General features: G+C 32.2%; 3 protein-coding genes and 1 pseudogene across 3 annotated transcripts; 3 read left to right on the plus strand and 1 right to left on the minus strand.

The window, feature by feature from the left end:
• The first annotated feature begins 12,551 nt into the window (after window positions 1-12,551).
• LOC124935225 (pentatricopeptide repeat-containing protein At5g61800) lies at window positions 12,552-14,360 on the plus strand. The gene has a single exon (XM_047475672.1). It carries the CDS (start codon window positions 12,627-12,629, stop codon window positions 14,226-14,228), a length of 1,602 nt encoding a protein of 533 aa, XP_047331628.1. The 5' UTR covers window positions 12,552-12,626; the 3' UTR covers window positions 14,229-14,360.
• A 10,450-nt stretch (window positions 14,361-24,810) lies between these two features.
• LOC124933831 (calnexin homolog) lies at window positions 24,811-28,049 on the plus strand. The gene is made up of 6 exons (XM_047474270.1): window positions 24,811-25,004; window positions 25,116-25,185; window positions 26,097-27,229; window positions 27,310-27,381; window positions 27,449-27,568; window positions 27,699-28,049. Exons 1-6 carry the CDS (start codon window positions 24,912-24,914, stop codon window positions 27,834-27,836), a joined length of 1,626 nt encoding a protein of 541 aa, XP_047330226.1. The 5' UTR covers window positions 24,811-24,911; the 3' UTR covers window positions 27,837-28,049.
• A 15,822-nt stretch (window positions 28,050-43,871) lies between these two features.
• On the minus strand, window positions 43,872-45,206 carry LOC124935109. Its single transcript, XM_047475566.1, has 4 exons — window positions 45,095-45,206; window positions 45,004-45,026; window positions 44,598-44,918; window positions 43,872-44,498 (listed from the first exon to the last, which is right to left on the minus strand). Exons 1-4 carry the CDS (start codon window positions 45,204-45,206, stop codon window positions 43,872-43,874), a joined length of 1,083 nt encoding a protein of 360 aa, XP_047331522.1.
• A 24,501-nt stretch (window positions 45,207-69,707) lies between these two features.
• The window catches only part of LOC124935110, a 2,827-nt pseudogene continuing 445 nt past the window's right edge, over window positions 69,708-72,089 (plus strand).

Raw genomic sequence — 72,089 nt, forward strand, 5'->3', positions numbered from 1 at the left:
ATGGAGATCAAAATCGGTCTAATGACCCTCATTAGATTCAAGTCTAATAACATGCTATTTCAATACACCTGTATCAAAACTCATAAATTATTTCATCATCAAAATATCAGGGGATAAATTATTTCAACACTTAGTCAAAATAATTTGACCCAACAGTTTCTTTATTACTAGTTTAGTTGCAAGGATATATTAATATAAATTTATAAAAAATATTAGATTTTTCCATTTCTAGTAATATATTTTGCATTTAATATTTTCTAGAATATATTTTCCGTAAAAATATGTTTTTGTTGAAAATATATTGGAAGATTTGCAATATTTCAAATATTTATTACAAGGTGTATTGCAGTTTTTTAAAACTTGTATTAAAAAACGAAATGTTACAGTCGATTTGATAATTTTTTTATAGTGATATATTTATTCTAATCCATATATCTCTCTTGTTCATCTTAAAGCCTATATGATCTTACCACACATCAACTCTTTTTCCTTTCTCATATATTTATTATACTCCTATAAATTTATTGTTCAGCTTAAAGCCTATATGATCTGTTTTTGGAATCTTACCACAATGTACCAATTTGTTTATGTTAGGTAATGAACATCCATTTTTTATGAAATATTTAAGTTTTTGTACAAAGTGTTTGATGAAATTTGATTGGACTAAACATATGAGGTTGATAAACACCATGAAATTATGTTTATAATTGTATGTTATCCTCTATTATATTTTTGAAATTATTTAATTATAGTTAAGGTTAAGATGATATATATATATATACTAAATTTATTGACGATCAAGTTGTATTAGACAATTATGTTAATTTCATCATGTTGTATATTGTTTTGTTAAAGAAAAAGTAATTGAGTAAATGACTTTTGTTTTTTCTTTGTTAAATTCAAACTATAACAAACTCTATAGAGCTTTATTTACTTATTTTCTAAGATATTATAATTGATAAATACCCATTAATTCTTTGTGATTAAATTATAGGTCATATACATCATCTATTTCCTCATATACTATGTGAGAATTTAGATACTAGCAAGTATAAATTTATATTAAAGCACCCTTTATTTATTTTATGATATTTTATAATTAGTATAGAAGTTCATTCATTTTGACTTTTATTTTTAGAACTAAACTTGCTGGAACTCAATTGTTTAGATATTTTTTATTAGTATACAAGTTTTGAAACATTTTTCAACTATGTATGACTTACCTTTGATTGTATTTTCAGGTATTAGATTGACACATTTACGTTGAGAACTTTTTTAAATGAAATTTCTTATATTGATCTTCCAATAATTCCAAATGAGAAATAATTGGATAAGAGAATATTATTATATTCTCAATCCAGACACTTTAAAAATTAAGTATTATTATATTTCATAAATTTTAAAGTTGAGTTTAAAATATAAAGTGTTATTAGCCTAGTTGGATAAAATGTTAAACTTACATGGCGATGTTATAAATTTGAAACTTGTGTATATCACATTTTTTATTTAATTATTCAAGTTTATGGGCGGGCGGGTCAGCCAACGACCCGACATAAATATTCATTTACTTTTATATATATATATATCCAAATTAACTATAACTCTCGACCCAATAATGATAATTCAGATATTTTAAAAATTAAGCAATATTATATATATATATATATATATATATATTTATATTAATTGAAAGGTAAAATGTTGTTCACCATATTTCTTAAAGATTGTACCAATATTAAATTCAATATTTTGTACCCTCATATATTGATATACTTGGTTAAATGTTACACCTTCTTCATCAATCAATTGATTCCAAAATAAATATTATTATATTTTTTTAAGACTTCAAATTTTCTAATTCAATGATTAGCTTATAAATTATACATAGAATATATCAAATTATGTTGTTTATAATACATCTTTTGATTTATTACAAACTTAAATCAAAGTAACAAAGCTACAATACAAAATATGATAACATTCAGCAATGTTGAATGACAAGGAAAGTATGTTGAAACATGTCTCAAACTATACATTATCATCAAGGAAAGTAAGGATCATGTCTAAAATTATACATTATGTCTAAAATTATACATTATGTCTAAAATTATACATTATTGATAATTACATGCGTATTTTCCTCATTTTGAATCATTATTGATAATTACAGGCATATTTCCTAATTTTGAACTAATAATTATGAATTTTTTTATAGCAATATTCTTTTTAACTGGTTGTTTGTGATGCTATAAGCAGGTCAGCAATATTAACCATGGTTCAAAATGTACAATATGTTTATTTGACTATTTTTGAATGATTTAATTTTTATTTTGTTTTTGGATAATGAGATTATAGGAGTTTATCGCATATGTTTGTCTCATAGAGTATAACGAATCTAGTACTAATTCAACACTGAAATGATAAAACAACGAACTCGACCATAGCAGCTGATTTAAAAAGTTGGATAAATTCAAAGAAGAGAACTTGCTTATTAAAATTCATAAATTGAGAGAATTTGTGAGAGAGAGTTCTCAAAATTATGGAAGATCTAGTGTCTAATGAATTAGAGATAAGGAAATTTTATAATGTAAAGAGATAAACTTTTAAATAAAATCATAAATTGATCCACACTTACATTGTTTGTCTCTACATTTCTTTTTATTTAAGAGTAATTACAGTCAAAATTAATTAAGACATTTATTTTTTAATACTCATCTTACATAATTTTTTCAATTGTTGATAATAATACTAAATTATCAATAATAATGGAAAGCAACAAACTCATGAATCTTACAATATTTATTAATAGTTTATTTTTCCTAATTTTATTAAAGATATTAATATTAATTATACAATGAACAAATTAATTATTTATTTGGATCAAATTTTATCCTCTAATTCACGAGTTTAAATTTAGTTTTGAATTTATTTAAATGGAATTTGAGCATTTTCAAACAATGCCTTTAGTTTGTAAAATCTGCTTAGTTTAGTAATATAAACTGAATAAATATACTAATAAATAAGTACGGATCAAACTCATCCTTAGGAAAGAAGGAAAAATTGTTACTATCAGTTTTGGTAGTTGGGGTTAAAACAAATATAACTACCGGAACTCACACTTATGTAACCCAAACCTTAATGTTGAACCCAAATTAAGAATTTTATATGGAGTATAGATTGAGATTCGAGTAAATCCATTATCTGCTCATCCTCAGGCCGGCTCTGGGGTTAGTCTTGCGCAGCCCATTACCTAATGTAGCCCATTTTATTTCAAAAAATATAAGATAATTATTCAAAAATTTGTACGAATGCCACGATTATTCTGGACTTTTCACAGACTTTTTCTTTTGCGAGACGATTCTGCCTTTCGCGTTACGCGCGACGATATAATTTTGTCAAAATATTTTGAAATGGTCATCTTCGCAATTAAAATCGACGCATTTAATAGACTTTTTAGGTATTTTGTCAAATTTCCCTATTAGAATTGGTGAGAGAAATTTGTACTCAATTTAATCCAACTAACCTTATTAGAATCTTTTAATTTTCTCTCATTCGTTGTCTATAATTTCTCTTTTGTTCGTAACTGTTTTCGCAGATTCTAGCCCATTTTGAAGGAGTGAGGATCTGCTGTCCAAATAGACTGTCCCACTTGCTGTCTTAGAGATCAAAACGATGTCGTTTTGATAAATGAGACAAATAAAAAATTATATATATGACATAAATCCTAAATCATAACCCTAAATTCTAAATTATAAACCCTAAACCCTAAATTTATCTCCTTTTCTAGCCTAGCGGTAAAAAGAGCCTAAATTCATCTCCTTTTCTAATCTAGCAGTAAAAAGAGCTGTATATCAATCATAAGTTCTTAGGTTCGAGTCCGTCAGGTTTTACGGGTTACATACTTAATCAGTTTTCTCATTTTTTATTTTATAAAAAAAAACCTAAATTCTAAAAAAATTATATATAAATGACCTAAGTTATTTTCATTTTTTAATCAGTTACATACATAAGTTATTTTTTTCTTTCAACTCTCCTTCTTTGGGAAATTGGACTAAATGACCCGAAAGATAGGGTCATTTGCGTCCGTGGTCACTTATAATAATATTTGATCTGGTGACCACTTTATTTTTTTTGGACAAATTTACCCTTTTCGCGTAACGCGAAAGGAGTTCGCGTTTCGCAAAGTGAAACAGTATTGATATATATACTCAAATTTTTTCATTTCTCTCATTTTGTTTCTCTCTCAAGGTTTTCTTTGCTCTTGAGTTTGTCGGCGGCGGAGTAAACTCTGGCGACGGCGACTACTATGACCTAAATCTACAAAGATAAGAAACCTCATCCCTGAATCTATGTTTATATAACAGATTTATGTTCTTATTTGTATTTCTTCATTCGAAACCCTAACCCTAACCCAAATGGTTTTATTTTCATGTTTCCAGTATCTTTATCTAAAAACCCTAAATGAATTTATGTTCTTATTGTCTATTATCTTCATTTCAAACGATTTATGTTCTTTTTAATGAAACTCTAACCCTAAATCTGTTCATTTTGGTTGATATTGGTTAATATTGGTTCATATTGGATCATATTTGTTCATATTTATTCATATTGGGTCATATTTGTTCATATTTGTTCATATTTGTTCATATTGGTTCATTAGTTTGTTCATCTTATTGATTGTTCTTTTGTCGATGATGATATTTGCAGATGATATCGTTTCTGCTAGTTACTTAGCGTTTCGTTAGGCACTTAGCGTTTCGCTAGGCACTTAGCGTTTCGCTAGGCACTTAGCGTTTCGTTAAGTACTTAGCGTTTCGTTAAGTACTTAGCGTTTCTGCACGTGCGCGTAGGAAGTCGAAGAGGCGCGCGTATGAAGTCGAAGAGGAGCGCGTTTCTGCACGCGTCATACCTTATATTTTAAAAAAAACATTTCTGCATTCATTTCTTCCATTTTCCCTCTTCTATCCTCTCGAGTCCTCTCTCTCTATAACCGTCTCACTAAAGGACATTGCCAAGGCCAATTTGCTCGTCTTCTATCCCCCTCGTGTCCTCTCTCTCTAACCGTCTCTTCATTAATCTCAGGTTTGATTATTTTTTTGGTTGTTGCATGTCTTTTTTTGGTTATGGGTTTTCATATTTTCATGTTAAGTTTTAGGGTTTTGGCTGTTTCAGTTTATTTGGTTAGGTTTAGTGTTTTTGCTTGTTTCTGGTTATTGATTATTACTTTATGTTTTGGGTTTTCGCTTGTTTCTGGTTGTTGGTTATTGTTTCTGGTTTAGGGTTTCGCGAAGTGCTTATCGTTTCGTTAAGTACTTATCGTTTCGTTAAGTATTTAGCGTTTCGTTAAGTACTTAACGTTTGCGGTGGTTTATGTATTTGTTCTTACATTTTTGTTGTTGTTCCTTTTGTAGATGGCAGAAACCACCGTTCTTGATTTTCCTGGACGGATTTCTTGGAAAAGCGCCCTCTTCTTGAAGATGATTGTTATGAAGTTTGAGGAAATAGATCTTGTGGAGAAGGTGTACAATACCCAATTCAGATATATAGTCTCTGCGCCAGTGTTGCAGTTCTCAGGAACTATTGTACATCACATGTTGCTTAGGAGGGTAATCTCAAACTCCAAGGAGATAACTTTCAATATCAATGGGCAACAACTTGTGTTTGGTATGAAAGAGTACGCCTTGGTGACGGGCCTAAACTTTGGAAGGTTTCCTGAGGTGAACGAAGAACAATGCCGAGGTTGTCCACCTCTGTCGATAAAATATTTTAAAGGGAAGACGAGTGTAGTAATGCAAGAGTTTGAGACTGCTTTTTTGAAATGTAGAGATAAGGAAGATGCATGGAAGATGGGGTTGGTATGCCTGATTTTCCAGTACCTATTTTCATTTGACCCAAGGAGGGTGGTATTTGCAAAAATCCTCCACATGGTCGAAGACGAGGAAAGTTTCCTCCGATTTCCTTGGGGGAAGGTGACCTTTAGAGCCACCCTCAAGGGTTTGAACAAGAACATGAGACATCTCAGTCACAAATATTATAAGAAGAAGAAAATGAGTGATGATCCTTATGCTCCTTTTACTTATAACATTTATGGGTTTGCACTGGCATTTCAAGTGTGGACATATGAGGTCATCAAAGGTTTTGTCCCTAAATTTGCCAGAAAGAATGAGCTTAATGATCCTCTACGCCCAAGGTTGTTAGTCTATCATTCCAACAGGAAGAACACCTTGATCGAGATAAAGTCTTCCCTGGAGACAACGGATCTGACTGAGATGTAAGAGTCCTCCATGGAGAAGAGGTTATACAGTGGTGAGGACTTTGAACAAATAGATGAGTCAACTGATGAATTTTTTGAGGGATTTACAGAAGGGAAGTTAGTGAAGGAGGATTATGATGAAGAGGAAAGTGAACATGAGGATGAACATGAAGAACCTACTTCCAAACCAAACACCCGGAAGAGAAAGGTTGTGGTTAATCTCAAAGAAGCAGTAAACCTGAAGAGGAAGCTTGCTTATGAATCGAGTCCTGCCAACATTCCTAGTCCCCCATCCGCTACTAGTCCTGGATTACCTCCAACATCTTCTGTTGGATGTAAATTTGAAGAGCTGAAGGAGGAGGTAAAAGCGTTGAAGGAGGAGCTCATCAAAGAGGTGAAGGAGGAGCTCAAAGAGATGAAAACAGCTTACGAAGAAACTCAAACACATCACAAGGCTTATATTAAAAAGTTGGTTGTTAGTATGTGCGAACAATTATTAGCCAAATCCAACCAAAGGATGGCCATGTTAATAGGCAAATTAGATAATATGGAGGAGGAGAGGAAGAAGAAGAAGAAGAAGAAGAGCAAATTGGACAAGAAGGGCAAGTCTGAGGTAAGATAATGAAACTTATTGTTTTGTTTAGTACTTATCGTTTCGTTCAGTACTTAACGTTTCGTTAAGTACTTATCGTTTCGTTAAGTACTTATCGTTTCGTTAAGTACTTATCGTTTCGTTAAGTACTTATCTTTTGTTGTTCATAACTGACCACACTGTTGTTCTATTTTTGCAGGAAGGGAATGTGGAGGAGATGAAGACGAATGAGATGGAGATGAAGGATGGGAATGTGGAGGAGAGTATGGATGCTGTGAAGGTTGAGGAGAGTGTGAAGGTGGAGGATAAAACTGAGGTAATTTATACTTAGCGAAGTCATTGTTTCGGGAAGTAAACGCTGACCACACTGTTGTTTTATTTTTGTAGGAAGGGAATGAGGAGGAGATGAAGACGAATGAGATGGAGATGAAGGATGGGAAGGTGGAGGATAAAATTGAGGTAATTTTTACTTAGCGAAGTCAATTGTTGTTTCGGGAAGTAAACGCTGACCACACTGTTGTTTTATTTTTGCAGGAAGGGAATGTGGAGGATAGTGTGGTGAAGGTGGAGGATAGTGTGGATGCTTTGAAGGTGGAGGAGAGTGTGGTAAAGGTGGAGGATAGTGTGGATGCTTTGAAGGTGGAGGAGAGTGTGGTAAAGGTGGAGGAGAGTGTGGATGCTGTGAAGGTGGAGGAGACTGAGAAAAATGTGAAGGTGGATGGTGGGGAGATTCAGAATGATGTCAAATTGGATGGTGGTGAGATTGAGACTGATGTGAAGGTGGATGGTGGGGAGATGTTGCTCTCCGATATGATGCAAGAAATAATTGAGAAAAAGAAGGATAAGGTCAAGGTTCAGAAGGTTGAGAAGAATGCCAAGGATGGGAAGGATAAAGTCAAGGTCAAGGTTGAGAAGAATGCCAAGGATTCGAAGGATGGGAAGGATGGGAAGGATTCGAAGGATGAGAACGATGATGATGATTTCCAATTATACAACACTCCACCTAAATGAGTAGTTCCAAAAAAAGAGTGAGGAAGCAGAAGAAAGATGAAGACTACACCAACCCTTCTTTGTCAAAACAGTCAAAGACGAATGATCCATTAACTATAAATCCCCTTCAAAAATTTGATGATGAGCTGTTGGTTCAATTACAGAATTGGTTGAAAGATGTAGCCACCAATGATCAGACAAAGACTGTGTTTACTTGTGAAGCACCAAAGAAGTTGTTTGTTAGAGTTCTAACAAAGTGCACATGGCTTAAAGATCCTGTAAGTCTTGCATTTCATAATAATTCTTTAACTTATGAATAAGGTGTTTGATATATACTGCCTGTTCCCCCATTTTGCAGGAAGTCGACGCATTCTGCCACTTGTTGCGCAAAAGGATTGCGCAATATCCCAAGACATATAAACATTGTAAAGTATCAATAGGCGATTGCTTATTAGGAGATTTGATGAGGCGAGAGTACCCGAACTTTAAAAAAGATCCTGAAAATTATCCAGTAACAAAGGTATTTGATCAGTACTTCCTGGGTGCGGACCATAGAGATATGCCAGAATGGACATCAGTAGACGATATTTACGTGCCTTTGAACATTGGAAACAAGCACTGGGTACTGTGCGTCGTTCGTCTACAAGAGAATCACATTGACGTTTATGACTACGACTCGAGTATTTATAGGAATCTAGATCCATACCTGAGACTTTTGTGTGAGATGATTCCACAAATATATGCAATGGGAGCCACTGATGCTGACCTACAAAGGTATCTTAAGTTCAATTTCCAAAAACTGACATATAAAAGGTTGCCACACCCAGCCAAAAATGCAGTCGCCAAAGTAGGGGAAGTCCCTAGAGCAGCAGAAAGTGGGGATTGTGGTGTATTTATGCTTATGTACATGGAATACTTAACTGTTGATTTAGGTGTAGAGAAGGTGACCTCCAATGAAATGGAGTTTTTTAGACAAAAGATGGCGGTCCGGTTATTTCATCAAATTACAGAACCTTAGTTTGTATTGTAATCTTTTATTGATTTTTGGATAGAACTTGACTGGTGCTTATGTATTCTGATCTTGTATTGCTTTTTGGATATAACTTGAACTTAAGTTACATTTCATGTTATAATATTTGTAGTTTTAATGTAGTCTGGTTGGTTGGTAGTCTGATATTTACATACCAAATAATTGAACATATAATTCAATGTACATAAATCATACCAAGTAACTAACTTTAACTTAAACCAACTTTAACTTAACGAAACGATAAGTACTTAACGAAACGATAAGTACTTAACGAAACGTTAAGCACTTAACGAAACGCTAAGCACTTCACGAAACGCTAAGCACTTCACGAAACGCTAAGCATTTATCAGTACACAGATAAACTAGATACAACAAACAGAGTACAACTTATCCGATTAAAACTTATCCGAGTACAACTTATCCGATTAAAACTTATCTGAGTACAACTTATCCCAAACATAATACCACTTATCCAAAACATAAAATAACTTATCCAAAACATAATACAACTTATCACAATCAATCTAAAGGCTCATATTGTTGAGATGATGGCTCGTGTTGTTGAGAAGATGAGTCATGATGCTTAGATGATGATGCTTTTGCAGTAGATGGTGCAGGCATGACTGCTTTGCATGTGGCCCTATTATGTCCTAGTCCAGCACATGAGCTGCATCGTCTCGGAGCCTTACGTACCTCACCTTGAGATGACATACGCTTTGTTTGTGGGCGCCCTTTCTTAACCTTGACAGGTGGTTTTAGACATACGCGTTCCTTGATCATTTCGGGAATATCCCAATCGTCTTCATCACCAGCAGGGTAACATGTCTCCGCATATGCATTCATCCAAAATTCAGTTGTGTAATACTTGTCAGAATGGAAAATAAAATGATTAAACAATTGGTTAAATAGATTGAACATGTGAGTTGAATAATACCTTGAACAAAATTCATAACAAACCAAAGTGCGGTGACGGGAAGCAGCCATTGCATGAGTACAAGGAAGACCAGAAACTTCAAATACCCTACAAGTGCAGTTCATGTCTTTCAAATTGACTTTAAAATTAGACTCATTGTCATGCACATAAAACTCGAATCGGTTAAGCGATGATACTGTATAGAATCTAGCCTTCTCGAATCCCTCACGTAATAACTTTTCATATGTTGGAGATAACACTTCTCGGTGGTTGGACGCTCTTTCTCTTCTCTCATTAAACCAACCTTCTATTGTCAATCTTAAATACTCGGCCATTGAGGAAATGGGGTACTTTCTGGCTTCCCTGCTCTGACTATTAAAACTCTCAGCATAATTGCTTGTTAGTTGATTGTATCGCTTACCGGGGAAAAATGCTCTACTCCATCTTTGAAATCCAATTTCTTCCAAATAGGCAGCAATCCTATGATCTTTAATCCTTATCTTGTCAAAAAAATGATTAAATTCGTGGATAGTGTACGCACGAGAGGCCATATCAAACTTCATATGACAATTATCAGTTTTGAATTTCGCGTTAATATTCATCTTTATGTGATATGTGCACGCACCGTGGTATGCTTCTGGAAAAACAGCACATAAGGCATTGGCGATGCTTGGGTGTCTATCGGATACGAAGACGAGATCATCAACTAATCCAATTGCTTCTCTCAATTTTTGGATAAAATAAGTCCAAGAGTTATTATTCTCTGAATCAAAAACTCCGAATGCGATAGGATATAATTGTTCATTAGCATCTAATGCAATAGCCACCAATAGTTGACCTCCCACCTTGTGCTTAAGAAAACTGGCATCAACACACAATACGGGACGACAAAAGGCTTTGAAACCCCTAATAGAGAGGCCTAGGGACATGAACATATACTTGAAGTGCCCGAGCTCGTCTGTTTGGATGTCTGTTATGGTACCAGGATTATGCTTCTCCAACATGTAAAGGTATGAGGGTAATTTTTCATATGAATCCTCTATCGTTCCTCGTACCGCCACTAATGTCATTTCCTTAGCCCTCCAAGCCTTATTATAAGTCAAAATTACCCCATAAGTTGTCTGCATGTCTTCAATTATTTTCTTAGGCAAGTGATTATGGTGATGGTCCATGTACTTACTCTTCACGCACTGCCCAATAACCCATGCTGGTGTTTGCATTTTTTTCTCTAGCCTCGACAGAACTGAGCATGAGTGTTGTTGGTCGAATTTCCGGATCTCAAACATCTCAGATAATTTACCTTTCACGGCACGCAATCTCCACTTGCATTTCTCATCCAAACATTTAACATACCAAAGATGTTTTCTTGACTTCTCCACCTTGAATTCAAAATGATTAGTCATCGCATATTTATATATCATCAGTTGTAGTTCTTTTTTATTTTCAAATAAGGCACCGACTTCCAATACGGTTTCAGTAGTTAATGCCAACGCAAATGAGGGGTCTGTCGGTGATATGTCTGTCGTGTCTGTCGGTGATATGTTTGTCGATGGTGTACCAAATAATGATCTTCTTGCACTACATGGTGTACCAAATGATGATCTTTTTGCACTACATGGTGTACCCAATGATGATCTTCTTGCACTAGTAGGTGTACCCGTTGATGCTCTTCTCGCACTATGTGGTGTAGGTATTGATGCATGCAAGTCCTGAGTAAGTGGGATGTGAGGCAAAGAGTTATCTCCGGCTTCATTACTTTCAACAAAGACATCCGAGGGTACAGCTTCTGGTACAATTTTCTGAGTAAATTGTGGTAGAATACTTTCTTGAGTTGGGTAGGTAAGTAGTGGTATCTTTTCTTTAGTAAATGGTGACTTCTCTACTACAGAGACACACAATGGTGACACAGTTCGACCCAAAATCAAGCGTGATAAATATATGTTCAAATCCTCATCTTCCTCAATAAAAACGGGTCTAGGATTTGTGATATTCGGAATATCATACTTCACTTGCAACACTAAATCATACGTAGATTTCTGCACATGAAGTCTTTCATGGAGTTTATCAATTAATTCAGCATAACGAGTACTTTAGGGTAAATCCAATGTTTTGATTGAAGAGGCATCAAAATACAATATTCCATTAGCATCAACTTTCCACTCTCCATTATAGAAAACGAAAACTTCGGCTGCAAGAAAAAATAGAAACGGGATAATTAATACTGTGAAATGGAAACCCTTCGCGAAACGGGAAACCCTTCGCGAAACGTGAAATACTTCGCGAAACGGGAAGTACTACACGAGACGGGAAGTACTTCGCGAAACGGGAAGTATCATCAGATGAAACCCTAAACAACACAGTGATTCGAAAATGCATAAATGAATAACAATAAACTTTAAGTACATAAATTTACCAAGTGTTACAGTGCTTGTGCTCGTCGTGGAGCTCATTGAGTGTATCGCCGCCGTTTACCGCCGCCGCCGGCGAGTTTAGAGAGAAGAAGGAGAAAAGCGGAAGGGAAGAGAGAGAAGGGAAGAAAAGAAATGAAAAAAAGATGGTCGGGTTATATTATATAGTAAGGGTATTCTGAACTTTTCACAGCGTCTCACTTCGCGAAACGCTTCGCGTTACGCGAAAAGGATAATTTCGTCCAAAAAAAATAAAGTAGTCACCAGATCAAATTTTATTATAAATACCACGGACGCAAATGACTCTATCTTTATGGTCATTTAGTCCAATTTCCCCCTCTTTAATAGCAATCCGAAATCATTTTGAAAGGGATTTGTCGTGGATTTGATAAAATGCAAAGACAGTAAATTGAGAAGAAGAAGAAAAAGAAAAGAAGCAAATGCTTACAAGGAAGCTGTCAATGCAACATCCTCTTCACACCCTAAAGAAGTGCAAATCAATCAAGCAACTTTTTCAGGTTCATGCCCAATCAATCACTAGAGGTTTCTTCTATCTCCACCCTTCTTCTTCATCTTCTCTCCTCACTTCCATCCTCCACTCCTTCACCTCCCTTCCTCTCTCCTCTTCACTTCACCCAACCCATTTGCTTCACTACGTTTCCACCGTCTTCCATCTAATCGCTAATCCATCTACTTTCTGCTATAATCATGTCATCCGCTCACACACTCTACTCCGTTTCCCACTTCACGGTCTCCACTTTTACACCCAAATGCGTCGGTCCGGTCTTCTACCAGATTTCCACACATTCCCCTTTGTAATCAAGGCATGTGCGGAGCTTCGGTCAATTCATTTCGGCCCAACACTTCACTGTCAGTGCATCAGGTTTGGGTTCTTGGCAGATGTCTTTGTCGTCAATTGTCTTGTTAACATGTATTCTGCTTTTGGTCGAGTTTACGATGCTTGTCAGGTGTTTGATGGAAGTTTGTATAGGGATGTTTATGGGTATAATTCATTGATAGATGGGTTTGTTAAGGCAGGTGAAACTAAGCGTGCACGACAACTGTTCGATGAAATGCCTCAACGGGATGCAGTGTCCTGGGCTTCTCTTTTGGCAGGATATTCTCACAACAGCCAGCTCAAGGAAGCTATTGAACTATTTGATTTGATGTTTGAATCAAAAGTCTGTCCTGATAATGTTGCCTTGGTCTCTGTTCTTTCGGCTTGTGGACAATTGGGTATGTTGGAAAAGGGAAAGACCATTCATAGTTACATCGAGCAAAACGGTATCAAGATAGATACTTTCTTGTTAACAGCCTTAGTTGACTTATATTCCAAATGTGGCTGCATTGAAACTGCAACGAATATCTTCAACGCTAACAAAGAAAAGAATCTATTTACATGGAATGCAATGTTAGGAGGACTCGCTATGAATGGCTATGGTCATCTCTTACTAAATTACTTCTCAAGAATGATGAACAATGGTGTAAAACCCGATGGGGTAACATTCTTGAGTCTCTTAGTCGGCTGTAGTCATTCGGGTCTTCTCAACGAAGCCAAAAAGCTCTTTGAAGAGATGGAGATTGTTTATGGAGTCCCTAAAGAGCTTAAGCACTACGGTTCCATGGCTGATTTGTTTGGCCGTAGTGGCTGCATTAGAGAAGCAGAGGAAATGATAGATGGGATGCCTATAGATGGTGATTTATTTGTGTGGGGAAGTCTTCTTAGTGGATGTAGAAAACATGGGATTGTGGATGTGGCAGAGAAAGCAGCAGGGCGTGTGATGAAAATTAAGCCTGAAGATGGTGGAGTTTACTCGATAATGGCTGATGTTTATGTGAATGCAGAACGTTGGGATGATTTGGAAAATGTGAGAAGGTTGAGGGATGTGAAGAGGGTGAAGAAGATTGCTGGTTGTAGTGTGATTCAGTTGGAGGATGGGACTAGTTATGAATTTATAGCTGGGGATGATATGCATCCTATGAAGATGGAGATTTACCAAGCGTTAAATGGCATTGCTCAACATGTCGATTGTCCATTCTAAAAGGTTGGTTGATATAGATACATAGATTTTTGTGTATATTATTTGTTGATAAAAACTACATATACTTTTTTTTCTGGATAATTTTAATAATATATTTTTGGGTAATTCAAAGTGGACAGATCTTATGTTTGATTTTTATTAAAGTTATAAGAGCATCTCCAGCAAAGGTCCAGCAAATGTGACCTGTGTCCGATGTCCGCATTGGACAGCGTGAAAAATGGTAGATTATTGCTTTTTTTCATTTTTTGCACCGTAAAAGCAAAAAGGAGGACAAGAGTGCCCTTATGCAGTCATGACATTTTCATTATTATATAATATAATATACTCTATAATATAGGAATATTAGTTATATATTTACTTATACTATTTTTTTCCAATTCTTAAATAACATTCTAATAACATTAAATAAATATATATTCTAAAATTTTAGAATAATATACTAATATTAATTATATATTTAATTATAAAAATATTATAATATATTTTAAATTATAAAAATATTTTAAGTTATAATTATATTAACATGTTTTAAAGGTGAAATTTTCAAATTTTCTTATAATATATATAATATAGAAATATTATTTATATATTTAATTAATAAATATATATTTTAAATAAATTAATATATTTTTTTATTAATTATATTAACACGTTTTAAGTTTTAAGGGTTTAAATTCTCAAATTTTCTTATAATATAAGAATATTAGTTATAATAGTATAAATTAGTTATTTATTTAAAATAGTATAAATAAAATTTACATTTAAATTCTTTAGATAAGAGGGCGGGCGGGCGAGGCATTGAAGTGTTTTGCCAAAGTACAACATGTGTCCGTTTTCTGTTGAGGTCGAATATTGATTTGACAAAATAAGAGGGTAGAGATCTCATGATGCTCTAAAGGCCTTGAATGTGAGTATTAGTGCTAACCTCTTCCTGGAATAAACATGGGTTGAAAAAATGAATTTAGCACCTATTTAGTGATTAGAATTGCTATATACAGATTTCACTGTGTTCTTTGCAACTATCCACGCACAAGTTATATAATATAGTAACCTTATTCTCTACATAGAATAAAAAATGTTATGTATGTTTCTTTAAGTGATTTACCAATGTCATTTAAAAAAATAGTAATTCTCTTTTAATAATGTCATGTTAGTTCTTCTTTTTTAAGTATAAAAAAAATATTTGTTGCTAATACTCTGACATATGTATTGAGTTGAAAACTTTTTGCGACGAATCTTCCACTATATTTTTTTTTCATAAAGCATTTCAAATTATATTTTTTTGACATTTTTTCAGATGATATTGTTGAGTAAGTAAATATTGAGACGAGATTTTCGAAGTTGTTTATGACGAAAATATCAATCAAATTTTCTACATAATGAATAATTTTACATTTATTATCTCAATTTATTTATAGAAATATCTGTCTTATTTTCTGTAATATTTTATAATTTTATTGTTTTACCTAATATTTAAATAAATTACATTAAAACTAAATATAAAACAAAATAGCATAATTTATCTTATATTATCACAAAATAATATCACCAATCATTTATTGTCACAAAATACATCACCAATTATTCATTATCACAAAATACATTCAAATTAAACTTTAAACTAATAATAATACCAACACAATCCATAAACGCATTGATCTTTAAACATCAAGTATATCAACGCGATTCAACATCCTTCAAATAATATCCTTCAAGTAAATATCTAGAAATTCAAAATTAATTATAAAAAATTTTATATAATAAAATTTTAATTAGTAAAATTGAAATTCATACCTTTCAATTATTACGACTTTTAAATGTTTCCATTATTTCATTCATTTGGGTCCGCATAGCTTCTTGTCTTTTTAGAAGATCAACAATTAAAGCATCCGATTGAATCTTTTCTTCCTCTTTTATCCTTCTTTCCTCAATCAATTCTTCATCTTTTTTTTATTTCTTCTTTTCGCTCTTTATCATTTTTCTTCAATTATTGTATTGTATCCTTTAATCCTACAATTCTTTTTAAAATTTGTAAAGACGAAGTTTCTTGATTCTTCATATAGAAGTTTTTCCCCGTGCACATGCCAAATATTCTTCCGTTTTTAGGGTTACCCACAGCTATGACCCATAATTCTTCGCTTGTCATTTTATTAGATTCGTCACAACTATCATTAATTTTATTAAACTCTACAAAAAAGTTTCCTAAAAAGATATACACATACAAATAATATTGTTCAAAACAAATGTAATAATTAAAAAAAACAATTTTAACTGAAATAAATATTAAAGTAATTTATACCGTTGTTTTAGCAGCTTGTGGGCCATTTCAGCTGCCATTTTTTTCCTGATATGTACGCATGAAAGACTCCATTACCGTTGGTGGCCTCCCTAGCTCCACTTCCTACATAAAAGAATATAATGCATAATACAATTTGATAAATATATGAGTTAGTTCAAAAAAAATATTACTTATTAAAAATATTAACAAACTCACAAGCCGTCTTTTATGTGCTTGAATACTTATCGAGCCTCTGCAATATATGGATCTCATAGATTCCTCATAGCTCGCTTTTCGATTTGTTTTTATTTTCTTACTTTTAGACTCATATTCAGGAGTTACGAAAGTAGTTTGTATTTTTTTCCCAACTATGGTCAGAAACAAACCATGGTTTTCTTATTACAATTGAGTTGCATGCATTCCTTCGAGTGAATTACAATATATCCTATATAATATTATATTATGTACGTTTATAAAAATAATAATAATTAGTAACAATATAACGAACTTACTTGTAATACGAATCCAATTTAGGAAAATTTAACAGAACATATATATGTATGCGCGGCTCGAAATTGTTGTCACGTGGCATTAGGTCGCGCAACAATACAATAATGTCATCCATTGCGCTTTCAGATAGATTATAATCGAATTAGACTTATAAGTCTCACAATTGCTGACAATTTTGTTTTGCTTGAGTGACCTGACTAAATAGGTTGATCTACAACATTTAACATTTCCCAAAATTTGTCACTTTCAGTAGGCTTATCTACCGGAATATGGGATGAAGAACTTCCACCTTCATTTTGTATTAGCAAATCATAACTAGTTGCAACATTGAAAACCATTATATAGTACAAATTAATGTCGTCAACACTAGAATTTGGTTCAACATTAATTTCATTTGAAAATTTTACAAACTGAGTTGGTAGTTCCCCGTGACATACCCACGTATGATAGTTCTTAATGAAAACACAACGATAAAGATGACTTATCACTAGTAGAAAAAGGGGCTTCAGTAACGAATTTTAATAACGGCGCTATAGCACCCTTACTGAAAATTTAAATCAGTAACGGTTTAATATATTCGTTACTGATATCAAAATATTAGTAACGGTCATATAAAACCGTTACTAATAAAAATTTTCAAAAAATACTCGTGTTTTTTTATTTTTCGAAATAAGGGTATTTGTAACGGTTATCCTTAAAACCGTTACTGATATGTCATTCGTTGTTTCTTTTTACAAGAGTATCAGTAACAGTTCTCCTTCAAACCGTATTAATACTAGAAATTGAAGATATTAGAAATGATCTCTATCTTGAAATCACTTGCGATGGGAGATGGATATTGAAGACAGCTGGGCACTGTATGCACAACAATTAAGGATCTAGATAATGGGAAGTAGTTCATAGTGAATGGAATAAGAGAGGATGGTATGTGGAATAAGCATAAGGAAGTCGGCACTTAAATATAGTTAATAATTGAGGAATTCGAGAACTATTATAGGCCATTCACATATTGTTCAAGAGCTGATGATGATGGTAGTAGGTCATTGATCACCTATTATTCAAGAACTGATGACGAGGGAAATCGTGGAAGACGGTAATACAGATCTAGTTAATCATATCATGAATGGAAACCTAGAAAGTGGATCAAAGCTAAAGAATAAAGGGAGTTGATGTTTCTATATTGATGTTTTAGTGTTCATTTTGTTCGATTTAGTTGAGTATGGATAAAATGGTTACACTATTTTTTGTGTTTTAAAAAAGTGTGAATCTAACCAAAATCATGTTATTAGTACTAGTATGCGATTAGCAACTGTAGAATGATGATATGATTATTAGTTTCTATATCCTACATATCACTCTTAAGAGCTAAGACCTGATTTCACAAGGCTGCAGTTTCCATTTTACGATCAAGAATTCCGGTTAACACAATAGACCCATTTGAAAATAAAAATAAAAATAGGCTACATATGTCATGTGGATCTGGAGTCATGTGGATGATCCAGATGAGACACAAATTTAGAGATTTATTAACAGTTTCTCATTTGTATTCATATTGAGATCTAGACACAAAACGTGTTACCAAATAAGCTCCATTCATCTTATCTTCCCAAACATATGTTGGAGAAATCGAATAATAGCACATGTTTAGCAATTCAGAAATAAACAAGCTACAACAAGGCCTAACAATTATTTTTCCCTTTTGTGTAATCAAATAGGCAGCCAAAACAATTGAGCATCAAACAATCAAACAATCAAAGAAACAGAGAGCAGGACACCAAGATTTTACGTGGAAAACCCAAATTAGGTAAAAACCACGGGACACTTTGGCCATTTAAATCATCCACTATATCAAATGGGTATATACAATGTAGTTCAATACAAGCCTAGAGGTAATCTAACAGAATTTATCAATTGACCTCATCCTAACTTGTCATTCACATACATTATCATCATCACTAAAGATGGCTAACCAAATGGAGGAATTGCTTCTTCAATGGAAGAAGAACTGCTGGAAGAGAGAGAGAGAAAAAACCACCCAAAAACTGCTGTGTTTTTTTTTCCTTAATTAAATATGCCCTAATGAGCTTTATTAATTTGTTAGGACCAGCTGCCAAATGAGCTGACCCAACAGCATAGTAAAGAACATGAGCTGTAAACAATGGTCATAGCTCAAGGAGAACTCGTAATTTTCCTTTCAATTAACTTCTTGAATAAAATAAATCTTTTTTTATTAAACTGTTAAAGAGATAAGGTGATATTTAATAGCTTAGATTGATAACCTTTTTGTTTGGTTTTCAGCATTTGCTTTCATCATCAATGGAAAAAATTGTGCGACTCTGGGATATGTTCAACAAGTCATGCCTGAAAATATTTGAGCATAATGATTTTGGTATGCGGTTACTATTGCTTCTTTTATTGCTTATTTCATATTTGTTTTATGTATAGTATAGTGGGAAAATAAATCCAGTTTAACCCCATGGATGATAAATTCTTCATCAGCGGATCTTTGGATGCGAAAGTTCACATATGGAGTATACCTGATCATCAAGTTTTGGATTGGAGTAATCTTCATGAAATGGTCACTACTGCTTGCTATGCTCTAGATGGTCAAGTTATTTATGTTTTTCCTTTATGTTGTCAAAACACATAATAACATTGTTATAGCATTTGGAGAAGTGACATTAAACATCGAGTTGTCTAAGGTTGCATTGGTTGGTTCTCATAAAGGAAGCTGCCTCCTTTACGACACATCAGGTACAAGACAATATACACCTTTGAAAATAAATAGTAAACCAAGATATGACATTTTTTTTAATCAATTTTTTTTATTAACAGAAAATAAGTTGCAAGAAAAGGCCAAAGTTAATCTGCAAAACAGGAAAAAGAAGTCTCACTACAAGAAAATAACAGGTTTTCAAGTATTTGGCTTCTCTATAAATAAGGATGTGTTTGTTAACACAATTTATCTTGAATTAAGTTTATTATTTAGATTAATAAACTATTCTCAAGAATATTTATTGATCGCGTCTTTTATAGTTTGCACCAGGAAGTTCATCACAAGTTCTTGTGGCATATGCTTCATTGATGGTGTTGATCTAGTTCACAAGTTCAAAGCTAAATTTTAGTAATTTACAATGCAAGCCTCACTGTAGAAAACTGCAATATTTGAGAAAAAAAAAATTTCAATCAGTTACACATGGTGATTTCAATGCGTGATGCACATATATTTTGCATTTAACCATGTTAGTTGCATAATTGTATAAGGTTATTTGGGTCAAATTCTTATAATTAATAATTTTCACAGACTTCAGAAACACAAATAGCCAAATATTGGCTTGCTTTTCCTCAAAACGGTAGACACATAGTATGCACAAGTGAGGACTCCCACATATACATATGAAAACACGAAAAACAAACTCGAACAAGATATTATCTATGTTTTCCGGTGGTCTTCTTCCCCGTCCTCCCCCTCCTACTTGATTTGTTATTGTATTGAATTGATAATTTGATTTTTAGATTAAGTATTTTTGGATTATGATATTTGAAATATGATATTTCGATTAGTTTTTTGAATTATATAAATATTTTTTGACAATTAAATATTTAATATTGTTTACAAGTATATTAATAAATTAAATAAAAATAAAATATATTTAAATATCTATAACGGCGTTGACAAAGGAAGAGTCGTTACAGATACTTGTATTAGTAACGACAATGCTATTGATAGAATCGTTACTATACAAGTATTTGTAACGGCTCTCCCTTTGCCAATGTCGTTATAGATACTCATATCAGCAATAGTTATCTTAACGATAGTTCCCTTACTGATACTCTTATCTGTAACAGTATTATAGTTGTTACTGATACTAGTATCAGTAACGATATTATAGAGTCGTTACTGATACTAAATAAGTATTAGTAACGTTAGTTTCTGTAACGATTGGTAAAAGCATTATATGTCGTTACTGAAAATTATCAGTAACGGCTTTTAGGGTATTCTGTAACGGCTTTAGCCCTTACTAATACTCATTTTCTACTAGTGTCTACAAGTTTCTAAATTTTGAAATTTACGATTTCTGCATTTTTTACATGAGCACAATATATTTCCTCCTTTCATAACGTTAGCATTGTGCATAAAAAATTGAACAAACTTTTCTACCCCTTTAATAAACTCATTAGTTAATCCTCGACAATTTGACAAATTTTGTTGTACATCCATAATCGTTTTTTCCTCATTTTTTCCTATGAAAATTGTTACTGCCTAAAAGTTTTACTGAAATCACCCTAGATAGACTTTACTGAAAAACTTTTAACAATGAGTACAAATGAAACAATAATAGAAGTATAAAAATGAACTCATAAGTGAGGTAAGCATATAATTATTAGTTTAGTTTCCATATTTCAAATAAAAAAATATTTCCAAATAGGGTTCCTTGGTTTATCAATCCCTCTATCTCTTTCTCTCCCTCATATAAAATTATGCATATCAAATCACATCATAAGTGAAGCAATTAAACTTTATATTAAAAGTAATAACTTGAGTGTGATATAAAAATATTGGGTCAGACAATTAAAAACAGTAAAGTCTATCAAATTTCTCAACTCTCAAAAGAATTCCTTGGTTAAACATGTAACATTTTTCAATCTCATGACCCAAGTAGTTTAATTAACATAATCATAATATGTACATGGACATATTCACATCAATCAAGTACTCATTTAACTTCTCCCACAAAAGAGTAATAAGAATGGGGATATAACATCACTCTCCATGTAATACTATTTCATACCCATACATATAAGTATAGTATCATTCTCTATCTCAATCATCGGCTGGAACATTTTTCATAAATTTATTGGTTGATTTTGTTCTAAATCCAGATGCACAAGCGGAAATTATAAGTGTTTTTAAATAAGGTTGTTATACATATCAATCCAACTCCTCAAATTTTTATCTTACACAATGTTTGTGTTAAACTTAAAATCATTTGTCTACTAACTACTATAAAGAGGACTCATATTACAGAAGAAGATTTTGATCAATTGCATTGTTCCCCTCTTTTGTATGAAGCAGAACTAGACAATCAACAGTTTTAAGCAAGTAAGTGATACAGATTCTCATCACTTGTCCAATCTACAATAACTTGTATGGAGTTTATTATACATGTTGAAGTAGAGATGCATTTGTTGTCTAAAGATTGGACGATTAATTCAATGATATAACTACTCTAAAGAAAGAATTGGAGGATTTGGTAAGATGGGCTAATAGAGAACACGAGAAATGCAGTATGCCAATTAGTAATTACCAGAAATCAAAACAAGCAAATTCAAGGCAGAAACAACTTATATTACCTCTTCTATAATCGAAATCCAATGCTTCATGAAGTTCCTTTAGATTCAACTAATTCTTCTAATGAAATTTTCCAATTATGCAGAATAGTGAAAGTATGGGTATTTGAATGATGAAAGGTCCTTACCTAAGAAAAGCTTGAGTTTGAGGATTAGAGAGGCTTAAGATTATTGATAAACTATTGTCAGACGCAATGTAGAATGTAATCTAGGCTTATAAACATACTCTCGTTTCAGTATTCAATCTACTTAACTATGAATACAGTACTATTAAACCACCACATAAGTAGTTCCAATACTCGATTGATACAATGCACTCGATACTACTGGAAAGAAGTTTGCCAACAAACCAATGCTGATAAGCACCTAATTCCTGGAATGATTGTATCTAACCCTGATCCTCAATAGTTAAGTCAATCTAGCTACATCAGATCAAGGGCTAGGAAAAAGGCACATAATTTGATAATACCCGCGACAAAGATACTAATGATGAGCAAGAAATGATTCATAAAACCATCTTCAACCAAAAAAACCCATTTTTAAACTCATTTTGGTGTAAATGTCACATCAAACAGTAATTCTTTTCCAACCGAAAAATTCATTCTCAAACCCAAAAAAATATTCTTATAATATTTTTTCTTACAACAACTTTTATAACTTTTTAATATCACCCATATACTTTACAAACTTATAAATTACATCACAATATTATAATATCATCCAAATATTTTAAACTTAAATATAAATTAATTATAAAAATATTTTTATAATTATATTTATTATAATATATATATATATATTAAACTAATTTTATTTTTTAATATTATTATAATTTTATTTTAAATATTATTATAAATTTATGTTATATAAAAAATATTATATAATAAATTAAATTAATAATTATATAAATAAGTTTAATATAAAATATAAGATAAAAATAAAAATATAAACAAACAAAACATAAAAATAAATAAAACATATAAACAAATTAAAATATAAATAAATTAAAATATAAATAACTTATATAAATTAATTATATAAATAAGTTTAATATATAAAATTTATGAAATAAAAGTTCAAGGGTTAAAATATATAAAAAAAAATATATGCATCTACAGTAACAACGCAAATATGTGTGCTTTGTATAGAGAATATGGGATATCCCATTTTTGGTTTTTGTTTAATGTACAGTTGGAGTTGGAGCTGTTAATCCCATTTTGGGTTTTATTTTACAGTTCCATTGGAATTGCAATGGAACTGCTCTAAATCAGTATTGAATGATGGTCATAAATAAATTTTCAAATCTACAACCAAACATTTAGAGAAGAATTTTTAAGTGATCCGAGTATTGTTCCTTTGGATATTGACGATGACATCAAAAAAATTGATTTGCATATTCCAATTTTACATTTTGTACAGATTGAACCTCTAGAAAAAAAAAATTGCCTCAAAAGAACATAACATGTTTAAAAAATGGTTCACTTGGAAAATCTGACCAATCTAGAGGAAGAAGAAGAGGTAGAGGTAGAGATAGAGGAAGAGAAAAGAGAAGAATGTCTCTCAATGAAGATAGATGACATGCGAAATCCCAAGGCTGGAATGATTAGGTTTGAACGTAGTCTTTTTTTATTTGTAATCTCTATTTTTTAGAATGTATAAATGCTACTAATCAGTTTTTTTAGAGTTTTTTTGATTATCAACCTTAATTATAACTAGGGTTTGGTTTAGTTTTGATTTCTGACCCTCCCACTTTTGAAAATTTAATAAAATGGTTTTAATCATTTTTTCCCAAAAAAAAAATTATCGTTCCATATGATTCATTTGAAAAATCTGACCAATCTAGTATTTATATATATTAGTTTTTTTTTTTAAAATAAAAGTTCACTTCAACCCTAGCCTACTTACAACCTTATTATTACTAAAATAATGTAAAATCCCAAATATATTGGATATTTATTCTTGCTCATTTAAGTTTTCACATTTTCTCTTTTTTATTAATTAATTTTTTCTTTTATTTTTGTAATGTGTTTATATTTTTATCAATATTTACTTACATGACTATTTTAAATTAAATAAAATTTGCAAAAAAATAAAAATAATTCTTCTTCCAATTCCATTTATATTCATCAAAATAATATATAGCCCTAATAAATGTCAAATATAAATTTAATCTCTAATTTATTTCATAAACTCAAATCAAATTTAAAAAAATATTTAAATGAGCTATGTACAACACAATCAAACCAAAAAATAAAATAAATCCAAACAAACAAAAAAAAAATCACAAAAATCAAAATATAAATAATCACAGCCGTCCATCTACCAGTAGTCCCGAGAGAGAGCAGCTTCATTGACGTGGCTAGCGTTGATTGGTTGATTTAACGTGGCATCATTTGTCATTGGTTCTAGATCTGTATATTTGGCACTCTGAAACTGGAAGGAAACTCTCAACGAGAGTAGGTTTCCATTTCTGATCCTCTTTCTAAAGTCTACTCGACCGGCGACTTGGTTGAATCTTCGAAGTTGCATGGTCGATTGTTTAGATGGAAGACAATAGACAGAGGATCTGTCTTCAGTTTGGTTTGCTTTTGTTACTTGCTTTAGTATCTGCTCAAATCTTCGCATCTTCTGATCCGGTAAGATCTATCTCTCTTTTGTCTGTATTCCATTTCAGCACTTCTTGATTCACTATATATCTGCTTATTTTAGGTTCTAACATAGGATTTGAATTTGACTGTGTACAACAGATCTTCTACGAGTCGTTTGAAGAGTCATTTGAGGGGCGGTGGATCGTGTCTGAGAAGGATGACTACAAAGGTATTATTAATTACATTTTTTTGTTGTTTTTAGGTGTTGATGTTTATCTTAGGAGTGATATGCTTAACAAGGAAAAGAAAAATCTTGAGATATGTTTTGAAATATGGAGCTGAATGTTATTATTGTTTGTAACTTCTGAAAACTATACTGATAACATATGAAGTGTGTAATTTCATGGCTGCAATGTATGCTTATTTGAAGTGAAATATGTGCAAACCTACCAAACTAAACTTTGGATTACACTCTTTTCTTAATTTATGTTTTTGGTTGTTTGACTGTGTATTAGCACAACCTACAGTTTGGGATTAGGAAAATCGACATAAATGTGTTGGATGTGCATTGAGGTGAATTTGGTGAAAAAACCAACAACCCCTTAACACCCCTTGCACCCTTAGTTTCCTATTGTAATGAAAATTGTTTTTTCTTGGTGGTATGGCTGGGTATGAATTAGGTTTTCTAATTGTTTTATGAATTTCTTTGCGGCTTCCAGAGTGTATGGAAGATAATTATTAGGCATAAGATAAACATTCATTTGATGTGCATATGTAGAGAGTTATACAGTTTGCATCATTACACTGCACTTTCATAAGCATTTTAGGAAAACATTATTTTAGCTAGAATTCGAAGTGGGAAGTTAAGGTTTTTTATTCACTTAGACAGCAGTGTATGTTCCATGGGAGGGTAACTTATTTGAAAATAGTCTCAAGTAATTTACTTCAGTTTCTAAATCAAAACTTTCGTTGCTTGTATCATCAATAAAACACATTTCCCATTTGTAGATTTGGTCCTTCAACACAGGGTAAATCTAGTTGCCACAGTTCTTTTACCATCTGTAATTTCCTTTCCAACTTGGTTGTATTTCCTTTTATATGCATTGCTTTGTCATCTAATGATCCAATCTTGGGGTGTAGGTGTATGGAAACATGCAAAGAGTGAAGGCCATGAAGATTCAGGCTTACTCGTTAGTGAGCCAGCCAAGAAATACGCAATTGTGAAGGAACTCACCGACCCTGTTAACCTCAAGGAGGGTTCTACAGTCCTTCAATTCGAAGTTCGTCTCCAAAATGGTCTTGAATGTGGAGGAGCATATATAAAGTATCTCCGCCCTCAAGCTGCTGGATGGACTGCAAAGGAGTTCAACAACGAGTCCCCATACTCAATCATGTTTGGACCTGACAAATGTGGTGCCACAAACAAAGTCCACTTTATTCTCAACCACAAGAACCCTAAAACCGGAGAATACATTGAGCATCATCTCAAGTTTCCACCGTCTGTACCATCCGATAAACTCACTCATGTTTACACTGCAGTTATTGGGGATGATAATGAGTTGCGAATTCTAATAGACGGTGAGGAGAAAAAGAAGGCTGATTTCCTCTCGAGTGAGGATTTCGAACCGGCCATTATTCCTTCGAAGACAATTCCTGATCCAGATGACAGTAAACCCGAGGACTGGGATGAACGGGCAAAGATACCCGACCCGGTCGCTGAAAAGCCCGATGATTGGGATGAAGATGCTCCTATCGAGATTGAAGATGAGGAAGCTGAGAAACCTGAAGGATGGTTAGACGATGAGCCTGAAGATGTTGATGATCCTGAATCGACAAAGCCTGACGATTGGGATGATGAGGAAGATGGTGAATGGGAGGCACCGAAGATCGACAACCCTAAGTGTGAGGCTGCTCCTGGTTGTGGCGAGTGGAAGAGACCTATGAAGAGAAATCCTGCTTATAAAGGAAAATGGCACGCTGCTTTGATTGATAATCCTGATTACAAGGGTATTTGGAAGCCAAGAGAAATTCCTAATCCGAAGTACTTTGAGCTTGAGAAACCTGATTTTGAACCAATTGCTGCTGTTGGTATTGAGATTTGGACGATGCAGGATGGGATTTTGTTTGATAACTTCTTGATTGCTGATAACGATGAAATTGCGGCATCCTATAGGGTTGATTCATGGAAACCTAAGTTCGATTCGGAGAGCGAGAAACTGAAAGCTGAGGAAGCTGCTGTTGGATCTGATACTCTATCTCTGAAGGGAGTCCAGGTAAGAACATATTTTTAATTTTCTATCATCTTAATCGTATGATCTTTAATAAGATTCTTACCGTATTTCCATGTTTACAGAAACAACTGTTTGAGGTTCTGTACAAGGTTGCTGATATTCCTTTCTTGAGTGAACACAGAGATAAAGTTTTGGTAAGTGAGTTTTGTATTTGTTATTGGTATAGTGTTTGGTTGTTTTAACATGGCAGTGTTCTTACAGGAACTTATTGAGAAAGCAGAGAAACAACCCAACCTGACAATTGGAGTCATAGTCTCAATTGTTGTGGTTGTTTTCTCAATTTTATTGAAGCTGCTTTTTGGTGGGAAGAAAAAGAATAAGGTGAGTTTTAGTTATAAACAAATGAACAATCCTTTCCTGTTGAGTTTATTTGAAAACTGGTACTTCTGCTTTTTGGTTGAAAGAAGGTGAGTTTCAATGTATTTGAAAATTGGAACTTTTGAATTTTCAGGTGAATGTGAGTGCTGAAAGCAGCAACACAACTGCTGCTGAAGGAGAGCAGGCGACCACAAAGGAGGGAGATGAGGATGAAGATGAGACTGCAGCTGCAGCTGCACCTCGTAAGAGGAACACCAGAAGGGAGAGTTAGAAGAATGAATCAAGATATTGTTCACTCGCATCAAACACGCGATTTGTACTTCTCGGGTACCTTTAAATATGTAGGATTTTCTTTCATATTTCTGTACCAAGAACTGGCATTGTGGATTAGCTCAAGTTTTCTCTTCAAAAGAATATGTACTCATTTTTGTTACACATGCAACAAATTAACCTATTAATGCTTCAATTTTTATTGTTTGAGCTAGCCTTTCTGTTATTTTGTTGAGTTGATTTTGCACACTTGTTAGAGAAAAGGAATACTTTTTTCATTAACTTCTATTGTTTCATCTTATTGAAATTCTTTCAAAAATGACTTCTATTTTGGGTTCTCCTGTATATTAAGTTCAATCAAGTCTAGTTTAGAAATCTTGCGGCCCTGTTTTGTTTTGCTAGTATCACAAATATTAATATACGATGTTACTTATTATTTAAGACTTAAGTTTGGGACTTTAGGTTCAAATCCGCAAATATTTTTAACCATTTAGGGATACATTTAGTCTATCCCGAATATTTTTTACCTAACCACCAAAAATTTGAAATACAAAAAACTCATGAATATTTTATTTATTGATATATTTAGAAAAAAGAAAATAATGTCAAAGATAAAAAATTAAATATTTTATTGGATAATGTTTTGTGCAACTAAAATGGTGAAAATTTGAATATCATTAAATCTAACATTTAAACATGGAATGATCATTACGCAAGTGACTAAAAAGTTAGTCTATCTCACGAACAATTTTTTTTACCTAGAGTGACTTAAGCTTGACAACTAATATTGAACCAATATTTTAACCCAATTAAAGTATTAACGATTTGTTACTCCATTTCAAAGCATAGGAAATTTCTTATTTGGAAGTAGATTTATACAATAGACTACTAATTAATTAGTCAAACTTGAGACATATGTAATTAAATATATCTTTCAATATAATTTCTTCCTATATTCTATCAGGATATCAGAGCTTTTTTTTTTTATCGTTTTTGAGTCTATCAAGTGATACTTTTCCGCTGACTCCATCAATGGTTATCTTAACCATTGATGGAGATAACCATTGATGGAAGACTATAATATTTTATTCTTATATTTTTAATAATGTCTTTACTTTTTAGATATTTCGGTTGATGTTTTAATATTTTTCGGCAATCATATTCTATGAATTTTGATTTTAGTTGTTGCTTCAGCCAAACATTTTATGCCTATGGATTCGACATCTTCGTTGGTTTTATTTTATACAACACACGGACATCCCCGTCATTTGATGGATTTTGAGACTCACGAGTAACTTTAGAGTTCATTTAGTTATTGTTTCACCCCAGCATTTAATGCCAATGAGATTCGACGTCTTTGCTGATTTATCAGTCAACACATTGACATCTTGTAACTAGATGGAGCTCACGAGTTTCTGAAGATTGAAAAATACATCATAAACATTTCAACATCTCGACCGTCTTCAACTTCAAGTTGTTCAAGCGTTTTTTATCTTAAGTTTGAGGAGGGATGTTAGAATATAAAATAATATATTTATAAGATATTATCACAATATGATAAATTGTGATAATATCAATATTATATTATTATATTAGCTTCCTTATAAGCTCAATGTAATGTCTATATAATAGACATAACTTATGTAATTCGATATAATATTCTAATACAATTTTTCTTTTTATTTTAACAGGTATATTAGGGAGGAGATAGAGTATCCTACCTGCCGGGCAGTGAAATACCCCATACTTGATTTTCCATTTTATTACTCAATATTTATTTATATATATTCCTCGTTCACGATTCGTCGGGTACTCGATCCCCACATGTATCCCATTACCCGATTAAAGTGTAAATTTATATATTTCACTAAAATAAGTTATACAAAAGATTGAAGAATAATTAAATAATAATCAATAAATTAAAGTAATAATATCAAAATTTAAAAAAATATAAAAACATTATTTATTTGTATTGTTATAAATTTAACATAGAGGAAAATATTGCTCAATGGTTTAGAAGATTTTAGACCTTATCCAACTATTAGTCAAAATGAGACTCTCTTCAAATATAAAATAATACGTTTATAAGATATTATCATTGTGATAATATTATTACTATATTATTATATTATATTAGTTTCTTTATAATTTTATTTATTGTCTATATAATAAACATAATCTATGTAACCAAAGACACAATTCAATATACAATTTCTCTTTCTCATATTCTAATATGGTATCAAATCATTCTTTTCGCTCTTGAGCATATAATCATATTCTAATATGGTATCAATTCAATACAATTTTTCTCTTTATTATAACATGAACTTATATTTCTCAATATTTTGTTACTTTATCTTAATCTTATTCTGCTAAACACTCTAATCTCAAATCTTAAAATATCTAATTCTTCAATTTTTCACTTTACTAGCCTTATTTCACTTTAAAAGTTGTGAAAAAAGACTAGAATTGTGGATATCTCTATTTTGCTGAAGCTAAAATCATTTCAAAATCATGAATAACACCAAACCAGTTGTGATTCCAGTGATTTTGAAAGGAACAAAATATCTTTTATGGTGTAGAACCACAAGAACAACCCTTTGTGGCCGAGGTTATAGATTCATGTTGAAGGAACCAAACCTTCGTCAAAACTCATCATCAAGAAATATGGAGACTATAAATCTACTATCAAAGAAAAGGAGAAGAAACCAAGTTTGCAACAAAAGACAAATTGATTCATGCTAAAGGAACCAAGCCTTCGCCAAAACCTATCATCAAGATAAATGGAGACTCTGACTCTACTATCAAAGAAAAGAAAGAAAAAACCAAGATGACATCAGAAGATAAATGGATTAATGTTAAAGGAATCAAGCCTTCGCCAAAACTCATCATCATGAAAGATGGAGACTCTAACTCTACCATAAAAAAAGTTAGAAAAAACCAAGCTGGTAGGAGAAAGACAAATGATTTCAAGTAGATCAAATCATTCATAGTCTCTTTCAAAATTTCTTGATATGTCTATTCTGTTGGCTTAATCCTATTATAAAACAACAAAGGATCTTTGGGAAACTCTCAAAAACTTCTATGAGAACATCTCAAAGCTCACTAAAGTATTTGAGGTCAAGAATATATGAAATTCACCAAGAATTTCGACAAATTTATATCACTTTGGTTTGAGTTAGATATGCTGAGACCTAACACCATGGATCCGAATGTGATCAATGAAAGAAATGAGCAATACAAAGTCTTTGGATTACTTCTCAATTTATATCCCTCATTTAATGATCTCATCAAGCATCTCTTGAGGGAAGACAAGATTCCAAACTTAGATGAAGTGTGCTCACAAATTCAAAAGGAGCAAGGATCATTCGGCTTGTTTAGAAATAAAGGAGATCTTCGAATGACTAAAAAAAGTAGAGAATCTAACAACCAACAAATGTGGATACCAATGCAAGAACTTCATCAAAGACTATAAGCCACCATGGTGCACCCATGGTAAAAAGAAGGGTCACCTAATGGAAAAATGCTACATACTTTATCCACACCTAAGACCAAACTTACTAAGGACAGACATTTCTCAAGAGGTTGGAGGCGGTCATGCTCAACTCGACTCATCTAAACAAATGGAAGAAGTGGCAATGGCAACATCATAAGTGAACGAACTGAAATGAAATATAGAGCTCGTAACACATATTCAACGAGTTATTAATGTAGAACTCACAAAACTAGCATAAAAAATGTCGAACTAATAAAGGAATATCTCAATATACCCTTTCTAACAGGTAGAATTTTCAAGCTACCTCAAATTCAAATATTTTCTTTTGTAGTTTTTAAATCCTCCATATCAAAATCTTTTTCAAGTTACATATTTACCTTCTTTATATATTTTTGGTCATTAACTCCTATTAGAATATCATCAACATAAACATATAAACAAACGAGCTATCGTAACAACTTTAAATTAAACACAACTATCAAAATCACTTCTCTTTTAGTTATGAGTTATCATAAAAAGTCACAACTTCTGTACTAGTGTCTTGACGATTGTTTTAAACTATAATGAAATTTATTCAAATAACAAATATAGTCATATTGTCGTAAGATTGTAAATCTTTTGAGTTGATGCATATAGATGTCTTCAATTAGATCCCCGTATAAAAACGCGATTTTCACATCTAACTATTCAAGTTCCAAAATACACATCGTCACAATACCAAGTAATGCTTAAATCAAAATATCTTTAATAACCAAAGAAAACACGTCAAGAAAATCAATCTTCGAAATTTTTCTGTATCCTTCCTCATCGAGTCTCCAAGGAGGTTTAATATCACATATAGACATATCTATAACAATATAATATTTTGGTGGTGCAAGAGGTAATGTATCTAAAACTCCGGTAGTGCAGTTGACAATATAGTCACAAGTTCAGATTCCTATATGCTCTCAAACTCTTCACACTTTCGAGATTTTTACTGAACTTTATCTCGAGAAGTGCTAGATTTTTGTTCAATATTATCGAAAAAAAACATTTATGAATGTAGCATATAACATACGTGTTTCGTCAAAATTAACATTTTAACTAATTATTAGATTTTTGGTTTCTTAATACCATTGTTTATTACCTTTTACACCGGACTTATAGCCGATGAAAATACACTTCACAAATCGAGTCTTCATTTTCCTTTATCAATATTAACATACACACAATAACAAAAAAAGTTTAAAATCAGAATAACTAGAATGAATACAATATCATACTTCTTATGGAGTCAGTTTATTAATTGTAGTCAATAGAGGAGGATTAATAAGGAAACAAACTTAAGCTTCAACATCCGCCTAAAACAATTTTGATAAATCAACATTAATGAGTATACAACGCACATCCTCTATCAATGTCCCAATCATCCTGCATAGAGTATTAAACTCTTTAGAATATAATTTCAAACCATTATTACTACACAAAAATATTATTGTCTTCCCAATCTAATTCTCAATCATAATTTTCACTCTTTATACTTAAGTGAGAAAATCAGTCTCCTACTTTAAAAAGAATGTCTAAACTTTTATGGACAAATTATCAACTGTCGTCAACAATGTAATAGACACCTTCCATAGAAGGTACTCTAGACGACCCCAAAGATTAGAGTGAATATAATAAAGTGTTCCTTCAATAGTGTGGATGTATTTAGAGAACTTAACCCTTTTTTACTCGTCGAGAACGCAATGCTAACAAAACTTCAGTTTGCTTATATATTATCAGCAAAGAATTCCTCCTTTACTAAACTTGGTCATTTCATCCTCACTCATATGAACAAGTCTCATATGCCCCAACTTAGTGACATCATCATTTAATAACGAAGAGATACCGACAACATTGTTGCTAATAACTATAAAGTATTATAGAACATATAACATGTTAGGTTTTCTTTCATCCTTCATCATGATAATAAAAAATTAACTTAATATTCGTAACTTAATATTCAACAATATACGTGTACTTTTTTGAATTGAGAGAACTAAGAGAGATAAGATTTTTCTTCAAATTAAGAATATGTCTCACATCATCGAGTATTCAAATAGCTTAATCAAACAACTTGATTTTTATTATTCCTATACTCAATGCTTTACATGATGAACTATTTCTCATCAATACAACAAAGATTGTATAATTTATTAAAAATTATTCCCAATTAAGATACATATGATACGTACAACCATAATCGAGAATTACTTCATCTTGTGACCTCGCTTCGCAAACAGAAGCCATGATGAGTTCACTATCTTCGTCTTCAACAATACTAGCTTTGCCGAAATATTTTTGTAAGCACTAAAAATCTATAAAATCAAAATAATTAACCCCAAGGCCAAAGTCTAATTTATATAATTAATTAGACTAATTATTGTGATAAATAAAATATAATTAATTAAAAAAATGGCCAAAACAAAAAAATATAATTATTTGGGATAAATTTTATACTAATTTTATATTAAAATAATTTTAGAAAATATTAAAGGATTAAAATAAATAATTTAGGATTTCATCCCAAAAAGTTATTTATTTAACCCTAAAATATACAAAAAAAAATGAAAAAATATTTGTCATATTTATTTTAACATTTTGTGTATTTAAAAAGATCAAAATTAAATCTAAAATGGTGAAATAAAAATTAATTTCAAACAAACCTTTAAGGTTTTAAATAAAAAATAAACTAGTAATCGGGTGTAACCGAAACTCAAAAACAAAGCTAAAGTCGAAATCATATCCGCTGGATGAGAACTAGAATCTCATCCAACGCCCAGACGCGCCCACATAGCCGGTTGTAACCGAAGGAACGCACGTCCACGCCTCACTAGATCGGCTAACGCCCGTTAGCTGGAATGCTGATAGAGCGCTAAAGAAACGTTCCACATTCGTCATAAATGCCCCCAAACTGTGTCGTTTTATCCGCAACGTCTTCTTCATCGCGATCGTTGAAAAGACAAGGATGAAGTCCCGTCTTTGATTTCTCAAGAATATAATTCAGTCGATAGTCAACCAAATCGGCTGATTCGAAAGGTGAAATGATCACCCTAGTTCGGTGATCATTTCCCCTATACAATTAGGCACAATCATTGCTTATTCCAGTAAGTGGGATGAAGAACAACCAAAACGTCATTAATGACTTTTGGATGATTCGATCCACTTGAAGCCTCCACCGACTTAGGAAGGCTATAAATAATCTCCCTAAACAAATCCGAATTCAAAAGATAAACTCTCTAGCTTCAAATCAAAAGAAATTCGAAATCCGCAATTAAAGTATCAAGCTTTTGAATTTTTCGAAATTTTTGCATTAGGTTCTAAAGCTTTAATCTAGGCCTCCCAAAAGTTTCCCTAAAGTCTATAGAGTGTTCTCCAATCCTTAGTATGCTTTCAATAATCTTTTAATTCATACTTCCAGTTTGAAATTAAAATTTTTATATTTCAATTTTTATAAGTTTGTATACTGTCAGGTTGTTGAATTTTAGGATTGAAAATTGATCCTAAGATCATTTCCAAGCTTTCTATTTAAGTTAGAATCAATCAATGAACCATAAATAGAAAAAACCAAATTTGAATTTTAAAAATCCAAAAATCGGGTTTGCTATTCTTGGGCTAATCCTCAAGAATAATTTCCTAGAAAGCATCCTAACATGTTTCTAATGATGCTGGACAACTATTTGGATCATGTTTGATCCATCTCGATCATGTTGGATCAAAATCAAAATTTTCAAAATAATTGAAAATTTTGAGTTCTTGATTTGGTCCAAACGAACAAGTAGTGTTCTTGTTTTGGTACCAATAAAGTATATGAAGTATAAGGAAGCTATTGGATACAACTTTAAAACTAAAACCCGATTTTTCTTTAAACTAATTTGAACAAATTGATCATCACCCAGGTAGATGTATAACTCGGGGTGATGTTCTAAATGTTCATGTGAGCCTTTTAAAGATACCTAGGCCCTTGGATCGAAGAATCCAAGCCTCCATCAAAATTGCAAAACCTGCAATTGTGTTGTTCTTGAGGACCGGTAGGTCCGACCGAGAAATTTAACCTAGGACTGAAGATTTTCAGCCAGGACCGAGGATCTTATGCCTAGACCTAGAGGCTTCTAACTTAGGACCAATAACTCTTAGCCCTCGACCGATAAAATGAACCCAGGACCCTAGGACACTGGTCCTAAGGCCTGTTTGGTGCCCATTTCTAAACTCCAAATTATTTTTGTAATTTTTGAACGTTAAATTATTCTCTAAAAATCTCAGAAAATTAGAAAATAATTTCAAAATATTTTTGGGATATTTTCACAAAAACATATTTTGACCAAGGCTCGTTTAGGATTAATTTTAAAACCTAATGCCTTTTAAACTAATATTATTCAGGTACTTTTCTCCCTAAGTTATCATCAACAATATTTATCATCATTTCAAAAATTGTTGTTACAATTTTGTAAATAATGCACAAACCTTATGCATGCTTAGGACCAGAAGAATAATTGGTTAAAATAAAACGTTATACAACCGATTTTCAAAACCAAATTTATAAGTAGAGACCATTTCTTAAAATGAGTACGGAGGATGAAGCACAAAATCCATTTCCTGAGTATCACCAAACTACGAACCAAAAAAAATCTAGCTAATACGTTTGTACACGCATGTCATTTTTATTAATTTTCAAAAATAATCAATTGACGACTATATTTCAAAGAAATAATCTTTTAAATTAATAATTTTTAATTAATTTAAATAATGGATTTCTAAAAATTTAAATTGTAATTTGATTACTGCAAATTCCTGGATTATTTAAATTTGAATCAAAATTAATTATTTTAATAATTAGTTTTAAAAGCTGTATGGAATTATTAAAAATCTTTTAAAATAATGTTTTATTTGAGGTTGAAACCGCAAAAGGGATTTTTTTAGGGGTTACAACTTTCTAATGACTCTGCTGGGGATTAAATATTTAACTCGAAAACATAAAATTGGCTTTTGAAACGTTTGTATCACATTTTCAACTTAATAGGCTTGTCTTGAAAGGTACACCATCTAAATGATGCATATTTTTTACCCTATTAAATGCCTATACATGAAAAGGGAACATCACCCTAACCTTACTTGCAAGAAGTACACGACCGAATTCAGTACTTCTACACCTATGTGCAAAGATTGTCAATGAGGAATGCCAACTTGTTAAAAAATGAGTGATGTTACGAGAGGAAAACCTAGAATGCAAGGGATCGACCCAACCCTTTAGCGATGAGCCGTCCGATAGGACATATGCATTGTGGAGGTGGGGAAAAATTCCCAATTGAGTTGATATTCCCTGGTTTATGGCGACGATTTTACCTCCTCCACTATCGATGAATGATACTGTTTTATGATTTGCCTTAGCACAAAAAACCTGGATACTATCACCAAGCCGATTGTTTGTCGTGTCTAGACAACCAAAACCTCATCACTACAACTCTTATGTGACTACTAGATATGTATTTTATGTATGCATCTATATTCTAAGTGAACACCCCGAACATGTTTCCTTCTTTTCAAAACAAACCATTTTTATAAATGTTTTGAATTTCCAATCACAAATGATGTCTATGCTGAAGGATATTGCGTTGGTTCCATGGATTGATAGTTTCCATGAAAACAAGTGGAACTATCGATCCTATGGAATCATCCCATCACGAGGTTCATAAACCTCGAGATAAACCACACCTTCATGATGCAAATGCAAAGAAGGTGGAACCCCGTAGAACGAGCCTACTTCATGAGAGAAAGAGAAATGTGTCCGACTATAGAAGAATTCGAAGCTATTCTAATGATGGACAACAAAAACGTTCTACATTTGAAACCATTTGTAGAATCAATGTCCCTAATTAAGCTCTTGCAAGAGGAGTATGAGTATGTCATAATAATATTCGACATTATCCTTGCAAGGACATACATTGACTTCTAGAAATGGATCAAGATGGAAGTGAGAAATGGAGAAGTCTCTTTGACTTTAGTATCATTCATGGTGATGGTAACAATCCTACTAGCTCACTTATTTCTAACGCCAAAAAACGGTAAACCTCCTCAAGAATCCTAGAGGTAGCATACCACATGCGTAGAGGGAATAAAGACCTCTCAGGTATCATTCTGGATGAAACATTGATGGGTTTGAATAATTCATTCATAGCCTCCACTATGAGCAAAAAAGACTCACCCTTGATTCTTTACATCTGGCTACTAGACAATCTTAAAAGTTTATCGCTAGTATGTCCTAGAGAAATCATTTCCCCTTCTCTTAGCTATCGAAAGATGAAAGAAGCTTCACCTGAACCTCTTGTAGAGAGTAACAACATATGACTCTTTTATTCATCTTCGATAGGTCATTTGCAGCCACTGATGCTTGTTCAATCTCACTGTATACTTTACAAGATCTCAAGAAAGAACTCCACATAACATAGGTTAAATTGTTCTATCCCTATCACGCTAATTTATAAGATTTTTATATTTTATTTTATTTTATTTGATACCATTGTTTCTAGCAATAATTTGTGCATGATGTTCCCTTTGAATTTTCTATCATCAGTTTAACCTTGTTATTAGCAATCCAGTACACAATGAATGAGATCTCTTATGTTATTGTAGTCTTTGAAGATATTTAGTTTTTTCATAGCTTTTCATATGTAATTCTTCCTTAAACAAATCTTTGTTTTACTGCATTTTTTTGTTAGGTATTGATGTCAAGAGAAACATCATCGTCACAGTTTCTTCAGACAAAGGTCTTTGTGGTGGTATTAACTTAACATGAGTCAGGATAAGAAGTGTTGCCGTCAAGCTGAACCGATGTAATCTTCTTAGTAATAACTAGGTGGTCTGCTCCTTTTTTGTTTGCTACACATTTACTTATTTTGGAACCATTTCTTTTGGATTCTTCTCTTTTGTAGGTCCTGAAAAAGAAACTAAATTTGTAATCTTGGGAGAGAAAGGAAAAGCTGAACTTGTTCGGGACTCTAAGAAGAAAATCAGACTATCTACAACTGAGCTTTAAAAATTAAATCTAAATTTCACCCAAGTTAGTCAAATTTTTGTAATATTCACACCAAAGTATGATTTTTTTTGTTCTTAGTATTTACTGTATTATTAGATCTAATAAGGTCATCATTAGGAACTTTTTCCAATCAAACTCTGAATCACCTCATCACTCATATTCTTATAAATAGTGTTATTAATGATGTTTGGGTAATAGACTCATATATCAATGTCTAGATTGTTGATACTTTCTTCTTAGATTGAATTAATCTGATCAACAAATAAAAAATTCTACAACCTCTAATTATCATTAATTAATTAATTCTTTATTAAATAGGGTCTGATGACATACACTCTAATAGAAGAAAGGGAGACTAATGAAGCAAAAAAAATAGCAAAAAGGGAAGATATTGATGCTAGAATATTAGCTGAGTGTGTTGAAATAGAGAAAATGATGCAAGCTAGTAAAAAAGTTTTTAATAGCAACGAAGTTGGCGACAATTTCTTATTGCCCATCGCCATTTATTGAAAGAAAACTGGAATAAAAAAAATACTAACTTAAATCACCGTACTTTTATACTGTGACCATACCTTTTTTTAATATTAATTATATGTACAGACACTTCATATTCATATAGGGCTTCCTCCTAAGCGGAAACTTACAGAGTAAATTTATTTAAAATAATTTGATCTTCTCCCACATCATCGTTTACAAATTGATCGTTTCTCTTGTGATGGAGAACTCCTCGTACTTTTCCACGTCGACTTACACATTGGCATCGTCTTGCACATTGAATGTTCTTCTCGCATGTTTCATTGTCGTAACTCAAAATGGATTCTTCCACAGTCGTTGACCTTGAACGAGTTCCCTAGCCAACATCCGTTGTCATTGGTGACCACATCAACTTCTTGTTATGCAACATTATTGATCACATCAACCATCATTAGTTACGTTCTTCTTCATTGAATCATCTTTCTCATCTATTTATTTATAAGGTCTTTCACATTTAAAGTATTAGATAATTTGTCATTATAAATACACATAGTTTCTTATACACTTTCCTGTTGACATGATTTTTGTTGTCTTAAGTATTGGTATTTCATTTTCTATTCAATCAATTTCAATGTTAAAAGTATATCTTTGAAAATAGAGGTTTTAATGTATTTGATAATGAAAAATCTTCACAATGAATCAAAATTTAACATCTTCTTACATTAAGTGCAGACTCTTTAAAAAACCACCATACTAATAATACAGTACATTTCCAATATTTCTTATTTTGTATACATGTGGTTATTAGAAAACAAAGATGCTAGATTAATAAAAGAGTTTTCTCAACTTGTGGATGCTTGTGATAGTAATCAAAATGCCTGAGTTCATTATGATACTTGTTTTATGTGTACATTAATGCTTCACAAATGAACCAAAAGTGTAATAACATGAAGAAGAACAAGACTCATTGTATTAGTTTTGTATTATTTTTTTATTCTTCTAGTGTGAAGAGGGAATAAGGCGTTTTCTAATGACGATGAACGACAAATACTAGCCATCTTTGTGAGGTGATATAAACTATAATTTTTAATCTAAATTAGAATATATTTATTGGAGTTCATCTGATGTTTTTTTTTCGTGTTTATAGAAATAAAATCTGCTACAATTATAAACAACTCAGTATTTAGAAGTTTTTGACTGAAATTGAAGACGGTGGAGCTAGATGAATATATTGATATGGTGTATCCCATATTCGATTATATAGTTGTGTAGTTTCTGAATTCGTTTGGATTTGAAGAAGGGAAAATTTTCGAGTTAAATTCATTTGATTTAGACTTTGTTCATCCAACTAATTTAACTAATCTCTATGGACAGAAGAATGTATTATATGCATTTGTTCATTTAACTGATTTTATATATTTATTTTCTTAGTATTAAAAGTATGGTATTTGATGCCTTGGACATTTAACTCTCTTACCATTTTTCTGGTTTGTAATTAATAATTTTCTTATTCATTGATTTAGATTCAATCATTTTATTGAACTCTGATCGCTGAACAATTTGTGCCAGTATTTGGAAGAGAAGTGAAACGTACCTGCTCATATAATAATAACTACTGCTTAAACCTGTATATCTATTTATCATTAAGAACACTAGCATAAGTCATATATAACTTGTCCTGTTCAAAAGATATACTTTATATATACATGCTTCTTCATAACAGCTATAAGAAGCTATAACAAAATAACCCTATCTTATTAACATGATTCTGTACAAGTCTTATATACATGCACCCTTAGGCAGTAAGAAAGGACCAAAAATTAAAGTCAAGTGTTTATACAAAAAGACAAGTAAATCTAGCAGCATCGGTCCCTCCTCCCACACTCTCTTCTTCAGCTTGCTCCTCTCCAAGCCTCATTCCTCAAGTGTACAAAAGCTAGGGCTGGGTACCTACACCACACATAAAATAGTGAGTCTAATGACTCAGCAAGCAATTAAGTATTTTAAAACCTTCTGGAATGCTTTGCTTTTAAAAAGAAAGATGTATGCATAAAATGTTCATACTTTAAAAGAGATGATCAGTCCATAAAAAGACATTTGTATGTTTAGAAAATATGAGTTCATGGGCCTGTACAGTAACATCTTGAGCCATGTTTGACCCTACACCATTCAGAGCTGATCTTGAAGGCAAGGAATCCGTTTGAGCCGCATTTGGAAAGGGCACAATTAGGAGTCCATCCCTAAAAGCCCTTAACCTGTTTGGACCGTCTTTTAGTTAGGAAACAGTAAATAGAGCTCATGCTAGATATTCTGGTCCCATAAATAATTCAGCCAGTACATTTGGAATTATATGACTAGAGCTCATGCCAGCCAGCCTCCTCCCGTTTCCGTCAATACTCATTCATCAATATTATGCGCCCATGCATGCATAAATTATAAGGGTTTCTGTTTTTTAAAAGTATATACTTAACAAATCATGGAAACCCTATAATTTCTGGAAAACATGATGACCTTTGTCTTACTTTAAAAAAACAGTTTGTTTATAAGCCAAGTTTGTCAATAAAATCATATTATGCCATAAAAACATGTATTTCAAACATATATAAATTTTAGGCAGAAAATACTTGTGATACATAGCTATGTGTGGCTTAAAGAGTGAGTTTAAGAAAAGGCTTGCCTTAATTTCGAAAATGGATAAAGAAGTTGGTCTTGGCTAGAGTTTGCTCTTTCTTTGAAGAAAAACATCTAAGTCTTGCTTAAAGAGAGAGAGAGAACTGAATTTCTAAATGAATTAAGGAAATGGAGGGTAAGGTGAGTTAAGGGCTGCTATGCTAAGTGTGAAGCATGCAGCTGGGGCAAGTGGGAAACATGCAAGTGGTTAGGGTGGAATGTTATTAAGATGCCAAGTGTTCTAATTAAATGATAAGCAAGTGAGTTTAATTAGCGAGTAAAGAGAAAATTAAATTAGGATTAAAACTTATCCTAATTTTTCTGGCGGGTCCCCTAGTTGGGTCCCTTCAACTTGCATCTTGTTGTTTTATGAAAAATTTCCTAAGTATAAATTGTGAACCTCTTCTACATGGGTCCTTCTACAAAATGTCCCACAATATAATTAACACAGCAATTTTTATATCTTAGCCCCTAATTATAATAATAACATGTCTATTCCTAACATGACTTATAAGTGAATACATAAGGGTGAACATTCCAGCAATGCATCCTTGATCCTACTAGCCTTTCCTAACAGAAAAAGATGAGTTTGGGCATAACAATTCTACCCTACTTATAAAAATTTCGACCTCGAAATTTACTTATAGAATAGTTCAGGATAAGTCTGTTGCATATCCTGTTCTACTTCCCAGGTGACTTCTTCTATTGAACTATTGTGCCAAAGTACCTTGACCATACTTACTTCCTTATTCCTTAGCTTCCTGGTTGGCCTGGCCAGAATCTCGGTTGGTCTTTCTTCATATGATAGATCCTTTGCTAATTGAATTTCTTCATAATGAATTACATGGTTGACATTAGGAATGTACTTTCTCAAATTGGACACATGAAAAACATTATGAACAGCAGCAAGGCTGGGAGGTAATGCTAATCTATACGCAACCTCACCAACTGCCTCAAGAATTTCAAAAGGCCCAATATATCTTGGATTTAACTTCCCCTTATTTCCAAACATAATGATACCTTTGCATGGAGATAACTTGAGAAACACATGGTCGCCTTTGTTGAAGATGATATCCCTGCGCTTCTTATCTACATAGCTCTTCTGCCTACTTTGAGATGTTAGCAACCTTTCTCTGATCTTGCTAACTAAGGAAACTGTGCTGGTGGCGATCTCTAGCCCAATTAACATTCTTTACCCAACTTCATCCCAATGCAGGGGAGTTCTATATTTCTTCCCATAAAGAGCTTTAAAGAGTGCCATGCCGATAGAAGATTGATAATTGTTGTTGTAGGCAAACTCTACTAATGGAAGCCTTGATTCCCAATCACCACCAAAATCTATAAGGCATGCCCTTAGCAGATCTTCTAGGATTTGGATCACTCTTTCAGATTGACCATCTATTTGGGGTGAAATGCAGTACTGAATGCTAACTTCGTCCCCAAACCCTTGTGTGCAAGCTTTTCCAGAAGTGCAAGGTGAAACGAGGATCTCGGTTGGACACGATTCTAGTTGGGATGCCGTGGAGTCTAACGATCTCTTGCAAGTACAGCTCCGCATATTGATTCATTGAAAAGGTTTCTTTACCGGTAGAAAATGTACTGACTTAGTAAGATAATCTACTATTACCCAGATGACATTCATTTTTCTCAAGGTCACAGGTAATCCAACAACAAAGTCCATGACAATATCGTCCCATTTCAAAACAGGTATGGGCAGTAGGCAGAGAAGTCCAGTAGGCTTTTGAAGCTCCACCTTAATTTGCTGGAAAGTTAAGCACTTACTCACATACTTAATGATCAATCTTGGAAAATACCGAAGCACCTTGAAGTTGATCAAACAGGTCATCAATTCTGGGCAATGAATACTTATTTTGAATTGTCACCTTGTTCAACTCCCTATAATAAATACACAACCTTTTGGATCTATCTTTCTTATTCACAAGAAGGACTGGTGCACCCCAAGGAGACACACTTAGGCGGATGAAGCCTTTGTCCAGATAATCTTGCAATTGATTTTTCAACTCTTTCATTTCTATAGGTGCTAAACGATAAGGCGCCTTTGAGATTGGCAGTGTCCCTGACTTTAACGTTATAGAGAACTCCACATCACGCTTTGGCGACAAACTTGAAATATCATCGGGGAATACACTAAGGTAATCCCTTACTACTTCAATATCTTCTAACTTGAGTTTCTGCCCAACTATCATAGCATAACTATTAGACATCACCCTGGGGGATCCTTTCAAATACAATTGTTGCCCTTTAAATGCAAGAATCGCACGAAACAGAAAGGTATTCCCATACTGATCTGTTAGCACCATCGTCTTCTTATTACAATTAATCTACGCCTCATGTCGGAATAGCCAATCCATACATAGGATCACATCAAATCCTACCATATCTACTACCATAAGATCTACTAACATCTTATGGTTCTGATTATAAACTGGGCAGGCCTTAATAATCATATTAGAATTCAGGTGAGAGCCTGAAGGAAGTGATATGCTATATGCCATCAGAGATTCCTCAGGTTTTAAACCAGCTTTTTGAAAAAAACATGCAGTAATAAAGGAATGTGTTGCTCCAGTGTCTATCAAAGTGTTGGCTAAAATATTTTCTATTAGAAGATTACCTGTAATGATCGTGGTCTTAGGGTCTGCCTCCTCCCTTGTCATTGAAAAAATCCTCCCTGGTGCAACCTCATTCTTCTTGGGACAGTCCCTTTGGATGTTCCCTCGCTGTTTGCATAAGAAACAAGCATTGGACCCTTGCATACAGCTCCTTATATGATTTTTCCCACAAATGGTACATAATGGAATTGGAGTATTGGAAGATTTGGCTGAGAATACTGATCCAACTAGTTGAACTCTCTTTGATTGTTGTGACTGTTGAGGCCGTTGAGAAAATCTTTGGTTGTTGTTGTTGTGGTAGAAGTTCCTTGGCTGCTGAGAATGCTGAGAGGTAGCAATCTGATTATAAGATGTCTAGGGCAAAGCATTTTGATTGAAGGACTGATTAAAAGGCCTCTTCATTGCTGGACCATGAAACTCCCTCCCTTGATAACTGGCCCTCTTGGCCTGAGCCTCCTTAATGATATTTTGTCTGTCTTTCTCAGCCATTAGAGCTCGATCAACTGTTTCCCTCATGGAAGAAGGATTACTAAGCCTCACATTCCAACGGATTGTAGCATTGAGTCCCTCAAGAAAGTGATTAAGCTCCATGGAAGCGTCTCTAGTAATCATTGGAGCAAAATACTTACCTCTTTCAAACCTTTTCACATAATCTGCAATTCTAGAATCTCCTTTCTTGATTTCAAGAAATTCTCGGGCTAGCTTGTTTCTGGTGCTCAAAGTATAATATTTCCCACAGAAGACCTCCTTGAACTCCCTCTAGGATATGCTTTTAAACTCAAGTGTTGCCTTAGCCCCTTGCCACCAAATTCTCGGATCACCCTTCAACATAAAAGTGTCACACCTGACCCTTTCCACTTCTGTAATCTGCATAAACTCAAAGATTGTTTCCATGGACTGAACTCACTCTTAAGAAATAATAGGATCTATGCTACCCTTGAACTCAACTGGCTTAAAGGTCATGAACTGTTTGTAAACAGGGGCTTTCCCTCCTTCATGGTTGTTGTGAGTACTATTATTATTATTATTATGAAACATTTCCCTCATTTTTCCCCTTGAAGACGATTCTGATCTTTCAAGGCCTCGATTAACCCTATTAAAAGTATATTCTGATCTGGCTTTGTTGCTGCAGAAGATGATGAAGACTGTGCTTTCGCAGCTTTCCCCATTGTCTTAAATCTAAAATCATATATAGACCCTAAGAATATCTTAACATATTTTCAAACCATGTAAGCTGAATTCTTATTCCCTATCATCAATCCTAATATCACATTTAATCATATAAAACTTACAACATTGAAGGCAAGATCTTGGAAATGCCTTGGACATTTGACTCTCTTACAACTTTTCTGGTTTGTAATTAATAATTTTCTTGTTCATTGTTTTAGATTAAATCATTTGATTGAATTCTGATCGCGGAACAATTTGTGACAGTATTTGTAAGAGAAGTGAAACGTCCCTGCTCATATAATAATAACAACTGCTCAAACCTGTATATCTATTTATCATTAAGAACACTAGCTTAAACCATATATAACTAGTCCTGTTCAAAAGATATACTTCATATACACATGCTTCTTCATAACAGCTACAAGAAGCTACAACAAAATAACCCTATCTTATTTACATGATTCTAAACAAGTCCTATATACATGCACCCTTAGGTAGTAAGAAAGGACCCAAAATAAAAGTCAAGTGTTTATACAAAAGACAAGTAAATCTAGCAGCATCGGTCCCTCCTTCCACACTCTCTCCCTCAGCTTGCTCCTCTCCAAGCCTCATCCCCTCAAGTGTACAAAAGCTAGGGCTAAGTACTACACCACACATAACATAGTGAGTCTAATGACTCAGTAAACAATTAAGTATTTTAAAACCTGCTGGAATGCTTTTCTTTTAAAAAGAAAGATGTATGCATAAAATGTTCATACTTTAAAAGAGATGATCAGTCCATAAAAAGCCATTTGCATGTTTAGAAAATATGAGTTCATGGGCCTGTATAGTAACATCTTGAGCCATGTTTGACCCTACACCATTCAGAGCTGATCCTAAAGGCAAAGAATTCGTTTGAGCCGTATTTGGAATATGCACAATTAGGAGTCCATCCCTAAAGCCCTTAACCTGTTTGGATCGTCTTTTAGTTGGGCAGCAGTAAATAGAGCTCATGCTAGATACTCTGGTCCCATAAATAATTCAGCCAGTACATTTGGAATTAGCTGACTAGAGCTCATGCCAGCCAGCTAGCCTCCTCCCGTTTCCGTCAATACTCATTCATCAATATTATGCGCCCATGTATGCATAAATCATAAGGGTTTCTATTTTATAAAAGTATATACTTAACAAATCATGGAAACCCTATCATTTCTGGAAAACATGATGACCCTTGTCTTACTTTAGAAAAAATAGATTGTTTATAAGCCAAGTTTGTCAATAAAACCATATTATGCCATAAAAACATGTATTTCAAACATATATGAAATTTAGGCAGAAAGTACTTGTGATACATAGCTATGTGTGGCTTAAAGAGTGAGTTTAAGAAAAGCTTGTCTTAATTTCGAAAATGGGTAAAGAAGCTGGTCTTGGCTAGGGTTTGCTCTTGCTTTGAATAAAAACTCCTAAATCTTGCTTAAAGAGAGAGAGAGAACTGAATTTCCAAATGAATTAAGGAAATGGGGGTAAGGTGAGCTAAGGGCTGTTATGCTAAGTGTGAAGCATGCAGATGGGGCAAGTGGGAAGCATGCAAGTGGTTAGGGTGGAATGTTATTAAGCTGCCAAGTGTTCCAATTAAATGATAAGCAAGTAGGTTTAATTAGTGACTAAAGAGAAAATTAAATTAGGATTAAAACCTATCCTAATTTTTCTAGAGGGTCCCCTACATGGGTCCCTTCAACTTGCAACTTGCTGTTTTATGAAAAATTGCCTAAGTATAAATTGTGAGCCTCTTCTACATGGGTCCTTCTACAAAATATCCCACAATATAATTAACACAACAATTTTTATATCTCAGCCCTTAATTATAATATTAACAAGTCTATTCCTAATATGACTTATAAGTGAATACATAAGGGTGAACATTCCAGCAATGTACCCTTGACCCTACTAGCCTTTTCTAACAGAAAAAGATGAGTTTGGGAATAACAAGAAGTATCACCAAATTATACTACTTCCAACTTATCTCTAACTGGTCTTCAGGTTGTGATCTTCTTCTTTAATTATTCACATAAGAAAATTGTTTGATTATCCAATTATATCTTCAGAAAGAATGAAGAAATCATAATTCTTTGATCACTTTCACCTGTGAACATATGGGGTGCTTGGGGTTTATTGGTCATATTCATAAATTACAAATTGCAATTGGCATTTTGGACAGAACTAATCATCTTTGTTGATTTGATCATCTTCTTTATTGATTGGCTTAGTCGAAGGAGTTCCTCTTTCTTGTTATTGGTATGGTTAAAGATCATTTCATCGACTTAGGATTTGAGTTATTGCTAGGTTCAATTTAGGTTAAACCGTAGCACTTCCGGTGGATCATCCTTTTCCTTGGTAATTGTTGTTTGTATGAGCTTATGAGTTCGGAATTTAGAGAATTAAGCTGTGAATTGGATTTTGCTTAATTTTAAGAAGATCAGTGATAGAGCATATGTGGTTAATAATGCAGTCGCCTGTGTTGAAAGGGTAACGAGTGATATGTTGATTGGTCCAGACTTGGCAATCAACATTGGACAATGTGGCATCATAAACATGGATCCTATTCTTGGGTACTCTTCTTTGCCTCTTTCTTTTTTTCACTAATTATGCATCATATATTCTCTTTGTTTCATTTGATTTGTGAAAATGATACGATTTATGTACCTTGTTACTCTGTCTGTTTGTTCTTGCGTGTAACAAGCAAAAGATGCCTTAAAGCTGCTAAAGAAATGGTTGGGCTGTAAGAGTCTTAAAACCCAACTCCTTGATCTTTTTGTGAGCGTCTTTTATACAATATTTTTTCCCTCCTAAATAAAGATACAGAATGCTAGTGTGGTAAAATTTTAAATACTTTGACTAAGTATTGGAGACCTGAGTAAAAATTGTGGGGAGCATGTTTTTCAGCAAATTGTTGAGTGAGATATTTTACATGATATGGTGAAAATAGTAAAGAATAAGGAGCAATTTTTACTTTCTTATTTCTCTCTACTCTTTCACCTCCTGCTCTAGAACTCATCTATAGATGCAAAAATGTTTTTGATACTAACATTCTGGCTATTATCTTCTACTATAAAACTAGATTTAAGTATGAGAGAGAATACATTGATTTTGATTGATACATAGCAAGAAGCTTTAAGAGGGTCAAGAGGGAAATTTACCCAATATTACGGTGCATTCATTGAACTGAGGGTAAATGCATTAATTACACCTTTTTTTGGGTTCATCTGATATGTTTTTCACGAATTTCAAATTTCTTTTGCCATATTGACTTAGTGCACAAAGATTCAGTTTCTCTTTTCATATCAAACTTGAGTAATTGCACTTTGTCGATTTGGATGAGAGTCTTTTATTTGTACATATGTACAAGAATATTTTAACTGTAATGCTTTAGGTCACTATAGGTCAGAATGAAGAAGACCAAGAAGAGATGACCGGAAACCAGCTGATAACAACCAGAGGAGTGATCATCAGCAAACCGGTGAAGGCAAGGAGGTCTAGAAGGCATTAATAGCCGACGATGGTGGGAGCTTGTGGGCTCATATCGACTTGGATAGCGACGACGAAGGAATCACCTGTATCATGGCTAAGGAGGAAGAGGTATTTGATTTTTTTGTGAATAGTTTACTAGAGAAGACTTGGTTACTTCTCTCAATGACATGATCGTTGAGTTTAAGAACTTGTCTGCTCTTGTACCGACACGGTTGAACTTCTAAATCGGTGAGTCAAGCGGAACGACCGTTGGGCCGAGTGGAACTAAGACCGATGAACCGATTGAAATATCCTGTGAGAATGAGAAGTTCAAGGAGACAGTTCAATCGTTAACTAAAGAAAATGAAAGATCAAAATATGTCATGACTTCTTGGAAGAAGTCTAGTGAAGTTGTAAGCCAGATGTCAACCTATTAAAGACATCCCAAATGCAAGTCTGGTCTCGAATATAAAGGAAGTAAATCGGCTAAACGGAAACCTTCCAACGGGTTGAACCTCAGCAAGGACAAACTTCCATTTATAAGCTTTGTCAAGAGCAGTTCAACCGACAATGAAGCAGATCATGATTCAAAATTGGCCAAAGAAATTAAATATGTAGGTTCAACTGACACGACAAAAAAGCTTCATCCTGAGAGAAGGAAAGCCATTCGTCCGGTAAGAAGAGAAACCGATAGACATTCAACTAAAACCTATCAACATTCACAACTATTACATAATAAGGTACTTAGAGGCGGACAAAAAGATGTCAAGCCTGGAACCGGTAAATATATAAATACTATTACTGGGAAAGTCATTCGAATAATCAAAGTGTGGATTCCTAAGGGACTAATCAACCGCGGACCCAAGTGAATGTGGGTACCAAATAAGTGTAAATATTTGTATTTTACAGGTTAAGAAGAACAAGAGGCTGAGAAATTTTGAATGGTATCTGGACAGCGGTTGCTCCAGACACATGACCGGAAACAACAACTTGTTGACCGATATTGTTCAGGAGCCGGTGCAATGATAATTTTCGGCGATAACTCCAAAGGTAGAGCCGTGGGCAAGGGTAAGATTGTCCATGACAATCTAACTATAAACAATGTGTTTTTTTGTTGAAAACTTGCATTTTAATTTACTAAGCATTAGTCAAATGTGCGATGTAGGATATACTGTAGAATTTCACAAACATACATGTTTAGTTAAGAATCCTCAGGGTAACCCTTTACTAACCGGAAATAGGTTAGGAAACATTTACAAAGTAAACTGAAAAACTAAATTTGAAAACCCAGTTTACATGATAGTTAAGAATTATCCAAACTGGCTTTGGCATAAACGGTTAAATCACTTGAATTTTAAAACCATTAACTATATTTGTACCAAAGAATTAGTTGAAGGGATTCCTAACATGAAGTTTTCTAAAGATAAAATATGTTCAGCATGTCAAATGGGGAAACAAATAAAATCAACTTTCAAAAGTAAAGGGAAAACTCAATCTAGCCGATGTTTAAAATTGTTTTACATGGACTTATTAGGACTGATTAGGTCACAATCCTAGGCGGTATGCATTATACTATGGTAGTTATTGATGATTATTCTAGATTCACTTGAGTGATATTTTTGGTTTCTAAAAATCAGGCTACACCGAATCTGATTAAATTGTTTAAAAGATTACAAAATGAGAAATCGATACGCATAAATAAGATTAGAAGTGATAGAGGAACTAAATTTACATACAATACTTTGATTGCATTTCTTGAGGAATCCGATATTAGACACGAGTTGTGTAGTGCAAGAACTCCTCAAAAAAATGCACTGTCCGAGAGAAGAAACCGAACTCTCAAGGAAGCCGCAAGGTCCATTATAGCTGATTCGGGTATTTTTCAAAAGTTTTGGACTGAGGCTATCAATACTGCATGTTATACACAAAACTGATCTATGATTAACAAACGGCTCAATAAAACATCGTTTGAAGTATACCATGACAGAGTTCCTAACATACGGTATCTTAGGATCTTTGGCTGTAAGTGTTATATTCACATAAACGACAAAAATTATTTGACCGCTTTTGATGTAAAATTCGATGTCGGTATAATGTTGGGTTATTCGGTAGTTAGTAAAGCATATAGAGTGTATAACAATAAAACTTTAACTGTTGAAGAATCTTCGCATGTTTTTTTTGATGAATCGATTGAAAGTAATACCGCATCATACAAAACTTAAAAATATCAAAAATAGAGAAATTGTTAAACATACAAAATATTTTCTCAAAACTCTATCTTCAAATTAAACCGGCCAAATAAAAATAAGTTCTTTAAAACCGACCAACGATTACATGGTTTTGAATATTTAACTTAAATAATCAAAAAGGGAGAAATTGTTAGATAAATTAGATAGTTAATTAATAAGTAATTAACTATGTAAAGAACTTAATTAAATTCAACTTTATGTGTAAGTACAAGGAGCGGTCACATTTTTTGGCCGGTCAAACCTATATCTCTGAAGCAGCACAAACTGTAATCAACTTAATGAACTTATCTTATCAAAAGACCGGTTCGGTTCAAAATTCAAAATCGGTTAATCCTCTATTAGAAGTTGGTTTTCCTCTCCTTAGCAGTAGGACCAGTCAACCGACTTTCTAGCAATAAACCGATATGTGTCCGGTCGGTTCAAAATCCTAAGTCAACATACATCTCCAACAGGCAGATTTAAATCAAGACAAAATCAAAGATATGGAAATGTTGACAGTTGACATTTAGGTGCAAATAGACATTCTTTGGGAATGTGTAGAGGAAGATCTTCAAAGGTTCAAACTGTGTCATTTCCCTTTTGATACAAGTCTGCTGTTAGATTGCAGACAATAGGTAATTTTTAGGTGTACAGTTACTTGGGTTGGTATAAAGCTCAGAAGTAGATTTCAAGGAGTAAGTAACCTTCAAGTGTACAGTTATCAAGTGTACAATTACCTAGTATATCTGGCGTTGCATTATACCTTGGGAAGCCTCAACCGCATTAAATGTTATGCGGCTCCTTTTGACCAACCGCATTAAATGCTATTAGAAAGAGAAATATGACCATTATCATATTTCCACAATAAAAGGAGGAAGCTGAAGAGCTGAAGCATCAATTTGATCGATTTTATATAGAACCTTCTACTTCATAAATTTAACAACATTTTTCACAAACCAACTTACAGAGCCATCAAGTGAGAGATTCATTTACAAAAGTTTTGTGTATTGTAAAAGTGTATTACAATTCTGTGTGAGAGTTATAAAGTGAATATCGAGCAGTAAATAAGACTCGATCGTGTGTTGTATTGTGTTTGAATATTCCTAGTGAATATCCTTCTCGTTGTTTGAGAAGAAGGGTTACGTCGGAGTATTATCTCCGAACATTCATAAAATCTTTGTCTTGTGTTCTTTATTATTTCCGGTCATTTCATTATTCGAACCGATTTTTCATTACTTCAACCGATTCTTCCTTCTCAATCATTATTTCTATCCGATTTGTGTGTTGCTTTAGGTTGAAACAAACATTTCCTCCCTTGAACCCGGTTCAAGAGTTTGTGACAGTCTGTGTGGTGTTAAGAACAGTGTTAATTCTTAACCAAATTAGCATCAACCGTTGTGAGTGTGTAAGAGTTCTCCTTTAGCGGACCTCAATCCCCTATTGGCGATCCTGATCCTAACAAAATTTATTGATCAATAACGTCCGAAACAAATTCTACATTTATTGAAAAATAACGTCCGAATAAAATGAAGACATTATTAGTGATTTTTTTAATACCGACCGAAGTTCTATTGTCCGTGACCGACTGTAATTTCAATTAACAATATTGATTAGTGCTGACCGAAAAAATATAAATACCAGTCGAATTTCTGGACATTAAAAGATCATTTTGTACTAGTGGGAATCCAACACCTACCCTCTTATCCCACAAAAGACGATTCGAATGCAACTAACTAACTCAAAGGATAGAGGGGAGAACATAGACAACTCCCTTGATAATCATGGAAAGCTAACTCAAAAAGGTATAGGTGGAGATCATACCATTTTGAATAAAAGCATTAGTTAAGAAAATGATGAAAACTTATCGGTGGTGTATTCTTACACTCTTAATAAATCTACTACAATGAATAAAAACGGTCAAATGAATGATAGTGGAATACATGATGATAACTTAAAAAATGCTGATAGATTAGGAAATGCACATAGCCTAAGAAATGGTTATAACCTAGGGAATCAAACTTTAAATTATGATGGCACTATTAAGGAAAACAATAAACATGTTTCCTTTGATGGAAAAAACTCTGATTCCAATTGGAATCAAATTCAACCAAAAACTCTCTAAATTTATGATTTATTTGTTATAAGGCAAAGTCGAATGCTTAAGTATGGTGGGAATTAAAAATGGTTAGGGTTAATAGCATAATCCAAAAGATCATTTAGATGATATATATGGATACAAGAGATTTAAATAATGCATTTTTTATTATTATATATATATATATATAACCGAATGTTTAAGAATGAACATTGATGAGCGTAAATTTCTTCAATAGAGGGTGAGCAAATGTCAAAAGACATAGTCGAATGTTTAAGTATGGTAGGAATGGAGAATGATTAGGGTTAATAATTTATATGATATATATGGGTGTAAGAAATTTTAATAATGCATTTTCTTAGTATTAAAATTATTAATGATATATATATATATATATATATATAATAAATATTTATTATATCAATTTTATTTATTTATTATTATTATGAATAAACAAAATAAGATAGTATTTACTTGAAATAATATTTTAGAATTAACTAAAATTTAAAATGAAAATAATTTATGTATATTTAATATATTATTAATTAAAAATATTAAAAAAATAATATTTGTTTATATTGTTTTGAATAATAATAATATTATGTTAATATCTTTATCGGTGAAAATGCACGGAATCAATGATAGTTGAGTTAAATACATAAAATAAAAAATAAAAATAAAAGATAAGGAAGAATATTAATTAATTTAATTAGTATAAGTTAACAATAAGAACGTAGTTCAAACATTATATATATATATTAATGTAATTACCTAAAATTGATGGACATATTCTCTGATAGATAATGTGATGTTTTAAATTGGGATAGCTAATTATAAGAGTGAGACTCATACCTTAATTGACATCTTTTAAATTTAAGTTTTGGTGTATGCTATGTTTCTCACTAGTAACAATACGTAGATAAAGGTAATTATGGAATTGAGTTCAAGTTGATTTCATTTGATATTCTAGTAAAGGTTTCTGTCAAAAACTGACTGAATAATGTGAATTACTTTAAATCTTGTTAGAGAAAACTTTCTAAAAATAATAATGTGAGTAAGGTAGTTAAAATAGAAATTTTATTTAAAACCTTGAGTTATTATAGTTTTGTAGAATTGAGAATTTAGTTTAAGAATTTACCTTTAGTTTTTTCATGCATTAACAGTTTTCAAAAAGTAAATTAAAATACGTAAGTATGAAATTAACAAAAGAAAAAAAATTAATAATAAATAAATAATACTATAAAAAAAGTTATATTTAAAAAATTAATGACATTAATTTATTTTTTTAAATAAATAGTAACATTTTTTATATAAAATATTCACAGTTTTGAATAAATTCGTAAAATCATAATTATTATAAATTTGTAGAATCTTATTATAGTAAAATTACAATTATAAGTGTACTAACTTAAAATTTATATAAATTAGACTCTTAATTTTATCTATAAAAATTTTTAAAAGATATATCAACTTTTTAATAAGAATCTAGAATATTATATTTTACTCATATATATATATATATATATATATATATATATATATATATATATATATATATATATATATATATATATATATATATATATATATATATATATATATATATATATATATATATATATATATATATATATATATATATATATATATATATATATTATTTTTAGGATCGGATATAAAAATTAGAACTTACAAAGAAAGTCTGACGAGGGACAACTGGTGTGTATTATTTTTAGGATCGGATATAAAAATTAGAACTTACAAAGAAAGTCTGACGAGGGACAACTGGTGTGTTTAGGATAAAAAGAAATGCCTATCAACCAATTATAATACTTAACTTTAATTTAAAGTTCCATAATGTCCAACATGCCTAAACCGTGGCTAAATAGGACTAAACAGGAACACAAAATTAAAGTACCATTTTATAAAAGGGATCGACACTTCAAATCCATGCCAAATGTCCATTCAAACTTCTAAGATAAGCTTTAATTTTTTATTAATTACTCTTTTTTTTTTCTTTTTTTTTTATTTTAGGTAGGATAGTTAGTGGTCATGATCAACACCTAATTTGATTAGCCTATTAGGCTTGACATTTAAAACAAATAATTAAATACGTAGTAAGATTGGAAACGTACCCGAACTTGAAGGATAAACACACTGTCCTCCAAACTTTTGTTGATGATACTTCAAATATATTACAACTGGGTGATGGTGATGGAGAGTACAATAGAGAGAGAGAGAGTACAATACAGACTTCAGGGGTCGTTTTCGCCTCCCCTTTCCAACCCAACATAAACAACTATTTATAGTAAAACATTTAAATAAAAGTTAAAAACTTGAACAGTGACTCCCGGGATTCCCGGGATAAGCTTTTTCCGCAAATTACGGATCTTGTCTTCTTCTTCTGTAAACAGTACCTCCCGGGATTCCCGGGATAAGTGTTTTCCGCATCTTTCGGATCTTGTTTCCCTTTAAATTTTGAACTGGCTGGATGATGATGATCCAACGTCTTTTCTTGAAATTTTTTCAACCAAGGTGTCTTTGATTGCTTCGAAAATGTCTTCAATGGCGACATCACTTTGAGCGTCTTGAAGATAATCGGATGCCATAGTTGAATCTGATTTGTTTGATTTATTATCATCTTCAAATTTAGACATAAAGTCTTTCTTTATTTCTTCAATATATGCAGATATCATCTGACTCTTTGATAAGTTCTCTGACCTCATTCGAAATTTTTTGGAGATATAATCAAACGGGGACGGTGCTTCCGCTACTTGTCGTTTTTCTTCATACATACTTATTTGCTGGTGTAGGAGGTCCATTGTCTCCTTCCCGAATCGCTCCTTTGTTTCCTGATCTATTCTCATCATTTTATCCCAAAATTTATAAAATGATGACCTAAACAGACAGGGAATGCCTGTTTTGGTATAACCAAATTCAGGAATCCATCTCCAGATCCATGGAATGGAAAATTCAGTAAAAAAGAAACATGAAGCTATTCCTTCAATATATAAATTAGCTTCTTGTTTTTTCAGAAGCTGGGGAGATACATCGCTCCATTTATCAAATAGGACCTTGATTTCTTCTGGTAAAATCTTTGGGCAAGGACCAAAACAGTAAACCAGTCTATGAACCAGTGGGGAATATCTCCTCTATAGACATTTGCACATACCTTGATGAACCAGGAATGTTTATATTTATTATTCTCATAATATAGTGCCTTAGTAAAGGCATCACAATAATCCCAATAATTAAATTTGATTGTTGTCGTTTTATTAAACGATAATTTTCTTTCTTTCATTGAGGATATTCCCAAATCTTCCAACGAAATTGTCTTTTTTATTATTATTTTGTTGAAATTATAAATTTCTTTGTTTGCCCCAGAGAAATGTGATATTTCACATGACCCACTTTGAATAAGTATTTGTTCGTAAAACATTCGGGTCTTGTAAGTCCTTGATGGTGTGTATGTATTATCCAAATACCTTTGCATTATTGTCCATGGCTCACTCCTCCATTTGAGGTCTTTTTCTTCTAGGAGAAATATAATTTCTTTATATTCGTTTCTTATAAACAATATTATTAGATTCTGATTCTTCATCTCCCAGTATTCTGGCGTACGTTGGATTGTCTTTTTGACTGTCCGTACTTTGGGATAGATCCATTGCTATCATTTTTTATTTACCATACTGAGATATGATCTCTGGTGCTCTGCCCCGACCTCTTCCTCTGATAGAGGAGGATCCTCTTCCTCTATTAGAGAAAGATTCATAACCCCTTCCGTTCATTCCTGTAAATTTAAAAATTCACGGGTCAAGAAATCATGAAGATTATTATCTATCCCTTTTTTGTATGTTATTTTAAAATCAAATGGGGCTAAATGAGCTTGCCATCTGGCGAACATTTGTTTTGACACATCATGTTTAAAATCTTTCTGGAACATGAATTTAGTTGCATTGCAATCTGTTCGTATAATAAATTTTTGATTATATAAATCATCTTGGAATTTTAAAACACATTTGACTATCGCCAGAATTTCTTTGGCGACTGTCGCATAATTCTTTTGAGAGTTGTTCCATCTCCCTGAATGGAACCTGACAAGATAAACCTGTTTTGTTTCTGAATCTAATTGAGTTAGTATTCCTCCAAATCATATGTCAGATGCATCAGTCTCAATTACCTTTTCCCAATTCGGGTTACTTATCATTAAACAAGGAAGTACCTTTACTTTATTTTTAATTCTTTTAATAGTCTCTGTATGATGGTTTGACCATGGTTTTGGATTCTTCTTCAGTCTTTCATATAAGATTGATGTATCTTCTGTTAGATTTTTATAGTATGGAGCTACATAATTTAGGCTGCCTAAAAATCTTTGTAACTGTGTTTTATCAGTGATCATATTAGGGAATTTTTCCGCAAATTCTATGTTTCTATTAATAGGAGTAATATTTCCCTTTTCAATGATATGACCTAAAAACCTTATTCTTGTTTTGAAAAGATCCATTTTTGGTTTAGAAATTACTAGTCCATTTTGAGTTATTATTGTTTTGAACATATTTAAATGTTTAAAATGAGTTTCAATTGTTTTTGAATAAACTAATATGTCATAATGTAAACAATTATAAATGTGCTATAAGGATTAAAGATATTATTAATAATTTTTTGAAATTCGGATGGAGCATTTTTTAATCCAAAAGGCATTACATTCCATTCATAATGTCCTATAGGGACATTGAATGCTGTTTTATACCTGTCAGATTTTTCAATCTGAATTTGCCAATATCCTGATTTTAAGTCAAACTTTGAAAATATTAAACTATCATATAGTCTATCTAACAGATCCTTTTTATTAGGAATTGGGTGCCTAATCCATTTTAATACTTTATTTAGGGGTCTATAGTTTATTACTAACCTTGGCACGCCTCTTTCGACTTCTGAATGTTTATTTACATAGAAAGCGGTACATGACCAGGGTGATTGTGATGGACTTATTAACCCCTTCTGCAATAGTGCATCTATCTTCTTTTTGCATAATTCCAGATATTCTGAATTCATTTGACAAGGTCTTGCCTTTGTAGGAATATTCTTTTCATTAAAAGATTCCTCATATGGTAGTGAAACTATATGTTTCTTTCTATCCCAGAATGCATTAGGATGTTTATTACAAATATCTATTGAAAGTTGGTCTTTTAGCAAAGCTATTTTTTCTTGTAATTTAGGATTTTCTAGTTGTTCATCTATTGTTATGAGACTTATTTCTTGCTTTAGAAAGTATATTTGATCTTGTTTTGCTTTGATATTATCATATATACTATGTAACATTTTAGTAAACGGTTCCACAATAAATTCTAGAAAAATATCATGTTTCTGGAAAGTTCATGTAATACCTTTATTATTAATCATCTTAATATGGTAGATTGTGTTTAAAAATGGGGTTCCAAGTATGACCTGATTTGATATATCTTTAGCAAGTATAAAACTTTGAGGAATGCATTTATTATCAGTACATATATAGGCTTTTGGAAGCTTATATTGGATTTGGAGTTTATCCCCTGCATGCCATAGGGTATGACTTGTTTTATAAAAATACCTAGTTGGGATTAGTCCTTCCTGAATAACATTTAAGTCTGCTCCGCTATCAACAAGAGCAATAAATGACCTTGTATAATGATTATCTATTAGGAGAGATATTTTTATGTGCCATTTTTGGAATTTGACCTTTTCTATTGTGGATAAAAAAATTTCTAAGAAGATATTTTCTTCAATTTCTGCTTTGTTGCCATCATATTGATTATTTTCGTTAGGTTTATCCTCAAGCTTAGTTATTCTAGACTCTTGTATAATATTCTTCTTTTTTAATATCTTAATTTCTTCCTTTAAATTATTAATTTCTTTGTAAAGATTTGTGAGGGTTGTATTCTCTTCTTTGTTTTGAATCTTGTGTCTAAGTTGATTCATTACTTCACTCATAGTGTAAGATTTATTATGATTATTATAATTGAACCTCTTTTCTTCTGGCTCTTCATATTTAGAGGATGAATTTCTTTCTTCAGAATTAAACTGATCTATGATCTGCATTCTTAATTCTGGGTCTTTGATGGCTTTTAGTAATTCAAAAATATGATTTGATGTTAAAACATTAACTTTCATATCTGAAAATTGAGATATAATTCTATATAATTCTGATTTGTCAATATTTTGATCTAGGTTATTTGTTTCTTTTTTAGGACAACTTAATCCTGATCGGCAAGGCTCACATTCAGAGTCTTCCGAGCTTGATTCAGAAATGTTTTCATTATCTAGGTCATCTATTTCAGAATCACTCGGTATTGAATCTGAATTAGATTCTTCAGATTCTGAGTTTTGTAGAGTTTGGATTATTAATCTTTTCGTTTCTATATATATATATATATAATAATTGGTTTATGTGTATAACATATTCAGAAATTAAAGTTTATGTGAATTTGAAAAATTAAACGAAAACTATTGAAAAAATAGTATATTAAGGATTTTTTTTTTTTGAGTTGAGAATTGGAAGATCAAATAAATTAAATTAAAAATAATTAAGACATTATGGGTCATGTTACAATCTTGTCCTGTTACCGAATTTTATTATATATTTTTTTCAGGAGTAGGTCCGCCACTACCACTAATGTATCTATATATATTAGTGAAAATTAGTAAATCCATCATGGACAAAATAAAGAAGACCGCAGACATGTTGACGGTAGTAGGTTCAGGATTAGAAAAATAAAAGGATATATTAATTAATTTAGAGTAGAAAAATCAATGCTCATAAGAAGTCGTCTCATATATATATATTTTTTTAATTCAAAATTTATTTATTGAAAAAATAATGATAAGATGTTTTTAGTAGTAATTAAATTTAAACTTTTTAATATTTTTATATAAGGTTGTTATTTTGTTTTAAATTATTTTAATTACTTAAAGTTATTGTAATATGTAATTGGAGAATAATCTCTCACTAGAAAGAGACTTTAATATCTAATTAAAATTAAGAATGAACTAATATTATGACATGATTTTTCAAAAACAAATTAAAATATAGAGGGGAGACATATCCGATGATAAAGTTTAGAATTAGTAATGGGAGGAAAATATTATTTTGACATGATCCATAGCTAGAGAATAATTTCATAATTCTTCTAAATGAATTTAATATGAAGAGTGATAGAGACAGAGAATTTGGGATAGGGAATGATATTACACCATATCACTCTGATTGGAAAAATGATAAAAGGTGAAGAGAGAATAATTTTTTTTTATTATTTTTTCAATGAATCAGATTGCGCCACGTTATTCCTTCTAAAATTCTCTTTCGCAAATTTTCTCTCTCAATCCTTCCTCTTTTCAATATATTAGAGCCAAAATTAGAAAAATTGTCTTTTGTACTTAGTTAGAGATATTAAGGATAAGAAATGTAAGATTGTATGTCAAAAAGTGTAATCGAATGTTGGGAATGTCGACTTGAGTAACACAAAATTGGTGATAAAACCTAAATGTTCGTCCACGGAAGTTGATTCAGGATAAATTCACGTGGATACACGAAAAACATAAAAAACTATAATAATCTTAAAATATGTATTCGATTACTTTATATATATATATATATATATATCATTATTATTATTTTAATTTATAATGTTTCTATAAATTTATATATTTCAAAAATATATAAATTATAAAAAAAATTAAAAAACTTTAATTAATTTATTTATTATTATGAATAAACAAAATAAGACATTATATATTTAAAATATTGAAATAAATAAATAGATATTTATTTATATTGTTTTGAATAATAATAATATTTTATTTATATCTTTATTCAGGTCAATGTATGGAATCAATGCTACTTAAACTAAATACATAAAAATAAAATAAAATATTTAAGACATATATTAATTGATTTAATTAGTATAAGTTAACAATATGAACATAGTTCAAATATTTTTTTTAAAGTTATTTCTTATTAATATAAGAAAATAAGTCTAAAACGGCATCATTTTATTCCCTTTTGATCGATTTTTTCAATTTAGTGGATTGATTTAACACTCTTAATATACTTACAAATATTTAATATGCTATATAATATAAAATCTTGAAGTTTTATTTTTAAATTTATTTATTTATTAAGTTTTGTTTTGAAATAGTTCTTAAATATTCCCAATATTAATTTAATTATTTTTAATACACTATTTTATCAGATAAACATGTTTAGTATATAAAACCATATTTTTTTTACATGTCCATTCGATTCAATTGGGTTATTTGAAAAATAAATACCTATGTCACTGTGTAAATAATATTTATCATAATTCACTAGCACAAAAACATCAATGTTTTATCACTTAAATTTGCATCCAAAAATTAAATAATATAAAATTTGAATAAATGTAACTTAAAATTATAAGTAAATAAAAAATATTGAAACATTATAATAATTTTTGTACCCAATTAATTTATTTTTTTTAAAAGTGTTACTAGCTAAACCCATACCTATAATTTGAAAATTGTTTTATTATTCAATGTGCAATATTTTATAAGAAATTAAATATTGAAATTTGTAAGACAACACTAATATGAATTAAATTTTAAATATTTTTTCTAATAATTTAAAATTTCATTGAAAAATAAAATGTTATAAAGAGTAGTTATCAATTTAACAACTATATAAGTGATAAAAAAAATGTTTGAAAAACTCAATTTTAGTTTTTAGTAAAACTATTATTTTAATAAATATATTTAGCGTAACATTAGATTTTATTTTACAACATTTGAATAAACTAAAGTCACCTAACAAGTTAGCAATGAAATACTATTAAACATATTATATTTATTATATATATATATATATAAATATTTTTAAAAAAAATTAAAGGAGAATTAATATGATACTCTACCTTGGTCTCCTATTAAAATTTAAGTGTTTTTAATGAAATTGTGACTTTTGATCTCTTAAGACAATTCTTACTACTAGATTACCTTGGTAGAGTTATATTAAAATACTTTGACTATTTTAATTGATCTTATTCAAGTAATTTTTTATTTTATAATTAAAATTTGAAATATCTCAATAGTCATTTATTTTACTTTGATTGATTTATTATAATTTTTTAAAAAATTCAATTAATTACTCATCACAATTAATTAATTAATACATAATTTGTTTCAACTAATTCTTTATAAATTTATGTTACTTGAAATATAATGACAAGTTAACACTTTCTTTATTTTATCAATTTATCATCTATGCAGTAAATAAAAAGTACTAAATCAAATATGACTTAAATACACTTGTTTGCAATTGAGATTATGTTAGGAAGAAAACTCTAAATTACACATGAATGAGAAACATAAATAAATTTAATTATGGGTATTTTTGGTCCTCAATTCTCGCATCCTTCAACCTTAAACGATAAAAGAGTGATATCGCACACAGTTCGAACTTTCCGTGCAATTGATCAATAAACTTATATAGTTAGGTAATATTTTAAAATATAATGACTTGTTTTGAGATACAATGTTTTGATTTTCTGGTAAACAAGTTGATCAAGCGATAAAGGGAGAAAATGAAATTTCTCAGCTTTAAAATTAATAATTAGGACAAGAAGCTAATTATGAAATTTCTATCAAAGAGATGATGCTGAAGAAATCAATCATATTTCCCATAAAATAGCCAATCAATTACCAAAAATGTCTTCGAATCTACAAATACATATTTCACATATTTATTGATTTGTTAAAATTTGGATAAAATCTTTACCAAATATGCATTAATGAACCAAACTAAATTATATTCACTTAAGCAAGTTCTAGTTATGAAATAATGAAAATTAAAATTTGACCACATCAGAAATGTAATATGCAAGATTATTGTAATCATTCCAGAGACGTAATTAGTCAAAGCTTTTCTAGTAGCAATGTCATCGGTGACCCAAGTGAAATATCTTCTCACCTTCCTTAGTAGAGTGGTCACAATGCGTGTGTTGTTGATGTGAATGTCCGACGTGTCAATTAATTTAGAGTTTGTAAAGGTTCGAGTGCCGAAATCCAAGTTTGAAACAATCTATAAAAATGAAAGAAATAAGAATACAAAAAGACACGAAGACACGAATATATAGTGATTCACTAAAAAAAAAGCTACTTCCACTTTAACCGACAACTAATTTCAATATGAATAAGAATGAATACAGAGTTATAGTCTCACATTGTTTATCTCTCTAAAATTATGTCATACACTTAAAACATTTAACAACAACATATTTAAGGCTAAATATTAAGGTAAAAAAACCTAAATAACTCGTGATTATAATTAACTTTTATATAGTTTATTACAAGTGTAGGCTCCACAACTCAACAAACTTTCACTCTAAGACTAACTTCATCATCTCTCAATTAGTAGCATTTCTTTATCCGGTGTCTTAACTAAGAATACCAACTAAAGTTGTGCACAACTTTACATTCTTATTTTTACATTTTTCGTTAGCATATTAGTTGGATTCACACTCGCGAGAATCTTCTTAAATGCTAACACTCTATCTTCTAAAACTGATTGAATGAAATAATAACGAACTTGTATATGATTCGTCCTTCCATGATAAGTTGATTCTTTATCAAATGAATGATACTCTGATTGTCACATCACAACACACTTATCTCGTAGTCTTGACCAAGTTCACGCAAAAAAAATCGTAAGCATATCATATCCTTAGCAGCCTATTTCACAACAACATAATATGCCTCACAACTAAAAAGAGCAAAAATCTTCTACACACCTAACTAATTGCAGTACCTCCTAAATTGTGTGTTGTTTCTACTCTTAACATCACTACCATTTTCAATATCAATATATCTTTCCAAACCCATGTTGAACTTTTAAAATCACAAAACGAGACTCATACATCCTCTAAAGTATAGATATCCACTTTAATGCTTCATAATGTTGTCTATCAAGGTTGCTCATAAATCAGCTAACAACTCCCACTACATGTGCTATGTTTGGTCATGTACAAACCATCTAATACGTAATACAACTAATGATAGAGGCATACAGAACGATAACCATGTAATGTTTACTATTCTCTATTGAAGGCAACTAATCTTTGAATAGTCTAAAGTGACTAGCTAAGGGGGTAGTAGGAAGTTTTGCATCTTAAAAATTGAACACGCTAAAAACATTCTTCACATATCTTATTGTGAAAGTTTGAGAACCTTTTTATCTCTAAAGATCCTCATCTTAAGAATTTATTTTGCAGCACCCAAATCTTTCATTGCAAACCTTTTAGAAAACTCTTTCTTTAACTTGTTAATCTTATATAAACTTTCTCTAGTAATCAACATGTCAACAACGTAGAGGAGAAAACAATATATTATTTATCAAATCATGAAGTTGTTACTTTTAAAGAAGTTATCGAATTTCATATACAATTGTCTTTAAGCTTGTTTCAAACCATGAAGACTCTTCTAAAGCTTACAAAGAACTCCAACTTTTCCTTTTACATTAAAACCTTGTGATTGTTGCATGTATATCTCTTCATCAAAATCACCGTGAAGAAAAGCGGTTTAAACATCAATTTGTTGAAGATGAAGGTCTTCGTTCACAACCAAACCCAAAATAGTTCTGATTAACATCAATTTGACCACTAGAGAAAAAACCTCATTGTAGTAAATACCTTTCTTATATTAAAATAATTCCACAACTAACCTTGCCTTGTACAATATTCTTTTATGATTTTCTTCTTTAATCTTGAAGATATATTTGTTCGAAAGTGCTTTCTTTTTCTTATGATAACTCGTTGAGCTGCTAAGTCTGATTTGACGTCGAAGTCTTAATCTGATTTTTCATCGCAAAGTCTCAGTTAACTAATTCATCACATTGTATTGCTTCTTTGTAGGATTCGAATTTATCTTTCAACAAAATATAGTTTAAAGATGGGACCACCCTCAACAGGTTTTTGATTTTTTGACGACCTTCTTAACTATATAACTGGTGTTTGTTGATTTTCCGCTAGGGTCACGTTATCAACGATTTCTTCTTCAACAACACATTGATTTTCTTCGACAGTGGTATATATTCAGCTGAAAAATCTCTCAAATCGATCGTAATAGCCTCTTAAATTTTGGAATCACCATCTGAAATCTTTCCAACACTATTTTTTATTAAGAACATATTCAATTAAGATGTCATTCCTCTTAAGAATGGTCTTCCAATTTAGATTATCCTAGAAACGATAAACAAACTCGATATTTTGATGGATCTTCCTTATGAAGCCAAAGTTGGAGGCCATGTTCATTATAAATGGATGTATCCATTTTAAAGTATACCATATAATATTGTAAGAACTACAATTTTACATACCCAATTTAAAAATTTTTAAATAATTATTTTGATTATTTTTTAATAAATAAAATTAAAATAATTAAAATGAAGGCAAAAATATAGTTAAATAATTAATTAGATTAATTATTGTGATAATTAAATCATAATTAATTAAATGTAATGGTCAAGAAAAATAAATAAAATAATTTGGATAAATGTGGTACTCTTTTTATTTCAAATTAATTTTATAAAAATTAAAGGGAATTAAAATAAATAATTTAGGATGAATGTTGTATCAATCCCAAATAAGTTATTTATTAAATCCAAAAATATACAAAAAATCAAAATAATTTGGAAAAATATTTGTCACGTTTATTAAAAGTATTTTATATATTTTTAAGATTAAAAACAAGGCCAAAAGATAAAAAAATCAATTTCAAACAAACTCTTAAATTCAAAATAAAGGGTGATCTTATGTGACTAACATTCAGAAGAATCGCTACAGCAAGAACTACAAACATTAGATGAGTGCTGTATTTTCATCCAATGCTCAATAACCATCTGTTTCGTCCGTTGTTATAAAGGAGATGCGCGCTCACGAAGCACGTGATCAACGAACGCACGCCTCAACACCATTTTCCAAAACGCGACAAAATGCACAATCGTAGACAACCCACACTAAATGCCAACGGAGCATCCCACGTTTAGATTTATGCTCAAAACGGCATCGTTTCACGCCTAATTTGTCTTCTTCCTCGCGAAGACGAACATGATAAGGTCGGATCCCATCATTGATTTGTTTAAGATCACTAGTAAAAGAAGTATCATTACCATGAATAATCTCCGAGGGAAAAATAATATTCTCCGTGGTATTACTTATACCGAGAGAAAATTGTCGCTCTCACAGCCAAGAAATATTATTTATGAGGGCAAACTAATTGATAGGATCGGCTTTATCGATAGAGACTGGGGTCTAGCTAAGGATGAAGGCTTATGAAAAACGGTTTGAAAGAAATCCTGTTAGGGATTTAATTCGCTTTCTATTCTACGCAAACACTTGTAAACACTTGAAACAGATTCAAGGAGGAATTGTTTACTTGGGTTTGAAGCATAAGATGAAATATGAAAAGATGACAGAAATGAAGAATACAACAGTTGTTTATGGATGTTCGGATAAACTCTCCTACGTCACCCCTTCTTCAACTACCGGAAGGCTTCACTAGTATATGATTCGAATCAAATACAGTATACACACACTTAGTTCACTATTGAACAGAACACTTTCTCTTCAATTACAAGATGAAGAATATCAATCAGCTAAAGATGTTTTGATTCTAGCTCTCTCTTGATTCACACGCAGTACAATCAGAAAGCAGCTTCACAGTATAAATTCAGTAAGCAAGATGATTGAGTAGTTTCTATCTCTGCAAAATCAGATTGCTTGTTCGTTGTATGATGCTTGTTCGTTAGGCAGATTGTCCGTTGTCCTTGAGATTTGTTAAATACTAAGCATGAGCTAACGGTCGAATCTTTAAGAATGATACGTGGCACTCTTCCATTGGAAAGCCTCCATTGTACACAACAGGATTTGAGCACAAGGATTGTGGCCGTACAACACTGGTAGTGCGCCGAATATTCCATCAAGGATGTACCTGCAAAGTAAGTAATGTGAGGAAAATTCTCTTATGTGGCATTCCTTGGTTGGTTGCATATAACTGTTGTACTAATCTTCACTAGAAAGTGGAGCAGGAGTAGGGTACAACTATAGCACGTGGGTAGGTAAAATGCTAGCTTCAAGCATACTGCTTAAACTGAGCATTAGAAATATTTCAGTTAAACAGATTGTGAAAATCAGTCTAATGAATAAAACATCTCCTTCCAATAGTAACGTCTATTAGACCGCCTGGTCAAATAGAATTAGACTCACGTCTAATTATCCAATAACCATTAGACTGCACATCTAACTCCACTGAGTTAGACTTGCACGTCTAATTCCGGTTCTACCTCAGACTTGTCTGAAGGAGTTAGACTCACGTTTAACTTTTAGTAATTAGACTACGCGTCTAGTTATCCAATAACCATTAGACTGCACGTCTAACTCCACTGAGTTAGACTTGCACGTCTAATTCCGGTTCTACCTCAGACTTGTCTGAAGGAGTTAGACTCACGTCTAACTTTCACTAATTAGACCACGCGTCTAATTATCCAATAACCATTAGACTGCACGCCTAACTCCACTGAGTTAGACTTGCACGTCTAATTCCGGTTCTACCTCAGACTTATCTGAAGGAGTTAGACTCACATCTAACTTTCACTTTCCATTAGACTGCACATCTAACTCCACTGAGTTAGACTACACGTCTAATTCCGCATAAATTAGACTATCCATCTAATTGCAAGTCTATTAGACTACACGTCTAACTACGATGAGTTAGACTGTACATATAATTCTGAATATCTATTAGACCATCCGTCTAATTACAAGTCTATTAGACTACACGTCTAACTCCGATTAGTTAGACTGTACGTCTAATTTCGAATATATTAGACTGACGTCTAATTCCGTGTACATTAGACTACACGTCTAACTCCAATGAGTTAGACTGTACGTCTAATTCTATGCATTCATTAGACTACACGTCTAACTCCAATGAGTTAGACTGTACGTCTAATTCTATGCATTCATTAGACTACACGTCTAACTCCGATGAGTTAGACTGTACGTCTAATTCTATGCATTTAATTGCCAAAATCGGTCTAATGATCATAATTAGAACCAAGTCTTATAAAATAATGTTTCAATACACCTGCATCAAAACTTATAAGTCATTTCATCATCAAAATCTCAATGGTTAAATTATTTCAACACATAGTCAAAATAATTTGACATAACACTAATACTCTTGGTGACGAAATATTTTTAAGGAAAGAAAGTGCATATCACCTTCGGAAATATTCATTTAATATAATCACCGAGAGCTCCCGATAACGCTCTTAGAGAGAAGATCCTATTTTTTCCTAACCGCATTCACTTCTTGATAGGATCAGGATCGCCGATATAGGAACGGGGTCCAGGTAAAGGAGAACGCTTACACACACACAACGGTTGATACTAATCCGATTAAAGATTAATATCGGTCTCAACACTACACAAGTTGTCACAAACTCTTGAACCGAGTTCAAGTGCGGAAGTAGTTTGTTTCAAATTCAAGCAACACACACGGATTGGATGACAAGGATGAATGGAATAGAGAAAGAACACAACACAAGATTTATGGATGTTCGGAGATGAAACTCCTACGTCACCTCTTCTTTTCAAACCTTGAGAAGGATATTCACTAAGAATATGCAATCACACCTTACAATATGTCAAATAACCGAGACTTATTTACTGCTCGTTATTTACTTACAACTCTTACAAAGAATGAATAGAATTGTAATACACTTTTACACTTTTGGATAGATTGTAATATCAGAACAATAGGCGTAAATTTTTAACTTGTTAAGTTGTTGTTTGTGTCTCTCGTAGCTGCTTTTTGTTCTTCTCCAGCCTTCCTTTAAATAGTGGAAATATGACAACGGTCATATTTCTCTTGCAACAGATGCCTGCATAGTAATCCTTGAATCTGATTTGTTGGTCAAAAAGGGCTGCATAACATTAAATGCGGTTGATGCTTCCCAATAAACAATACAGCCGGTGAATTTTCTTCTATTGAGTTTAATAGTTGGGCAATTTTTATAGGTACATTCTCCTTGGAGGCTGCATTTGGACTTATACCAAAATAGGTATATCTGATCACTTGGTAGTCTTCTACAGTCTGCAGTCTATCAACAAACTTGTATCAAAGAGGAAATAACACAGTCTGTATATTTGAAAATTTTTTCTGCCTATTCCCAAAGTGAACCTATTTCATCAAAATGGAAACTTCCAGTAGTTCCATATCCTTGATTTGATCTGTTATACTTCCCGTTAATTTGTACGATCACATAGGATTGAGCTAATAATTTGAGCCGACCGGACTTCGTATCGGTTTGCTGTTTCAATATCGGTTGACCGGTCTTACTACCGAAGAGTAGCGACCGATCTCTAAGAAAGAGGGTTTCACCGATTCTTAGGATATAAGCCGAACCGATCTTCTACTAAGACTATTGCTGAGAAGATAGATTAATTAGGGAGTTCCGGTTTGTGCCTCTTCTACATGAGTATGACCAGTCAAATTGAAAGTATGACCACTTCCGACTTTTCCTACACAAGCGGTGAGTTTGGTTAAATTCTTTAGATAGTTAATTACTTATTAATTAAATATCTAATTTATCTAAAACTTCTCTTTTTTCTTCTCTTCATCTCGGCCGCTCCTCTCCTCTCCCTAGCGCTCCATTCTCTTCCTCTCGAAGATTGCATGGATGAAGAAGATCAGTAAGATCCATTCTTATTCTCAGTAAGATAAGAAACCTCAATTCTCAGCCTAAATGATTCGTATCTTCTTTCACTTGTTATTGTCTTATGAGAACACTGGGATCTGATACTTTTTTTTCAAATATCAGGCATGAACAAGATGGTTATCAACCATCTAGACAATCTTTTTGTGACTAATGATGCAGCTACCATTGTAAGTGAGCTCGAGGTTCGGCATCCTGCTGCCAAGCTTTTAGTTTTAGAAGGTAAGGCTCAACAAGTGGAAATAGGAGATGGTGCGAACCTCACAGATTCGTTTGTGGGGGAGCTGCTTCAAGGTGTAGAAGAGCTTATCGTGGTGGTTGGCACCAGAATAGTAATCACAGTCTATTTTGGGAATTTGGAATACGTGCCTTAAACGAAGCAAAGGCATTTCATTCTCCTATCTAAGGAACTGGAGAGAGAAAATTTGAGTAGATGAAGGGATCATTCAAGGGGAAAATATTGCCGGTGATTCACCCTGATAGTGTTCACATTTGATTGATCTTTAAAAATATCATAAAAGCGTTGGAGAGAGGTTTGAGTCATGAATAGGTTTGGAGTGATCTTAGATACACATGTGATATTCGTGGGATTCAGGAGCCTACAGATGGAAATGATACCATAACCATGTTGACTTAGAATCCCGAGGAGGGGAAATGGGGGAAGTAGGACGTAGTTCTTGATGATACGTGGGTTCAAGAGAGCCGGAAGAAGGGGGAGAAAGAGGGGCTCAGGATTCTACGAAACATTTGGAGGGACCAAATTGGGAGATTCTAGTGGTGAATGAATATGTTGTGAATGCTTTGTGTTTGCTTGGTGGCAAGATTGTGGTGTTCACCGGTTTGCTTAAGCATTTTAAAACAGTCAGAGATTGCATTAATTATTGTTCATGAGGTATTATATATGAACTGGATATGGAAATGTTTATGCAATTTGATTGTACTATTTGTTGGTGTTGTGTTTATTTTTATTGTCTAGGTATCTCATGCAATGGCTCGACATGCTGCAGAAGGGATTACAAAAAATCTTTCGTTTTCTATCCTGTAGTTAATTCTTTACCAGTTTGTCATGCATGATATTGTTATACCATGTCTACGCTCTTCCTACATATACCTTTTTCACGAAGGTATATAGACATCATGCTACCCTTTTCGTTCAAAGTTTGAGTTTTCTCTTGTTTTTTTTTATCTAAATTTTCTGGGAATATCTCTAGAATTGTAAAAGGAATATGATGATAAAAATGGTTATGGTTTTCAGGATGGAAATGGAAGCAGATTATATTGGGCTTCTATTGATGGTATCAACTTTTAGTTTTAGCAGGTAAGGCTCAACAAGAGGAAAAAGGAGATGGTGCGAACCTCACAGTTTCGTTTGTGGAGGAGCTGCTTCAAGGTGCATAAGAGCTAATTAGGATGGGACTGCATCCAAGCGAGATCATTACTGGGTATATAAAGGCCATTGCCAAGGTTTGTTTGTTACAAAATGAGCTTTTTCTGCTAAGTACTAATCTTGAATGAGCTGGTTGAGAAGGAATATGAAGTTATGGATGTGAGGAGTAAGGATGAAGTTATTAGACGAATGAAAGCGGCTGTTGCAAGCAAGAAATATGGACAAGAGGATGTCTTATGTTCTTTAATTGTTGATGTAACTTCTCTTCCAGATTTCATTTAGGACTCCATATTTTATTTTCTCTAAATATTTATTATTGATATGATTTTGCTTTTAGGCATGTATACAAGTCTGTCCCCAAAATCCTGCCAACTTTATTGTGGATAATGTCCGCGTGGCAAAACTATTGGGTGGAGGGTTGAACAATTCGACTATTGTTCGAGGTATGATTTTAAAGAATGATTTTGTTGGAACTATAAAGAAAGTGGAAAAGGCAAAGATGAACATTTGCTTGCTAACTGTTGTTATGCATTAATACATAGTTCAACTTTTTATGCAAGTCCTTCGTATTGTCACAATCACGATTTCATTGGAAAATCATTAAAGTTAAAATTGAAAGTAAATTTTTTTTGTTCGATATATTTTTTTCCCAACATTCAATCGTCAAACTTAAAGTTGAAAGTGATTTTATTTTTGTTTGATATAATTATTTTTTTCTGGGATGATTAGTTATTTTTAGATTATGATCCATATTACAGTATGAATTTTGTTGCTTCATTAT

Source organism: Impatiens glandulifera, chromosome 4, assembly GCF_907164915.1.
Source record: "Impatiens glandulifera chromosome 4, dImpGla2.1, whole genome shotgun sequence".
Classification (NCBI taxonomy): domain Eukaryota; kingdom Viridiplantae; phylum Streptophyta; class Magnoliopsida; order Ericales; family Balsaminaceae; genus Impatiens; species Impatiens glandulifera.

Coding starts and splice junctions, on each gene's coding strand:
- LOC124935225 (XM_047475672.1), top strand. CDS start 12,627: ATGCTTACAAGGAAGCTGTCAATGCAACATCCTCTTCACACCCTAAAG.
- LOC124933831 (XM_047474270.1), top strand. CDS start 24,912: ATGGAAGACAATAGACAGAGGATCTGTCTTCAGTTTGGTTTGCTTTTG. Junction 27,230..27,309: donor TATCTCTGAAGGGAGTCCAG/GTAAGAACATAT, acceptor CCATGTTTACAG/AAACAACTGTTTGAGGTTCT. Junction 27,569..27,698: donor GTGGGAAGAAAAAGAATAAG/GTGAGTTTTAGT, acceptor TTGAATTTTCAG/GTGAATGTGAGTGCTGAAAG.
- LOC124935109 (XM_047475566.1), bottom strand. CDS start 45,206: ATGAGGGAAATGTTTCATAATAATAATAATAATAGTACTCACAACAAC. Junction 45,027..45,094: donor TAAGCCAGTTGAGTTCAAGG/GTAGCATAGATC, acceptor GAGTTTATGCAG/ATTACAGAAGTGGAAAGGGT. Junction 44,919..45,003: donor ACAGAAGTGGAAAGGGTCAG/GTGTGACACTTT, acceptor AGCATATCCTAG/AGGGAGTTCAAGGAGGTCTT.